This window comes from Sabethes cyaneus, chromosome 2, assembly GCF_943734655.1.
Source record: "Sabethes cyaneus chromosome 2, idSabCyanKW18_F2, whole genome shotgun sequence".
In the NCBI taxonomy this organism is placed as follows: domain Eukaryota; kingdom Metazoa; phylum Arthropoda; class Insecta; order Diptera; family Culicidae; genus Sabethes; species Sabethes cyaneus.
The window spans coordinates 11,423,709-11,495,797 of record NC_071354.1 but is presented as its reverse complement, the minus strand read 5'-3'; the positions used below and the strand labels follow the sequence as shown (position 1 = coordinate 11,495,797).

At 39.4% G+C, this 72,089-nt stretch overlaps 3 protein-coding genes across 3 annotated transcripts; all 3 read left to right on the top strand.

Annotated features, from left to right (window-relative positions):
* The first annotated feature begins 30,956 nt into the window (after window positions 1-30,956).
* On the top strand, window positions 30,957-34,313 carry LOC128733814 (enteropeptidase-like). Its single transcript, XM_053827621.1, has 3 exons — window positions 30,957-31,819; window positions 33,585-33,772; window positions 33,943-34,313. Exons 1-3 carry the CDS (start codon window positions 30,957-30,959, stop codon window positions 34,311-34,313), a joined length of 1,422 nt encoding a protein of 473 aa, XP_053683596.1.
* A 1,898-nt stretch (window positions 34,314-36,211) lies between these two features.
* LOC128733809 (uncharacterized) lies at window positions 36,212-40,879 on the top strand. Its single transcript, XM_053827616.1, has one exon. It carries the CDS (start codon window positions 36,212-36,214, stop codon window positions 40,877-40,879), a length of 4,668 nt encoding a protein of 1,555 aa, XP_053683591.1.
* A 4,685-nt stretch (window positions 40,880-45,564) lies between these two features.
* On the top strand, window positions 45,565-47,461 carry LOC128733807 (uncharacterized). Its single transcript, XM_053827613.1, has 3 exons — window positions 45,565-45,572; window positions 46,262-47,299; window positions 47,347-47,461. Exons 1-3 carry the CDS (start codon window positions 45,565-45,567, stop codon window positions 47,459-47,461), a joined length of 1,161 nt encoding a protein of 386 aa, XP_053683588.1.
* Window positions 47,462-72,089: the final 24,628 nt, after the last annotated feature.

Genomic DNA, 72,089 nt, shown 5'->3' with positions numbered 1-72,089 from the left:
GGGATATCTTAATTATGGGATATCTTAATTATGGGATATCTCCTTTACATGGTTGGATAAGCTGCTTCGAATCTATGGTCCATATTGCATATTGACTAGATTTTAGAGGTTGGAGGAAATTTAGAGGAAACAGCGATAGTAATGACGGAAATACAGCTCCAAGATCTTATGCCAATTCTGGTATTAGTTCTGAAATCACGGGTATAGATATGAAATTAATTAAAAGGTTGAGAATTTTTCTTATAGCAAGTTCTTGAACACATTATTTCAGAAAAATTCGAAACTTGTTGTTTGTATACCAAAAACCTTTATGTCTGTGTATAGTCCTCATAGAATACGTCCACTGCAATGCAAAGAATTTGAATTCGCGGTCATAAATGAATCTAGACAACTATATTGCTGATAGGACGAATGACAGAAGAAGCACAAAAATAAGTTTTTTTGTTTAATTATAGTCACTTTAACCACTCGGGTCATTCGTGACTTCTGCCGGGTTGGGAATTGAACCACGGTCCTCGGTGTGAGAGGCGTGAATGCTAGCCACTACATTGATATTGATTCTCACGAAAATAAGATTATTGCCTTATGCTAAAAATAGTGATAAAAATATAAGACAATATTTTACATGCAAAAATGAGTGTGAAATTACAAATCGATATAGAATTATTCGTCTTTTTGTTTCTCCGGATAAAGCTTATAGCTTCTTTGAAACGGAAAAATGTAATTAGAAAAATCTTTCTGAGAACGCTATATTACTATTGAAGACGAAACGTGAAACGAGTGATTCTGCAGAAAGAGGAGAAGAAGAAGAAGAAGAAGAAAAAGAAGAAGAAGAAGAAGAAGAAGAAAAAGAAGATGGAGATAAAGAAGATTAAGAAAACTAATAAGGGGAAAAGTTTTGATTTTTGATTTGATTTTAATATTAACTTATATGGATTTCGTGTTGATTATTAAAGTTCATACTTGCTTTGTATTGTTTTATATAATGTTTTATCCTGTAAAAATCCATCTGCAATAGTTTTCCAAATGACCCTCATTTCTTATACGTCATTATACTTAAAAAATACTTGAAAAATAGTTGAAAATTCTCCCTAACACAAAAAATATACGTTCTAATGCAAAATAAACTTGAAATTCGGGCTCAGCACCCCAAAATTACTTAAGAACCACATATTATCCTTGATTTGAAGAGATTTTTTTGCTTGGCCAGCATTTGTATGGAGTCGCCCCACTGTGCGAGGGCTTGACTGTCAATCTGCAAACGCTAATTTAACTGTGATGTTCCCGTATCAAAATCATGAATCAGCATGCACACACACAACATTCGGAAGGGAGTGATGCTGAAAAATCTGTCAATAGAGATTGCTGACTTTTATCTTACATACACCCCGTCTTACTTAAGGCATTGATTATTATGCTTTAGTACAAAATTGAAACAAAATACGTGCTAAAGTTACTGATTATTGAACAAAAAATGTGCCTTGCAGCAATTTTACAAGTTCATATTCCACTCATATTTTGATAATAATTATCCTGTACTTACCAAATACATTGAAAATATGCTTTTTAAGCAAGGAGGGGTGCAGTGGGGAGGCAATAACGAAAAACTGATGGTTCAAATTGCTAAATTGCAAACATGTGTGGGACACGCAGAAAATAACAACGCGAATCATTTTCGCGTGTGAGTCTAAAAAGGTGAATTCTCCGCAATAATTTACAGATCTCTTTTCCCTTAGGTAATTTTTCTTTCCTGTAAACTACTGAAAGTTGGTTTCTGTGATTATATAGTTTGTGTAACGATTTATTCCAAGAAATCCGTAAAATATAACATATTGTGCATAGATATCAGCCAGAACGAATTGATATTAAATATTCTTCTACATTGACAGGAAAGAACAGTTCAATTCTGATAATAAGTATACATATATCCCCCCCCCCGCAGTGGCCGGCGCTTCCGACGGCAGGTCGCCGGCAACACTCGCGGCCTGTGGCCGTCTCGCGCTGAATTATCTAATGTTACTATTGATAGTTTTTGGTGGTCTTATTATTGATTAATGTTTTAGGAAAAAGTATAAAATTTCTCGAGTTCGATTAGTTTTTGAGTTACGCAAAAATTTCAGTTTCATTTGTATGAAAGTCCTTATTCCTCTACCACAGGGGTGAGGGGTATCAAACCATCATTAAAAAAATCCTGCCTCCAAAACCCCCCACATGCCAAATTTGGTTCCATTTGCTTGATTACTTTTCGAGTTATGAGGAAATTTGTATTTCATTTGTATGGGAGCTCCCCTCCTAAAGTGGGGAGAGGTTTCAATTCACCATAGAACAAATTCTTGTCTCCAAAAACATCCACATGACAAATTTTGTTCCATTAGCTTGATTAGTTCTCGAGTTATGAGGAAATTTGTATTTCATGTGTATGGAAGCTCCCCCTCTTAAAAGGAAGAGGGGTCATTATTCCCCTCCTAAAGAGGGGAGGGGTCGCAATTCACCATAGAAAAAAAATTGCCTACAAAAACACCCACATGCTAAATTTGGTTCCATTTGCTTGATTAGTTCTCGAGTTATAAGGAAATTTATGTTTCATTTGTATGGGAGCTCCCCCTCCTAAATAGGTAAGGGGTCTCAATTCATCAGAGAAAAAATTCATGTCTCCAAAAACACCCACATGCCAAATATGGTTCCATTTGATTAATTGATTCTCGAGTTATGAGGAAATTTGTATTTCATTTGTATGGGAGCCCTTCTCCTAAACTGAGGAGAAGTTTCAATTCACCATAGAAAAAATTCTTGTCTCCAAAAACACCCACATGTAAAATTTTGTTCCATTTGCTTGATTAATTCTCGAGTTATGCAGAAATTTGTGTTTCATTTGTATGGGAGCCCCCCCCCCCTCTTAGTGGGAGGAGGGGTCTCTAACCATCATAAGAACCTTCCCTGGCCCCAAAAACCCCTATATGCAAGTTTGCACGCCGATCGGTTCAGTAGTTTTCGATTCTATAAGGAACATTCGGGCAGACAGACAGAAATCCATTTGTATAGGTATAGATTTGTATGGGAGCCCCCCCCCCTCTGGTCGGGGGAGGGATCTCTAGCCATCATAAGAACCTTCCCTGGCACCAAAAATCCCTACATGCTAATTTTCACGCCGATCGGTTCAGTAGTTTTCGATTCTAAAAGGAACATAGGGACAGACAGACAGACAGAACTCCTTATTATAGGTATAGATTTTCATATAATAGAAGGGCAAAACTGGTATTTCTGCGATGGTGTCGCGTTACGCAATGTAACTTGTTATACCTGCCTAAATAACAATCTAAATTAAAAGTAATTACTACGTTAGAAAGTAGATTTAACAGACATAATTTAAAACTTGTTTAATAGTGACAAACGTTATTTTTGCTAGCGGGAGCAAAATATCAATGAAAGTCGGGTCCTCGTGGTGTCCCGTTACGCTGGAATATGTCCTATGAGTCCCGGATGCCCAAAAGAAGAATTTTACAAACATGTATTCAAACATGTAAGTTATACACCAAGATCGTCTTTCACCTAGTTTATTTTTATGTGTTTTTATACGCAACTGTTTTTACGCGATTTTTGAAACTAACAAAAATACATTACAGGCAACTTACGAGCTACAATTTTGTTTATAATCACAGACCATCTATTGACATTTAGCAGACACCCTGATAAACAGCAAACCGGTATGCTGTGAGCTGAACGTGTTCATCGTCTGAAATGCAGCGCATCGCAAACCAGATTGGTTGTTGTATCCGAACCCGTAACGCTAGTGCGTGAGCATTCACCGGCGACAACATTGATCCTACAGAATCGAGATGCTGTGATGAGATGAGAATCGGATCCGAATGAGTCTATGCTGATAACCAGTTTTATCGTATCGTTAATCTCTATCGTTGCCTCCCAGTTGGTTTCAATGACGCTGGCATAATAAGCCAGTCGTCGCATGTTCGAATCTCGACTGGTAGAGGCTGTTAGAGTCGATAACGGAATGTAGCACCTAGGCTTTGCTTTGCTTTAACCTCTATGCTTCATTTCTCATAAATAGGTGTCACTGGTAACTGGCTACTGGCCACTGGCCCTATTGTAGACATTCTAACGATAGGGTTCGTAATAAGAATTGTAATTGATCCTCGTTTGCGAAAAATGTCGTAGCTCATGTTTTGTTTATCAAATTAAAAAATTAATTCAAAAGATACCGTTCTGATTCAAACTTCGAACACTTAAGCCATGCTGAAACTTTCATCAAAGTAAAATGTTCGAAAACATCTTTATTCTACCCCCATGAATGGTTCAATAGCATGACAATTTATTTATTTTCATGGGAAAATTTTAAAAATGAGGATAAAATGTTATTTTATAATGAAAAACACTAAAAAACTGCTTTTCGGTTTTGATTCAAACTTCGAACACTTTCATGGTCGACATTCAAAGCTCGAATATTTCAGTTTCAGACATTGAATACTTGTATTACTTTGAAAAGTATTAATGTTTTTAGTGTCATTCAACTTAAATAAGTGAAATTACATCTTTTTTCTAAACACTGTCGTTTTAAATCCACCTAACAGTGTGATTTAAATTTTTCGCACAATAATTAACTCTAATCCTTATTTCTGAAGTCAATTGCTAATATTCTCGAACTCCATGAACCAATTTAATGTTTACTTTCTATAGCTTTATCAATGCAGATAATTAATATTCCCGAAGGAAAACCCGGTAAAACCGGATATTATTCGTGGGTGTTCGAAGTCTGAATCACACCTCAAAACGTGATTCAAACTTCGAACACTTTTTATTTATCTAAAATCTTTGAAATATTGCATGAAATATTGTATTTTAACTATGCTTTAGTACATATATATCTTGCACTTACCTAATAATCGTGCAGTGGAAAGGTAAATGTTCTAAAATTGGTAAAATAATGCAAACGAAAAAACAGCTACTTTTGCACGAAACGCTAAGAGTATGTGAACGAAGATAAAATCTGAGTTCTCACTTTTTTCCAGCGTCTGTTGATTTCTTACAAAGAGTGCTACAGTTCAATGTCATACCTCTCCGGATAGAGGACATTCTAACGAACACGATGGTGTTCATAATATAATAATATTAGCAAATATTTTATAATATTAGCGATACTAACGAGCATTTTATTCTGAAGTGTTCGAAGTTTGAGACTGTTCTAAGTTTGAATCAGAACGGTATGTTCTAAATTAAAGTGTGTGTGCTTTACGTTTACTTCACCTATTTTATGTTGTACTTTCAAATAAATCAACATCGAAAAGGTTCATGACTAGTAAACGAACCCTAGTTGGAGCAGCATTTTATCATAACCAGTTATGCTCTATTTTGAGAAATTTGAATTCGCCAGTATACTTATTAATTCTTCCGCTGTATAGTTTTTATTTGCTAAGCACATTTCTACTGATTTATCTGCATAAATATACAATAATTTAACAGTTCAAAATATTTAATAATTAGTTGTTTGGTCGGTTTTACGTACCGGTTTTTCAGAGGTCCACAAAAGAACGATCAGAAGATAGACACCGATGGCATATGGTTGACGTAGGCCTACGGTATGACATGACATGTGGTAATTTTTAATTGCGTGCAGCTCTAAGATCAACAGTTTTCTTTATTGGAGCTGCGTAGAACTTCCAATTGCCCTTAAAGTATGACACCGGTCTAACAAGGAAGTCATCGTATGTTAGAATCTCGACCGAACGAATCTATCAAATTTAATGGGATCGTAGCACTAGCCAAGTAATTTTCTTGTACACTAACGATGTTTCTATATTTAACTTTTGATTTGATCCTGTTATATTCCTGTCAAACGTAGTTCTACGTTAAGAACCAATAAAAATGCTTCCACGTGGCATCAATACTGGCGCAGATTAGAATTCTTGTTCGAAGTTCGAAGACAGCACATTTTCAGTATCCTTTCACCAATCGAAGCGTCCAGTCTATGGACGAAAACCCAAGTTCGACTCTTTATTCGTGCCAAAAAAATATGAAGAACTCATTCATAATCACGCTGTCTGCAGTGTTAGTTACGGTTAATTGTGCTAGCAAAGTTTTATCGGAGTGTGGAATTCCCAAGATTGGTGGTAAGGAATTGATCACCCATGGACAGGACACTGATCCGGGAGACTGGCCGTGGCATGCAGCCATCTTTCATAGCAAAGGTACCTTAATGAAATATGTATGCGGTGGAACCATAATCAACGAAGAATTCATCGTGACGGCGGCTCACTGCGTCATAGATGCGAAAAATGGGTTTCCCCTGGCACCGAGTCGTATAACGGTTCGGTTGGGAGTTCACGATCTGCTTGAAATAAATCCCGCATACATGCAGCAGCATAGAGTCGAGAAAGTTTTTAAGTTTGACAATTTCATTCGATTAGTCGATGACATTGCGTTGATTAAGCTTAGTACAATCATTCTCTTTACCGATTACGTTCAACCGGCTTGTATGAATGTAGAACCAGATATCATCGGCAGATATGGCACTGTCGTTGGGTGGGGGTTAACGGAAAACGACGAAACGTCTCCAATTTTAAAAAAAGTAGATGTTCCGGTAATAGATCCCGTTGCGTGCTTAAAAACTGATCGAGTGCTGTTCGGTCAAACTATGGACGATGGTCTATTCTGTGCCGGATATACAAACGGAACCGGTGTCTGCAATGGTGATAGTGGAGGCGGCTTGTTTTTCCAGAGAACCGAAGCTTGGTTCTTGGGCGGAATTGTGTCTTTTTCACAGACCCGATCAGTCGAATCTAATAGATGTTATTTGAAGGGCTATGCAGCGTTCACGAAGGTGCAGCATTATATCTCGTGGATCAGTGAAATCACGGGAATGAGTTTTCAGCGTAAGCATTATTGTGAAGCACTGGTGAGCTAACGTTTATTATCGATTTGTTTAAATGTTGCAGAGAACAACGTCCCGCGAAATTGTAAATCAGTTGAGCCAATTCAAACGGGTATGTCTTCGAAATTACTTCCTCGGCAATGTGGCGTTTATATTCCAAACCGTATCATTGATGGAACAAACACTAAGGTGTTTCAATTTCCCTGGATGGCATTATTGATGGTGAGCGATACTGATTTTATCTGCGCTGGAACGTTGATCAGCAAGCGTTATATCCTAACGCTTTCTCAATGCTTCAATCTCAAAACACCGTAAATTGTGTATTGTTATTGTTATTGCAAGCAACGCAAAATAATAAACTTAACATTTCAGCACTAAAGTATGTTTGGGAGAGCACACACTCGGTCAGGATATTGATTGCAATGAGTCGGATAAATATGATTGTGCTCCACCAGTTCGATATTACAACATCGAGTGCTACACTACGCACCCGGGCTATTCGCCACGGTTGAGAGTTAACGATATTGGTCTGGTACGCTTGAGCGAAGATGTGCAATATGAAGGTAAACTGTACAAAAGGCTTTATAAAATTATGGTGACTAGAAGTTCAAAGTAATTTATCAAGTTTTGTCCTAGGATTACATCAGCAACATATTGGGGACCAATTTTAAAATTAAAAAATGGGATGTGTGGTGCAAAATGCAAAATAATAAGCATTTAAACGATTTTAAAGAATTCAAACGATCGATGTGAAATATTTAATATTATAAGCGTTTTATTTCGTCTGTACCCAAAATCAGGCCCCTGACAGGACACCATATGTTTTTGGCTTCGTATCGAAATTTCCCAGTTCACTTCACAAAAAGTTTACTTTTGAACCGCGACAGGGTCATAGACGAGTAAAACAGAAAAAAAACAATTTTAGTGCCAAATTACAGCTATAAATTTGCAGCAATTACAGCCAAATTACATGCTATAAAAATTGTTTTGTCCTGGTGTCAATCATCGTGCGCTTGCCAAAGACGGCCAAACCGATTTTAGCGTCATTTATTTACTTATTTATGTATTTATTTATTTATTTATTTTTTAGGCCATTGCAAATTATTTTTAAAGTTTTTGTCCTTCCGGTGTTCGACCACTGAAGGGGGGGGGGGGGGCGAAACAAAAAACAAAGTGAATTTTTTAATCGAGCAAAAAAAAATATGGGTTTTAAGCATTTTTATTTAAAGTTTGAACGTGAAAACCGAATTAGTTTTGGATTATAATATATTCGTTATTATTTTCTATGCAAAAATCTACGAAAAAAGACAAAAACGAAGGAAAATTTTCTTGGACGGTTTTCGAAAATTCCATTGATCGAATTTTCATTTCTGTTTCGTGCTAGAAGCGTTAACTCAACTTGTACACTCATTGTTCGAGTTTTTCAGACTGTAGAGTCCACAGACAATTGATTTTATAAAAAAAATTTGACACATATTCTACAAATTATTTTTTTGCCCTCCGATTTTTCAAGGCAATTTGCAAGGGGAGGGGTGACAACAACTTTGAAAATGATTTTCAATGGCCTTATTTATTTATTTATTTAACAATTATTGATACGTAAGACATGTTGCCTTTGCCTTTGATGCTACAATTAGATGGATCTCAGGTAATGCAAAAATAATTAATTTCAATTGAAAACTCTAAACTATACAGTAGTTTTCCGATTTATGGACCCTTCCGAAAATTTTTGGTAGATATATTTGGGAAGCAGACAAATTTGGAAAAAAACAAATTGCTCTAAAATTTATTAGATGAACAAAAAATATTGTTAACATTGATCATTTTCTCCAATTATGTATTATTTCAGTGCATTTGTACGCATTTTACCGTCAAATGGGGTAACTTGCAACATTCTCAACTATGAGTGCAAGTGAAAACTTATCTGTAGTACATTTGAGGACATTTAATTAATACAAAGTTATTAGGTCTAGCATAGAACAATTTCACATATTGACACATTCCAGCGTTACGAGACACCATGAGCAACCGTTTTTTCGAAGGAAATTTGTTCATATTTTACCAACAGTCTGACGAATATCTTTCAAAATAGGTGTTTTGAGCTGCTATTTAGTAGTACTTTCTCAATACGAGGGCGAAATATTTATTATAATGAGCATCATTGAATAGTGGCGGAATACTTTTCGTTACGGGACACCATCGCAGAAAATGCGTATTCTGAACATGTTTCAAACATTTGCAAAACTCTGCTCTGTTTCAAGTTTTTCAAAGTCGACATGTTCCGAAAATTTGTAGCTGAAGGCAGCCTAAAACTTAAAATGTAAAAGTATATTCAGGTTTTGTGTTTAGGTTTTAAGATATAATAAAAATCATTTCGTTACGGGATCCGCTGTTGGGCAAACGGTGTTCTGCAAACGGTGTTCTGCGTTACGGTGTCCCGTAACGAAAAAAGTAAACTGCATTATATGGTTTATTTTCTCTAGATTTCAGTTCAGGCCGTCATATTTTCTATATCTGGTCTATATTCACTATGTTTTGTAACAATAGTGTACTGATTGGGTGTGTTATAGTCTGGTAATAAGACATACGTAACGAAGCATATGTAAGGTAAGTTTACTTCCACGTAAAGAGAAATACCCATGTGAGAACTATACTGAAGTATTATAATGAAATGCTTGCCTAACCTTAGGGTTTGGACAGATTAGTAATTAAAATGTAGGGGCTGTGCATTAATTATGTAACGAGTTTTCCCCATTGATGACTAATCGCCCCCTCCCCCTATGTAAGATTTTGCATGATTTTGCCAAAATAACAAAATTCAAAAATTTTATTCAAAAAAAATTTAAAACGGTAAAATAGGTTCTTCTTGATGCGAAAGGTATGCTTTATTTGCGCTGCACGCCAAAATGATATTAAATAGCAATTATTCGAAAATTAGGTTTTTTTGTTTTACTTCAGACCTATCAGTTAACTCATAAATTTAAAAGTTTTTCTGCAACATTAGCAACTTATGTTGCGAACTATAACTATAACATAAGTTGCTACAAAAGACGAACACATAAATTTGAAACTAATTTTGCTTATTCATTAAAATAACTTTGTTGATAACTTGCAAATTATTCTACAGTTATATAACAGTTATATAAAATTTTAAAAAAACTGAAACAGTTGAAAAAGGTCATGAAAACTTTCAAAAAAAGAAACGCTAGAAAAAGTAGCTGAAAATGATGCCGTTCGAAGTACGACACTTACTATGCATCTTGCAAGCTGAAAAATGTTTTTTGGGCTAGGCTTTCTTGCTAGTGTGCTCAGCGAAGCCACTGTGATTCCTAAAAAAGCTGACTAAACAACTTCCAGAAACGGAATTCCAAATTTAATGATAAAGTATTGAAGTAAGTCGAAATCGGCGTTAGGTATAGTCTTTAAGACTAAGCCTCAGGTCCCTATCTCACTGACGTGGCTGCCATCTTAAGGTGGGCGGAATCCATTCTGTCCCCTTCACTGTTAGCCTACATCAACCGAGATTGCGTATTGGTTTATTGGTTTATCGAACCTTTGGAAGAGTTTCTTGAAATTGAAAGCTCTATCGTCTGGTACAATTTAAATTTTGATTAATCCCCTTAAAAGTGAATTAAAAAAATATTTTTCTTCATTGTCAATATAACACATTGATGTGTTCTGCAAAGTTATAGAGCATATTATTTCAAGAAATTTTGCTAAAGACAGTAACCTTCTATCTCTGCAGCGAAGATAGGAATATGTTATTTATTGTATATGAATTTGTAAAATCAGTTTTTCTATTTTTGCTCTTTTTGTAATTGTTGTATGACTTTTTCATGTACTACAAAATTGTACAAATAGTAAAAATACACAACTTTGCTGAAAATAGTATACCTGTATGTTTGCTTGTTTAGGAACTGTAGAACTTTGATTAAACAGAATACCCTAATTTTGACTTCGAATTACTTGACTACCAGCAGACGGATAAATTTTAAACATTTTACATTTGCTGATAGTTTTGCTGCATACATTTCCCAAAAATTTAAATTATTAATTGACTAGCTGACCCGACAAACTTCGTATTGCCACAAATTAACCTGTGTTGTACATAAATCATGAATCTCGGATGATTTTTGTCACAATCTCGAGTTTTGCAAACCCCCCAGCGGGCGGCGCTTCCGACGGCGGGTCACCGGCAACACTCGCGACCGTCTCGTCCTGAATGATCTAGTGTTACTATAGATAGTTTTTGTGGTCTTGTATTGACTAAGGTTTTATGGAAGAGTTTCGAATTTCTCGAGTTCGATTAGTTTTTGAGTTTCGCAAAAATTTCTCCATATCCCCCTACCATAGGGGTGAGAGGTCTCTAACTATCGTAAAATAAATTCAAGACTCCAAAATCTCCCACATGCCAAATTTGGTTCCATTTGCTTGATTAGTTCTCGAATTATGAGGAAATTTATATTTCATTTGTGTAAAAGCACCCCCTCTTAAAGTTGGGAGTGGTCCTAATTCACCATAGAAAATATTTTTGCCTCCAGAAACCTCCACATGCCAAATTTGGTTCTATTTGCTTCATTAGTTCTCGAGTTATGAGGAAATTTGTATTTCGTTTGTATAGGAGCCCCCCCTCCTAAAGTGGGGAGGGGTCCTTATTTACCATAGAAAATATTCTTGCCCTCGAAAACTTTCACATGCCAAATTTTGTTCCATTTGCTTGATTAGTTCTTCAGTTATGAGGAAATTTGTATTTCATGTGTATAGGATCCCCCCCTCCTTAAACAGGGAGGAGTCCCAATTCATCATAGAAAAAAATTTTGTCTCCAAAAACACCCACATGCCAAATTTGGTTCCATTTGCTTAATTACTTCTCGAGTTATGAGGAAAAATGTGTTTCTTTGGTACAGGAGCCCCCCCTCTTAAAGTGGGGAGGGGTCCTAATTTACTATAGAAAATAGTCTTGCCCTCGAAAACCTTCACATGCCAAATTTGGTTCCATTTGCTTGATTAGTTCTCGAGTTATGAGGAAATTTGTATGGAAGCCCCCCCTTTTAAAGAGGAGAGGAGTTATAATTCCCCTTATAAAGAGGAGAGGGATCTCAATTTACCATAGAATAAATTCTTGTCACCGAGAACACCCACATGCCAAATTTTGTTCTATTTGCTTGATTAGTTCTCGAGTTATGCAGAAATTTGTGTTTCATTTGCATGGGAGCCCCCCCTCTTAGTGGGGGGAGGGGTTTCTAACCATCACTAAAACCTTTCCTGGCCCCAAAAAACCTCTACATGCATATTTTCATGCCGATTGGTTCAGTAGTTTTCGATTCTATAAGGAACATACGGACAGACAGACAGACAGAAATCCTTCTTTATAGGTATAGATTTAATAATTATGATATTTTGCTCACAATAAGTTTGTTGAAGAATATACGTTTGTTAAACCACGATTTGTAACTTTATAACAATATGGCGTTGAAAAACCTACACGTGTTGTATAAAATACAACAGCGTGAGTTCATAAAAATTGATGAAAATTATTCAAGAAAACTCTATTGATGTGATTCAAATAGAATGGCATTACAGAAAACTATGCATAGTTCAAAAACCTATAAATATAAACTAGACCTTTACTAGACAATGTATATGCTAAAGCATAAGATTTCCTCTTATAACTTACTTTTATTTGCACTTACTCAGATTAATAACAACTTACTTATCCTTACTCAGCAATTTCACGAAAAAAGGATCTATCAAAATTTAAAAGTGTTTCTATTTTGTTCAAATTTTGTAAACTTATTCAATTTTCAAAAATTTTATGTAAAGCAACGCACTACGTAACGATAACCAATAGATGAATTATGTTACGAAGATGTGTCGATTTCTATCTCAAATAGTAAGTAAGACCGTGTAACAAAGGTTCCTTTCACCACTAGGTGGATTAAATCGGGTTTTTTCAATCAAAACTCTTGTGCGCACGTTTTCTTTGGTTTGGGGCTATTGTGCGCGCGAGTGTTCGAGGGTTAACATCTTTTGACCGGTAAAACCAATTCTTGTGAAATTTTGCATATACATATATTCGTAGTGTCAAAACCTCTCGTTTGATATTAATATAAGTGAAATTAGGTAAATTATCTTAGTTAAAACCATTATAAATTATTGTTAATTTTGGAGTGGTGTATACGGTTGCTCATAACTTTCAAATTAAACGTCCAATGTTAGGATATACTACCTTTCAAATGAGACTAATAGCGCATGAATCGGTTTGGCCAGCTCTGAGAAACAGGCGATAATTATTACCTTGTTAAAACAGGGGTTTTAAGCATAACTTTCAAACTACTTGTTTGTTTTCAATAAAAATTCCTGAACAATTTAGTTTTAACAAGAGCTTTTATTTGATACTAAGATCATTGAAACCGGTCATGTAGTTCCCGAGAAACCCATGTCACGTATTTTTCACATTTTTGCTTATAACTTTTAAACGAAACGTCGTATCGCGAAACAACTCAATATTGATCTACTAGACAATAATACCTTTCAAACAAAAGTAATAGCGAACGAGTTGGTTCAGCCATCTCTGAAAAACGGGCGACAGAAAAAACCATTACCTACATACACACACACACATACACACACAGACATTGCTCAAATCGTCGAACCCTATCGATTGGTATATGTGACTTGGCCCTCCGGGCCTCGAATCAATTTCGTTTTTTTCGACCAATTTTTAAACCTTTGTTATAGTATAACAATGGTAATTATACTATAACAAAGGTAAAACATAATATTAAAAGATGCATATATGTTTGTTCACCGTATTTGAAATTACGTTTGATTATATTCCACTTAGTCTAATATTCACGACAAATTTTTATATAAGCCTAAAATGATGCTAATGTTGAGATGCAGGAACTAACGAACGAACTTGTAAGAAATGGTTTAGTGATGACGAATTTGACAAACAACATTCAATGTGCATATAAACGCCTCTTTTGAAAAAATAACTAAACTTCCATTTTGGTAATTTGTCGAACTTTCAAAAACCGCAACGTGACAACTTAGGTATTGACACACTTTCCGTGGATTTTCACTACATCTCCCCAACAAGGAATAGTCCGGAAAAGACCAATAATCAAAATAACGTATGTATTAAAAAATGCACTTTTTTCGGATGTCGATAAAAAAATCTAAGACAGCTAATTGAGTTTGATAATTTTTCCATTATATTTTAATAGAAGCGCATTAGAGAGAGAAAAAAGACGAAGCAAAACTTTCAATGAGAGTGCACTTTTATTAGATGGTTTTGAATACTCAACTGTAGTAACATATCATATCAAGTAAGGGTTTTACAGACAATGATGTATTCGAAAAACTATTTTGTAGCGTTATTTAAGAAAAGTTCAAAATTTCAAAATCTTTCTAGTTCGCACCTCGCTTCGCTGGCTCGGCCTTAACTCACTTGCAAAAAAATTCTACGCCCTTGCGAGCGGCCTTCCGGTAGTTAACTGGTATATTAGGATTGGCGGACGAAAGCATGCGTGTAGGCATGTTTTTGAGTTCTTTCTTCGTTTTATTAATTAATCCCTCCTCAGTTTTCGCGACAAAATTATTGGAATAAATCTTACGTTTCGGGTTTGCCCAGAAATTCTCGATAGGACGCAGCTGGGAGGCGTTGGGTGGGTTCGCCGATTTCGATATTCAGCCGCTCCATATCCTCCAACGATCGCTTAAAGTAGTGGACTGACCCACTTCTTGAAGTCTTCGCCCTTGTGATAGTTCTTGATGAACGACGAATCTTTCGGCAGGCACTTCGTACTATAAATTTCCCCGTTTACGGCCAGTCCGGAGCGAAAGAAAAACGGCTTTGACATCCCTTTCTCGCTGATTGCCAGCCATAGCAGCACCTTCTTGGGGAACTTGGTGTGTGAAATGAACTTCACCTCGGAGCTCACTTCCTTCGTGGGGGAAGTAAAATACGAAGTGCCCTGCCAGTCGTTGCCATCCAGGGTGAGATAGGTCTCGTCGGTTAGAGTTCGACTGATAGAGCTGTAGAATTTTTTTTGCAAGTAAGCTTATATAATTACCTTTCATGGGAAATTTATCAAACTCAATTAGCTGTCTTAGTTTTTTATCACATCCGAAAAAAGTCAATTTTTTAAATGCATAATTTACACCAACACACTATAATTCCGACATCCGTAAAACCGAATACCGTCATCCGGGGATACTTGCAACACCGGGGTTACTTGCAACACTTTGGCGCGTCGCGCTTTTGACAGCTCTAACGCATTTGTTTGTAAACATAACCATTTGTACCCAATGCCATTTTAAAGAAGGGACGTTTACCTATTGTTCAGTTAAGTTTAATCCATTACATCATTGTTTTGCTTGTTTTTATACGATTGGAAAGTAATTTCACTTTAAGAGTAGGAAAAATGGATGTGCAAAGTTGCGTCAGTTTATTAACATGGAATTATTTTTTATTGTTTGGTTCCTGTACACAATAAGTGCATCATATGGGCTAACAAATAGCAACTTTGAGCTTTGTTTATATTTTGAACTTGGAGAAGAAACGATGAATTCGTGTTGTTACTTCCAATATGGCGCGGCTTGCAGCACTTGTAAAAATGAAAATTATCGTAATAGACAGTATGTACAAAGTAAGTTTGCATTTGTATGATGTTATTTTGTCTACCACCATCTCCAGAAAAATTAAAATTGTGAAAAATTCTACGTGCCTTGAAACGGCAATTTGGAGTTCGCCGATATGCTGCATTTTCACCGAATATTTTTAAAAAAGTGATAGATGAAATTGGAAACCAAAAAACGCTTCCAGTATCTCTTGTTTTACTACAAATACATTCAAAATATATAAAAATAGTCATTCGCGGTTTGAAATCAGGTATAAAATCATAAGAAACGCAAAATCAGAAAAGTGTTGCAAGTAACCCCGTTTACTGGGTAACTTGCAACACCCCTATTTTCGGTTCATTCTACAGATTCATTTAGTTTATATTTTTTCTCATAATCGAAAATCAAAAGTACTCACCACTATACAAGTTTTGGCTATCTACACTTGGACCTAAACGGTATACTTCGAAAGTTATACTAAGTCAAAGTTCAAAAGTGTTGCAAGTATCCCCGGATGACGGTATCCATTATTTTTTAACTTTCCAAAGTAGGGTCCCCCGTTAACAGATATAAGTATGGTGAAAATATGTATGTACTAATCAATCTATCGATTGACAGATCATATACTACCGATTTGCTTACCGCACACACCGGACCTCCGAAGCTACCAACCGCCTCGGTACATTGTCACTGGATGGGAATGGATAGGCGGACCTAAAGACCTAAAAAAGGCAACCGTTCTAGCAGCCAATAAATCCGACTGCTTGGCGTACCATGATCGCTTTCCACCGGACTTATCTAAAGAAACATTTCTGTGCGCTGGATCAGAACACGGTGACTCTTGCCACGGTGATGCTGGAGCACCGTTGGGCTATGGAGCCAACATACATGGAGTACGATTTGTACAGTTTGGGATTTCCTTTGCAGGATCAAACTTCTGTGTTGAACTACCATCGTTTTACACCAATGTGTCGTACTACATGGATTGGATCATCGCTAACATGAAACCGTAACTTAGATATATATAAGCAGCTATGGATACTTCATATACTTCAAAGTTAAAATTATTTGACAAGTGCTGAATTTGAGGGAGAATGACAATTATATGAACATTAATATTAACTATATTTGTACGCTGGCCTGCTACCACTAAGATATGGTTATACTAAGAATAAACGATAGTATTGGTCTTTTCAGACCTGGACCACATAGCAGTGAACATCAATTTAAAAGATATTACAGTAACGATTCGTTATCTGTTCTAGTAAAATCCTTAATTAATCCACCTAGCGGTGAGATCTGGCCTTTCTACTGTAACAATGTTTTTTTTAATTTCTCAGGATCATTTATAATTATATTGACTGTATTTTTATTTATCAGTTAGGGTAAACGCACCATTAGTGGTGGTAGTACCAGTAGTGGTGGAAACTCGAATTATTCCATTATTTTTGCAGATTTTGGTACAAGTTTGATATTTATCAAATAATACTGTTACTGGTGGTTCGATACTTATCAAACTTGTACCAAAATCTGCAAAAACAAAGGAATAATTCAAGTTTCCACCACTACTGGTACTACCACCACTAATGGTGCGTCTACCCTATCATAATTTGTTATTTAACAGTAAAATCACAAGAATTCTTCCCTGGAGTGCGTAATTATTTGAAAGCGTCATTTAAAATACTTTATTTATGTTTAAATTTATAATATTTACCTTAATTTTTGTAGACCTGAATGAATATCAAAACAAAGCAAATACATGGATATAAACGTTCTTAAGAACTTGGCCCGTCTTTATCGACAGACTTCGCAGCCGGTTATTAGAGTACAGGACAATTACGGGGCAAGTGCAACGATCCTATTGACACTATAGCAGCAACGCCCAGTCGAGATTTGAATTTGGCTTGTTAGGCTATCATCGTATCTCGGAGTTAACTGGACGAGCGAATGAATATAGATAATTATAAAGCGAATGAATGTAAAAAATTGAAAATTCGGGAAACGAGATGAAATCAAAGAAATAGTGCAAAAGCAGCGCCACAAAGATGCTTAAGTATGGAAAAAATATCATTTTCCCAGCGCTAGTCTTTTTTGTTGGCATGAGCTGTCCCATATGCGATAAATTTGTTTGAATTTTGTATAAACTCATATGGGCAAATCAACTAATTAGCATTTTCAAATCTAGACGCCGCTATATATGCTTAACCTTTAGTTACTCGCACCAACTTAGATTTATAGGCATGCAAAAACAGAACAGAATTTCGCGTCCCTTTGCGAAAAATTTAGATGTCTGATTATGAATAACAGCAAGTGGATAAAATTTTATGGTAGATTGAGACCAGCTGCAGGTTGAGAAAATTCGATTATTTAATGAATGTAAATAGCGCCCCAAATCTTACTCTGAACAACAAATCAAACAAGTCTTTTCTTATATGCAAGTTGATTTAGAAGAAACTTGATGCATATTTTCTTTATGAGTAGATCTACGTGATGGCGCCAGGTGGGAGCTTGAGAAAACCAGAGCTATGTTTGACGCTCCTTCCAGGTAACTCTCTCCATTTCATACCCGAAACTGAATCGAATGGTATATGACATTCGGCCCGCAGGACCTTCTTTCCATTTCCGGTTTTGCGAGTGATTTCTATACCTTTATACTATACACTCAAGTCGCTATTTACGTGAAGGATACGTCCCGCGTAAATTCCGAAATTCGCCTAAAAAAACTGCGTCAATTCCGAAATTCACGTGAAAAAAACTGCGTAAATTCCAAAACTTGCGTAAGAAAACCAAAATTTCTCGTAAAAAAAACTTTGTGGATTTCAACACTACGCGAAAAAAAAGACGTTTTGAGCACACCTGCGTAAATTCCGCCTATCGCTAAAAAAAACCGCGTAAATTCAAAATTCGCGTAAAAAAGCGCCGTTATTCCGAAATTCGCGTAAAAACCAAACCGCGTAAAAAGCGACTTCAGTGTATATTTATATAGTAGAAAGGCAAAACATTCTGATTGAGTTTTATGGACCGAAAACAAAATTGGGCTCAAACTGCAGCAGTCTCCTCTATTGAATTAAAATTAAAATTTTCAAAAATATAAATGAAATAAATTGAATTGAAAATTGACGATTATGTTTCATCACTTTTCCTATACTTTAATGCAAATTGCAAACTTGTAAATTGAACACACAGTTATCATACTTGTTACACAGGTACATACATACATTATGGCGCAAATGGAATGTATAGGAAAAAAGTGACCTCCGAATTTTCAAAAGGGACAACCTTCCGTATTTTCTCATTTTTTTTCTTATCTATCTGTGCTTTTTTCTCTTTTGTCCCGTTTCTTTTGTTCTGTCCAGTTTTTCCTCTTGTTTTTAACTCAGTTTTTATTATTTGTTTTCCTGTTTTCCGAAAATCTTTTTCGCATATTTACGTTTCATTTTCGTCTTTTTTCAACTCTTATTATTCCCTTTCCTTCTCGTTTTTCGTCTTTGTCTGTTCCGATTTTCCTCTTTTTGTTGCCCCATTTTTGTCTCGTTATTACGCACCGCCCAGTTAGCTTCGAGATACGATGCCGGTCTAACAAGCCAATGGTCGTATGTTCGAATCTCGGTGCTGCTAGATAGAGTCAGTAGAATTTTTGCACTAGCCCCGTAACTGTACTGTACTTTAAGAGCCGGCTGTGAAGTCTGTCGATAAAGTAGGGTCAAGTCTTACAAAGCCGTTTAAGCCCAAGGCTTTGCTTTTTTATCTCGTTTATTCTGTTTTCGTTCCCTTATTTCGCTTTCCTCTTCGGTTTTCCTTTTTTCCCATTTTCGCGTTTTCTCTACCGTTCTACCTCCCATCTTACTCCTCTTATGTCTTGTTTGATCTCTTTCCTTGTTTACCTCGTTTCCTCTATCGGCTTTCTTTTTTCTGTCTCTCGCTATTCTTCTTTTCCCTCTGAATGTCGCTTGTTTTATGTTTCATATTCTTGTCACGTTATCCTACTTCCTCTCCCTCTCGTTTTTTTTCTTCCCGCTGTCTTGTCCCGTATTTCGCCTTTTACTCAATCCTGACTTTCCTCTGCTTCGCTTTACGTCTGTTTGCTTCCATTTTTCCGTTTCATCTTTATTCTTTATTAGGGCCGTAAACCTGGATTTTTTTTCGCTTTTCAACTTCTTCTGTTCCGTTGTCGGCTTTCGTCTGTTATTATGACCTGCTTTTCCTCCTTTTCTATCACTTCCATTTTATTCGTTATATCCCTTTTGTCAACCGTTCTCGTGCATTTCCCTTAGGTTCTTTCTTTGTCCCGTCCTCTTTTTCTGTTCTCGTTTCTCCATTTTTTCTTTTTCTTTTTTTCCCTTTCTACCCCTTTCGTCTGCTCCTTTGCCTTTTCTGTCCAGTTTTTTTATCTTCTTTGCCACTCGGTTTTTATTTTTTTCCCCGTTTTTGGAAAATCTTTTTTTTCATTTTTTCGTTACGTTTTCGTTGCTTTCTAACTTCTTTCCTTCTTTTATCTTCTTTCCTTTTTTCTTAATCTTCGTCTGTTCCATTTTGCCTCTTTTGGATACGTTTTTCCGTCTTTTTCTCTTTAGTTTTACCTTTTAGCTTAGTTCGTTCTTCATTTTGTTTTTGTTGTTATTCCTTTTCTTGTAAAATTGTCCCTCTTTCTTTGGTGTTTTATCTCTCTTTATCTCTCTCAAAAAGCAAAACCATGGGTATAAACGTCCTTAAGAAATAGACCCTTGTTTATCGACAGACTTCGCAGCTGGTTATTAGAGTACAGTAAAATTACGGGTCGAGATTCGAACATACGACGACTGACTTGTTAGACCAGCATCGGACTCCGGAGCTAACTGGGCGGATTTTTTTCTTTTTCTACTCGGAAATTCTTTTTTTGTCTTCTTTTTCGCCGTTTACTCAATCCTGATCTGATCCTCTGTTCCGCTTTTCGTCTGTTTCCTTCCATTTTATTTTCGACAGTTTTCTTTGTTTTCATTTTCTACCGCTTTTTAACTTCTTTTCTATCCCATTTTTCGCTTTCGTCTGTTATTGTGTCTTGCTGTTCTTTCTTTTCGGACACTGTTTTTTTTCGTGTTATACCTTTGTCATCCGTTTTAATTCAATTCGCTCAGATTTTTTCTGTTCCGCTTTTTCTCTTTTTCTGCTCTCCTTTCTCCTGTTTTCTGCTTCCCTATTTTCATTTTTTCACCTTTTCTATCCCTTTTTTGTCCTTTTTTATACAGATTTTTCTCCTTTGTGCTGTCCAGCTTATCCTCATTTGCTCTTCTCGTTTTTTTCGCGGTTTTTCTTTCCTTTCTCTTCAGGTTTTCATCTTTTTTCTGTCGAATCTTCTCGTTTTTTCCTGTTTTTCTCTCCAGTTGTCTTTTTTGTCACTTTTTTCTCTCAGTCATTCTCTCAAATTTTGTCTTTCGTTTTTTTCCTTTTTTCAAGCCAGTTTTTATTCTCTCTCTCACACTTTTCCTTTTTTTCTATCGCGTCTTTCCTCTTTTTTATCCCGTTTGTTCGTCACGTGTTTTCCTTTCTGCTTTTTCCACTTTTCCATCTCCCATTTGTTCTTCTTTTTCTAACTAAAACTATTAACATTCAGCTTTTGACCTTTGACATTTGTTTTGCGATTTTGTGACTATTCGACCCCTGTCGACTTTTGATTTTTATTTTGTGCCTGTTCGAGTTTACAACTTTTACAGTTTTCTTCTCTCTCTCTCTCTCATTCTCTCGCATTTTTTCTCTTTTTGCATCCCGTTTGTCCAGTAATAATTTTATGTATTCCTTTGTGCTTTTTTACGTTTTTTCTTCTTCGTTTACTAACTTTTAAGGTTATGCTTTTGACATTCGTTTTGCAACAAATTCACATTTTTTTCATCTTTATCATGATTTTTCATGAAATCTTCATGATTTTTCATGAAAGTTTTTCTGTCAGTGTTGCTTGCTTGACTTCCGAAGTGATGATCTTAGCAGCAAAGAGAGCAGCAAAGAGATCTTCTCCGTTCTAGGATTTCAATTCCAAGAAGCCGACAGCGATCAGTGTAGGAAGGCAGGTTCGTAGCATCACGCCATGGTAGCCAACGAAGTGCATAGCGAACAAACTTTTTTTGTACTTTCTCGAATCTAGCAATCCAACACGCTTGGTATGAATACCATACCACACTACTAAACTCAAGAACTGAGCGGACTAGTGCGCAATACAACAACGTCCGTAGGCACAGCGGGTCGCGAAAGCTTCGGAGATTTTGAATATAAAGCCAAGTTGTCTGTTGGCTTTCGTCAGAATGTCGTTGTAGTGAGGTTTGAAGGTCAACTCACAGTCAAGAGTAACTCCCAAGTCTCTAATTTGCTAGACCCGTTGAAGTCTGTGTCCAGCAATTGAATAAGTAAACATGATCGGTTTCTGTCTACGGTGAAAGGTTATCACATTACATTTGTTGATACTAAGTGTAAATTCCGGGAGCACCAACTCTGCATACGATCTACACTTAGTTGCAATAGTACTGTTGATGATGTTATATATTTTGACTTCGTCGGCGTAAAACAGGCGGCATCCAGATGGCAGTATGACAGAAAGTTCGTTGATAAATAACGAGAACAAAAGTGGCCCAAGGTTACTACCCTGGGGGACACCCGAAACATTCGTAAACACTTCGGAACTAGCAGCTCCGATCTTAACGCGAAGCGATCGGTTTATCAGATAGGATCTGAACCAGGCGACTAAGGATCTGTTGACTCCAAGTTTTTCTAGTTTCCTTAACAGTATTTCGTGATCCACTCGATCAAATGCTGCCTTGAGATCTGTGTAGACAGCATCAACTTGTCCACCGTTGTCCATTGTGCGAACGCGTAGTGATGCAAATTCGGTTAAATTTGTCGCAACAGACCGCTTGGGATAGAATCCATGCTGAGCAGTTGAAACGTAATTCTTACATGAGCAGAAAAGCGCCTCATTGATAATAATCTCAAAAACTTCAGAACAGCAGCATAAGGAGGTGATGCCTCTGTGATTCCGAACGTCTCTCTTATCACCTTTCTTGTGAACAGGGAACATAAATGAGGATTTCCATAGTTCAGGAAATTTGTTCTCTTGCAGTGACCTGAAATGCCAAAATCGCTTTGGATTCCTGCACAAAGATGCCTGTGTACGGAGAACATATCGTTGGTACAGAAATCTATTCAGTTTTTTGTAGTCGTTACTCGCACGGTTGAATTCTTGTTTTGTAAGGTGAGAACGATTCCGGCAGTATCTTCGTAGAGCTCTAGCCCTCAGCCGTTTTAGTCTGCGTAGGCAATTGTTCGACCAAGGAGATTTTAAAGGCGGGTGGGCGTCGGGTACAAATTCACTAATCAGGTTTACGATTGTTCGCTGGAAATTGTCTGCCAGTCAACGCGAGAGATAGCGGATCTGATTCCATCATGATCAGCTCGGCGAAAGTCCGGTGTACCATCATTCCCGAAGGCATCCTCAAAAATGATCGGCGTTGGGAGATTCAACAGGACGTCCAAAGTAGGATGGTCTGCGTCGAGAGTGATCATAGGCTCAATTGCTTCCGAAACGGTGCAGACTGGCGTTGCGGCTTCGTTACTCAAGACTAAATCAAGAAATCTGGCGTTTTTGTTGGCAATACCATTGACTTACATCAACCCATGTAGGGCAAAACCGTTAATAAGTGTAGAGCTCGCAGCAGATAAAGCCATTAGGGAGTCGATCTGGAAAGACCCGTCGCTCGACTTTCACCACCGGAGCTGAGGTTGATTATAGTCCCCAAACTGCAGAGCATAGTCACTGAGGTCCAAGTTGTAGAAAACAGCACCGATAGAGTCCACGTGCTCATGAATGCTGCTAATATCGTTACGACGATCCGGGGGCAAATAGATGCCACTCACACTCACTACGCGACGAGGCGTAGCGATCCTGACCCATAGCTGCTCTATAGCATTGGACACAGGCGTTGGATCGATATAACTGTTCCATCGAGTTGAAACAACAATCAGAACACCCCCGTCACGAGTTTTTCTACTGTTCGAGGGGTTACGATCGGTGCGATGGACAGCAAAGCCATTGCCGAACAGTTGCGCACTGTACAAACATTCATCCAGCCATGTCTCGGTCAACATCGTAGTCGCACTCGCTAGCAGCCAAAAAGAATGTGTCTACCTTTGTCCGTCAGGAGTTCCCACAATGCTAAAATCGGTGCATCCCGGTAGCTGCCGGAGTAGTGGTGGAGCTGGAGCAAGGTCGGAGACTGCATGAACATTTCTATCCAGATGGAACCCATTGACGTTAGAATTCAGTAGGCTAGAAGCGCAGAGCGGGTCAGTGGTGAGTTGCGGACTAACAAATTTGTACTTGCCATGAAAGCAGTTTCGGAAACCCCGTTCCCCAGAGCCACACGTAGGACCGGGATGGCTGTTGAACGCAGGCAGGATAGGCGCGACTATGGCGGAGGGGTCAGGAGTTCCCAAAGTGCTAGAATCGGTGCATCCCGGTAACCAGCGGCGTAAAGGTGTAGCTGGAGCAGTACCGAGGACTGAACGGTCCGTTGTATCTAGGCGGACTCCATTTGCGAAGAGTAGTCAGCAACGAATGAGTGTTAGGCGGAGCCCAATAACCTTTGGAATTCGGATTATCAAATTCCCGAAAAGCAATACCGTTTGGCCAAGTAAGTACCTGGATCCGGTGCGACGCTGCGATATTTTTTATCCAGACCAATTTTGAAGGAGATGAAGTTCATCGCATTTAGGTCGGTATCCTTCTTCAGAAGAGGGATCACTTTGATAGGATCCTCACACTGTAAGCAGTCCCGAACCAATTCAGTAACGGTATTTAGTGGTAAGTACTAGGGTGAAAACGAGACATGTACAGCCAAAAGAGCTCCTTTGGGGGAGAAACAGTCGGGGTACGGTCAGTGAAGTGGTGGACTTGGTGCCGATGAGGGGCGGCAAGCTAGTCTTCACACGCTCTTCACGACGGCGTTTTAGTGGCGGTTTCCGTAACGTTATTTTAGAAGATAGTGGCGTCAACGCTGTCTCGGTGACTTTCTTAGAAAGCTGCTGCATTTGTTCACTATTAACCGAAAAAGCTTCTTTAAGCTCACTAATAGCTACCCGATGGCTATCTTCGATCGATGAGACAGCTGAGCTTACTGAAGACATAGCCGTTTTGAAGCGGGGAATTTGCATAAGCTTTACACATTCATCACACATCCAAAGCAGGTTTTTCCGCTCGCGCAGAACCTTCATGAAAGCCGCATTCATTTTAGCACCCTTATCGTGTACGACTTGGTTACAAAAACCCATGCACGTAACGTGATCTTGGCGTTCCGTTGACGGTTAATGTGTCTTCGGCCTTCAGTGACTTCTTCGGCGTTCAGTGACGGCTAATCTGAACCGCCTTTTCGACTGACGTTACGGTGACGGTAAATCTGGCGATGGCGGCAGATGTAAAACAAAATGTTGAATCGCACTAGTAGGCAAACGGAGAAATAGGAATCACTTCATTAATCACTAATAGCTGTTGGAATTGCTTCACTAAGCACTATTGTGGTTGGAAATTGAATCTGAATTTACTATATGTAGAAAACAAAACGGTGAGAAAGCAAGAACTTGCGAAATACGTTGAATGATATAGGAGCGATTTGATATGATTTAAAAAAATAATAATAAAATAATAAGGCTTATACAAATTTGAAAAAAAGTTTATGTCACCCCCCCCTTTGAAAATTTTCGAAACGTGAAGGGGCAAAAAAATAAAGTGTCATATTAGTCTGTTGCATTTTTTTAGTGACAAGCAGATTTTTTCACAGTTCAATGAGTTTAGGGTAGATGCTCCAGTAGTTGTGGTAGTACCAGTAGTGGTGGAAACTCGAAATATATCATAATTTTGGCGGATTTCGGGATAATTTCAGTTTTCTATTGTTAAATATTTATTTGTTAACAGTTTTATCTAAGATACACAGTTAAAATGCAAGAGCCTGGTGCAAAAATTACAAATTTCTTTTCTGCAGTCCAATAGAGTGCAATTTCTTAAGAAATTCGTAACAATCCATAGCATTTTAACAAGCCTACGTTGTTATCCATATGCTGCCATGATCATTGCAAGCGTTGCTAAGGCGGTAAACAACATTCCACTATTATAGGCAAATTTTCCACTATTATAGGAACATTACCACTACTTTAGGAGCACATACTAATGTCAGGAAAATCAATATTTTAGATATATTAACCAGCAGAATGGTATAATTTTGGTATGTATTTAAAGCCAACACTATGGTGCATCATATTATCATGTAGTTCAATTGAAAACTGATAAATTGAGCGTTTAAATTGTCTTTACACACTACCCCCCGACATAATCCCTCCATTACTGGAGCATCTACCCTACATCTCTAAATTATCCAATATGTGGAAAGTTATAGTTATCTCGTTAGTCTCGACCAACTTTCTTTCATCAACTAAGCTTTCTGATTCTGCTGCAAGTCACAGGTAACTATTGTGCTTAATCTTTAAGTTCCCGACATCGAAAATTGGGGTGCTTGCAATCAGACTTTCGGCTTGGTTCCATTTTAATTTACCTTGTTTTAAGAGAACCGAATTAAATGGAGGCAACAATCAATTAAACAATATATTAGTGAAATTTGGAACCGCTTTTGACGGAGATATTCCGATTTTTGAATTGCAGTGGGATTATTTTTTTCCGTCAAAGGTACTAGATAAGATGAAAATAGAATTTTTCGGGTTTTCGGGGCTCAAAATTTGTCGTTTTACTCCGTAATGTCCAAGTAACTACCCTAATTTTGGAGGTAGGGAACGTAAAACTCAACGATACAGTTTTTACCATTCATTGGATGCATGCAGCATGCAGGATGTCACTGAACTGTTCGAAACTTGAAATTTTCGAAACGGTGTGCATCCTTAATATACAAAGGTAAACACGTTATTGTTGGAGAAGAAGCATCAACTAAGGAGAGGCCTGATATTCAGACTAAAAGGTTGACCAAGAAACGTGAATAGCTTTAGAGATTTGTTTTTTTAAAACATGTCGATAGCACAGCATAAGCGTTCCAAGTAATAAAGTGGCAGGGACCTAAACTGCCATTTTCACACTATGGTTAGATTACGATACTATGTCGTGGTTACCGAGTTCTGAACTAGTAAGTGACACGGATTTCGATTATTTAAAAAAGCAAGGTAACTAACCGAGTGACACGGAGGTTCAAAACAAAATTCAAATGAAGGTCAAGTTATACGTTTGTGGCTCTCTAAGGTGATCCTGTGGCACTCCACTATTATCAAACTGGTTCATCTCTAGCAGGATGCTTACTTTATGTGCTTGGGTCGAAAAATTTCGAAATTTGAAAGTCTTGAACTAAAATTTAAGTACTGTACAAAATATCTGTGGTTATTGAAGGTTTAATGTTTTTATTTTTTTCTTGCCCCCCCCTTCAACAATATTTTGAGACCAGGACATAAACTTTTTTTCAAATTTGTATAAGCCTAATATATGATTTAAAAAAAATACTTACCTCGTTTCTAAATACTCCTTTTGAAACAGTTACGCTTGATGAAAAAATTAAGTTACATGGAAAATGAATCCTTGCGTGGTGCCCAACACATCAGCAAAATTGCATTTCAATCGTTATTTTCCTCTCTTGCTGTTACTCGTAATCGAAACTGTTTGTGGCGCCACTTTTGCAGTATTTCTTTAATTCCAGCTTGGTTTTTGAATTATTGGTTTTCTACATTTATTCATTCTGGAGTCTAGTAAGGAAAATACAATACTTACTCGCAGTAATTTCAAGTTTAAAAAAATATGACTAATTATAGATACACTAGCTGACCCGACAAACTTCGTATTGCCACAAATTAACCTGTGTTGTACATAAATCATGAATCTCGGATGATCTTTGTCACTATCTCGAGTTTTGCAAGCCCCCCAGTGGGCGGCGCTTCCGACGGCGGGTCACCGGCAACACTCGCGACCGGCTCGTCCTGAATGATCTAGTGTTACTATAGATAGTTTTTGTGGTCTTGTTATTGATTAATGTTTTATGGAAGAGTCTCGAATTTCTCGAGTGGGATTAGTTTTTGAGTTTCGTAAAAATTTCTGTTTTATTTGTATGAGAGTCCATATCCCCCTACCACAGGGGTGAGAGGTCTCTAACTATCATAAAATAAATTCAAGACTCAAAAATCTCCTACATGCTAAATTTGGTTCCATTTGCTTGATTAGTACTCAAATTATAAGGAAATTTGTATTTCATTTGTATGGGAGCCCACCCTCTTAAAAGGGAAAGGGGTCGTAATACACCACAGAAAAAAAATTCTGCCATCTAAAACTCTCACATGCCAAATTTGGTTCCATTTGCTCGATTAGTTCTAAAGTTATGAGCAAATTTGTATTTCGTTTGAATGGGAGCCCCCCCCCCCCCTCCTAAAAAGGTAAGAAGTCCTAATTCATAATGGGAAAAATGGTTGCCTCCAAAAACACCCACATGCCAAATATGGTTCCATTTGCTTGATTAGTTCTCGAATTATGAGGAAATTTGTATTTCATTTGTGTAGAAGCCCCCCCTCTTGAAGTGTGGAAGGATCCTAATTCACCGTAGAAAATATTTTTGCCTCCAAAAACCTCCACATGCCGAATTTGGTTCTATTTGATTGATTAGTTCTCGAGTTATGGGGAAATTTGTATTTCATTTGTATTGGAGCCCCCCCTCCTAATGTGGGAAGAGGTCCTAATTCATCACAGAAAAAATTCTTGCCTCCAAAAACACCTACACGCCAAATTTGGTTCCATTTGCTGGATTAGTTCTCGAGTTATGAGGAAATTTGTATTTCGTTTGTATAGGACCCCCCCTCCTAAAGTGGGGAGGGGTCCCAATTCATCATTGAAAAAAAAATTGTCTCCAAAAACACACATATGCCAAATTTGGTTCAATTCGCTTGATTAGTTCTCGAGTTATGAGGAAATTTGTATTTCATTTGTACAGGAGCCCCTCCTCTTAAAGTGGGGAGGGGTCCTAATTCACCATAGAAAATTTTCATGCTCTCGAAAACCTTCACATGCGAAATTTGGTTGCATTTGCTTGATTAGTTCTCGAGTTATGAGGAAATTTGTATGGAAGCCCCCCCTGTTAAAGGGGAGAGGAGTTATAATTCCTCTTATAAAGAGGGGAGGGGTCTCAATTCACCATAGAATAAATTCTTGTCACCAAAAAAAACACCCACATGCCAAATGTTGTTCTATTTGCTTGATTAGTTCTCGAGTTAGGAGGAAATTTGTATTTCATTTGTACAGGAGCCCCCCCTCTTAGAGTTGGGAGGGGTCCTAATTCACCGTAGAAAATTTTCCTGCCCTCGAAAACCTTCACATGCCAAATTTGGTTCCATTTGCTTGATTAGTTCTCGAGTTATGAGGAAATTTGTATGGAAGCCCCCCCTCTTAAAGGGGAGAGGAGTTATAATTCCCCTTATAAAGAGGGGAGGGGTCTCAAATTACCCTAGAATAAATTCTTGTCACCGAAAACACCCACATGCCAAATTTGGTTCTATTTGCTTGATTAGTTCTCGAGTTATGCAGAAATTTGTGTTTCATTTGTATGGGAGCCCCCCCTCTTACTGGGGGGAGGGGTCTCTAACCATCACTAAAACCTTTCCTGGCCCCAAAAACCTCTACATGCAAATTTTCACGCCGATTGGTTCAGTAGTTTTTGATTCTATAAGGAACACAGGACAGACAGACAGAAATCCTTCTTTATAGGTATAGATATTGAGATACTAAGACATAAAAAAGATCTAATAGAAAGGCCAGGTCACGCCGCTAAGTGGATTAATTCGGGTTTTTATGATATATTTAAGCTGTTTTTAGCTAGTTTTGAAACAGTTTTTAACCAATATTACGGCAGTTCCAAGCAATATTTACGTAGTTTCGAACAAATTTTGAATAGCAATTTATAGTAGTTTAAAATAGTTTTTAGGCAATCTGAGCAGTTTTATATAGCTTCCAAACCACGTTGGGCAGTTTTTGAGCATATTCTAAGCAGGTTTTCAACTGCTCTCAAGCAGTTTTAATCCAGTTTTTAGGAAGCATTTAAATCAATAGGCATGTTCTAAGCAGCTCCATAGGTTTTAAAAATCGCCTGAGAATACCGGGTTTTTCCAAAATAAATAAAAATCACCGAGGATTCCCGGTTCTCCAAATTATTTCAGTTATCAGACACATATCCTGATCTAACAGAGCAGCAAACAGCAAACCGATATTTGTGAGCTTAACGCGTTCATCGTCTGAAATGAACCGCATATCTCAAGCCAGATTGGCTGTAGTAACCGAACCCGTAACGCTAGTGTATGAGCATTCACCAGCGAAAAAATAGATAGAAACTGAATCGAAATGCTGTTTTGTAGAGATGAGAAACGGTTCGAAATAAGGATAGAGAGACAAATATAGTCTGTCTATGCTGATAACCAGTTTTATCGTATCGTTAACCTCCATGCTTTACTTATTTCTCATACACAGATTTCACTGTTTGCTTCTCCATTGTAGACCTTCTGAGGATCGAGTTCATAATAAGAATTATAGTTTATTTGCTTGGAAGACGGACCACAAAAAGTGGCATATTTTCCTCGTCTGCTACAAAATAAAGGCTCCATAACATGGAAAAGGTTCATAACTAATAAACGAACCCTAGTTAGGACAGAATTTTATCATGACCAGTTATGTTCTATTTTTAGAAATTTGAATTTGCCATTATACTAATTAATTTTTCCGCAGTATAGTTTTTATTTGCTAAGCATATTTGTACTGGTTTATCTGCATAAATATACAATAATTCAACAGTTCAAAATATTTAATAACCAGTTGATCTTCCACATCTGGAAACTCTGACCACGATGTTGCACTTTTTCATATCGGTGCACCGATATATAAACCAAATAAACTGCACTTGATGAACGCAAAGCAGAATCCCTACAGTACAGGCGGTCATGCTTTTGCAGCTAACATCGAACATCGAACACACCGGTTTTACGATTGCTAAAACTGGAATGGTTCGTTCATCTCCACTTCAGACGTCCACAAAAGAAAGATCAGAAGAGAGACACCGACCACATGGTTGACGTAGGACTACGGTATGACATGACATTTGGTTGTTTTTCATTGCGTGCAGTTTTAAGATCAACAGTTTTCTTTATTTGAACTAAAAGATTTAAGAGCAGGCATAACCTAACCATGTCTCAATTTTTAAATTTTAAGTTGACCCTCTTAACTTGCTGTCGAACACAGTCCTACGTCAAGAACCAATTAGAATGCTTCCACATGGTATCAATACTGACGCAGATTAGAGTTCATGCTCGAAGTTCGAAGACAGCACATTATCAGTGTCCGTTCACCAAGCGAAGCGTCCAGTCTATGGACGAAAAAACAAGTTCAACACTTTATTCGTAACAAAAAAAAATGAAGAACTCATTCATAATCACACTGTCTGCAGTGTTAGTTACGGTTAGTTGTGCTAACAAAGTTTTATCGAAGTGTGGAATTCCAAAGATTGCTGGTAAGGAATTGATCACCAATGGACAGGCCACTGATCCGGGGGACTGGCCGTGGCATGCAGCCATCTTTCATAGCAATGGTCCGTCAACGGAATATGTGTGCGGTGGAACCATAATCAGCGAAGAATTCATCGTAACGGCGGCTCACTGCGTCATGAATGCGAAAAACGGGTTTCCCCTGGCACCGAGTCGTATAACGGTTCGGTTGGGAATTCACGATCTGCTTGAAATAAATCCCGCATTTGTGCAACAGCATAAAGTCGAGAAAGTTTTTAAGTTTGAAAATTTCACTCGATTAGTCGATGACATTGCGTTGATTAAGCTTAGTACAATCATTCGCTTTACCGATTACGTTCAACCGGCTTGTATGAATGTAGAACCAGATATCATCGGCAGATATGGCACTGTTGTTGGATGGGGGTTAACGGAAAGCGACGAAACGTCTCCAATTTTGAAAAAGGTGGACATTCCGGTGATCGATCCCGTTGCGTGCTTAAAAACCGACCGAGTACTGTTCGGTCAAACTATAAACGATGGTCTATTCTGTGCCGGATATACAAACGGAACCGGTGTCTGCAATGGTGATAGTGGTGGAGGATTATTTTTTCCAAGAGGCAATAGGTGGTTCTTGGGTGGCATCGTGTCCTTCTCGCAGGCTAGATCGGCTGGATCCAATAAATGTTATATGAAGGGATATGGAGCGTTCACTAAGGTACAGCATTATATCACGTGGATCAGTGAGATCACGGGAATGAATTTTCAGCGTAAGTATTATAGAAAAGTACTTTTGATTTGACGTTTAGTATAGATTGGTTTCAAAGTTGTAGAAAATCACGTCACGCAAACTTGTAGGGGAAACAAGGGAGACTTGATCCCCATTTTGTTTTATGTATATTTCTCAAAAGTCCACGAGAACAAAACCCTGGGTTTTCAATTTTTCGACAGTTTACAATACAGCTTACTGCCTACAATTTATCAGTTAGTGATACGTAGCGCTAATCAAAAGATATGGGATATTTTGGAAAGTACAGAAAATTGTACATATTCAAAATATGCGGGAGACTTGATCCCCAGTTTAGGCACAATTGATCCATTTGCAAATATATATTTTTAAAGCTCAACTTTCATTTGGAAGTTTTATTAAAATAGGCCTAGTTCATGTAGTATCATTATTTAGTGTACAACAGCTTAATTCAAAAATATAAAAAGTATTTAGAAATCGTTAAGTCCATCGATCTGTAAAAGTATAGCTTTGGACATCTTTTATAATCTGCGACGAGAACTTTTTCGTTGGGTTTGAATTTTCGAAGCATTATATTTTTCCTGTTTAATAATCAGAGCAGCCTCCAGCTTCAATTTCGTTAGTGCATCTGTAAGGATGTGTATCTCCTCGTTTTCCTACTCTTCGCATATTTTTACGTGGCGATGCCTTTGGAAATGGTTTTATATCTACAGGTGTTTAGATAATTGTATTGTTCGGAATCATCGGGTACCAATGATTAATAGAATTCTTCAAAGAAGATGAGTCGTTTTGTTTAGATAAATACTTCCGTCCGAGCGGTCTTTCTTCTTCCTTGTAAAATGCACGGGTTGCTCCTCCATAGTCCGGTTGCTAAATGATCTTTTCAGAAGCATTTTTTCGTTTTCTCACATATCGCTTAAGTGTCATTACATTCAAGTTGAACATTTTTGCAGTCGTTCTGGCCGGATCTCCGGACTATTCGTGATTTTTACATGACGAATGTTTACGATATGAAGAATTGTTCACTTTATTATTTACGACATAACGGATTCCAAGCTCTTCAGTTCCTAATAAAAGGATCAAGTGTCACTGAAATTATGTGGATCAAGTGTACCTGTCGTAGTAAGTTTTACTGAAAATTAATTTTGTAAAATATATACAAGTTTTATTGCAAAATGTATATAGTATCAATGAATACACATGTTTAGCTAATTTTTTGTTTGAAAAGCAATTAAAAAATTTTAAGACAGTTCTCCGTAGCCAAAAAGTTGGACTTCACTAAAAAAAGAAGTATAGAGAATTATTCCGTTGCAAATCTTATTATATTATATTTTCCTTGCAATGTAAAAATTTATTACATTTTTGTTTTGCAATTTTGTTACTTGAATGAAATGTACAACTTTATTTTTTTCTGCATAAAAAAAACATTGTATTTACTGAGAAACAATGAATGGATCAATTGTCCCAAGGGATCAAGTCTACCTGGTCTCCCCTATAGCAGTTGAACCCACTCAAACGAATATGGTTTCGAAATTACTTCCCCGGTATTGTGGCATTCATACTGCAAGCCGTCTCCAACCCTCAACCGTCGAACCGTGGCAGGGAGAACTAGCCCAAGTATTTGAATTTCCTTGGATGGCACTATTGATGGCGAACGAGAGACTTAAGTGCCATGGAACGTTGATCAGCAAGCGTTATGTCCTTACGACTGCTCATTGCGCTAAGAGGATTCACTTGTAAATTGTGAGTTGTCTTTGTAAGCAAATTGATATATTAATTTTCACATTCTAGCACCAAAGTGCGTCTAGGTGAGCATACACTTAATCAGTATTACGACTGCAATGACGGCGGTGAGGATTGTGCTCCACCCGTCCAAGATTACAACGTCGAGTGTATCACTATACATTCAGGGTTTAACAGCGGAGTTTTCACCGATGACATAGCTCTGCTCCGTTTGACCGAAGATGTTCACTTTGAAGGTATTGCATAAAAGACTTAATAATCTTAATTTAAGGTTATACGACTCTAAAGCTATCAGGTGTCTGATCAAGAAAAATGTCTTTGAAAAGTGAATGATATTCAACTGTGTATCATAAAATCTAATATGATATAAAAATAAGTATGTAACAATCAACCTATCAATCAACAGGTCATATTCAACCGATTTGCTTGCCACACACGCGGTACCTCAGAAGCTACCAGCCACCTTACTATGTTACCTCTGGATGGGACAAGTCGTGGGAACTGGAAAAAGCGACCGTTACGTCAACCAACAGTTCCGATTGTTACAAGTATTCCAACACGGTCGAGCAAATTCCCGATAGGCGGTTGTGTGTAAACAATTACAGTAATGATACTTGTATCGGCGATTCTGGAGCACCATTGGGATATGCAGTCGACCTTTACGGAACGCAATTTGTGCAGTTCGGTATTAGAGGGTGGTACTGTGGTTTAAAAGTAACACCTGTTACTAAAGTAGCTTATTACATGGACTGGATCATTGCCAATATGAAACCGTGACGACTCGCTGGTTTTGTATGAAACGACTTCTAAATCTAATCTAAAAAGTGTCGCCATTATTTTTTAACTTTACAAAATCATCCGAAACTATCAAATGTTGTCATCGGCTCACATTGAAAACTGCTCTGCTACAGAGCAATTGGTATAAACTCGGACCAAAACCCGGAATATTTTGGCACAAAGTTAATGTAAGCAAAAACATGAAACTAACTTTTTTCCACAAGAGGTAAAAACGTCCAGTAAGAGGTAAAATTTTAAACCATTACGCACTCATTTTATTGAAATACCATGACTTCTAAGTCTACTGATGATGATCGCATGGGCGTGCTGTGTATGTGCATTACCCACTAGCGTACATGCCCAGACGTAAACAAAAGGTGGGGCACACGACCTTTCAGAAAAATGACTTGGCCTGGCAAAACGAGACAGTCGTAAAATGGCACATTATCACAAAAATACCGGTCGTTTAGGTTCAAAAGTCTAGATTTTTGGGACTAAAAATTACAGTTGAAATTGGACTAGGAATCAGCTTTGACATATTTGGGCTTGAAGGTTTACTTCATATTGAACTGGAAATTGGACCTAAAATTGAGTTTGAAATTTGAATTTGAAATTGTTTAGAGTAAGTTGGACTGGAAGTTTTACTTGGATTTAAATTTTGACTTAAAAATAAAATTGATTCTGTTAAAGTACAGTATTGGACAAAACTTTAAATAGAACTTGAGATTAGACTTTGAAATACATTTGAAATTAGACTTGAAATTAGGATTCAATTGTACTTGAAATTGGACTTGAAATCTGAGTTAAAATTTGACTTAAAATTGTAAATAAATTCGACTTGAATTTCAACGAATTTTAACTTGAAGTTTTACTTCAAAGCGGACACGGACTCGAAATTATTCTAAAATTATTCTATCACACGTTTTACCTTTTCTCTGTTCCGTCTTTTCCAAACTCGTTTTTTATTTTTCTGTTTGGTTTTTTCTCCGTTTCTAAACCATTTGCTCAGTATTTGCTCTACTTTCCTTCCGTTATTCTTTTTTTCTATTTCACTTTCCTCTTTTTTGGCCCATGTTTCCTGTTTCATTATTCCGTTTACCTCCGTTTCCTGTCCCATTTTTCTTATTTTCAGTACTGGTTCTCATCATATTTTTCACTCGTTTTTTGTTAGTTTTTCCTGTTTTTCAAGAATCTTTTTCCCATTTTTTCGTTCCGTTTGAGTCTTTTTCTAACTATTTTTATCTACTTTCCTTTCTGTTTTTCGTCTTCATCTGTTCCATTTGTCTCGTCTTCATGCCTCATTTTTCCGTTGTTGCGCCTGGGCACCCTAGCTCCCATAAATCAACTTTGGCCGATAAGGTCGATGCGCCGCGGCGTGCCGCTTGACGAGAAGCGTTGGCAGACAGTGTGTCAAACTGACAGATTATGAAACGGCTTGTCATGACAGGGGAGAACACAGAACGAAAACAATCTCTACAGTGGCTTGCCAGTCGTGAAATTCTTTAACCTACATAAAATTAGTTGAAATTGCATTAAAAACTAGTAAAAATCTTCTTAAATCTACAATTTATTAAAGTTAACTACCCTTATTTGCTATACCTGAACGAGTAAGTACTTGAATCAATAAGCTAAACTAAAACCTAAGATAAAACTAAACATGCAATGAACAGTTACAGTTATAACCTACATCTTACGGATAAATACATGCGGTTTACTCGATAGCGACACTGAAAAATTGTAAGTTAGACCTAAATTTTGTAAATGCTAAATAATGAAATCAAATTATGTTTATAGCTTAAAGCTGCTTGTATCAAAATACATACGTTGCTAAGGAAAGTCAGTGGTCGTTTTTCTTTGTTCCATAACCGCCGGAACAAAATCTTTAAGAATTTTTCACTATGGAAAAGCAAGGTCAGTCGGATATGCATACACCCGAACGCAATAAGGCCAACAACTGCGTCAACTGTGACCGTCCCGATGAGGTGGATGACATGGTCCAATGCGACGAGTGTAAAGTTTGGTGGCATATGTCCTGCGCTGGAGTGACAAAGTCTGTTGCGGATCGGCATTGGAGCTGCCGTAACTGCATGCCTCTGAGCGTTTCGTCCCGCACTACCACTTCCAGCGTTAGAGCAGCTCGCCACCGAATGAAGCTCCAGCAGCTGGAGGAGAAGCAGGCTTTGGAGACACGCCACCTTGCCGAAAAGCATAAACTGGAAGAGGAGATGACTGATTTGGATGAGGTAGCTAGTAACCGAAGCAGGATTAGTGCTCGGTCGAGCCTCAGAAGGGTACAGCAGTGGCAAGATGAATGCGCTGAGCAGACAGAAGGCGCGCCAAATCTCCAATCGGAAGAGCAAGTAGCAGCCTCGCCGGTTCCACAGAACACCTCACGCGTCCCGGAGAGCACTAAGGATGATAAGTTACCGAGTCCAATCGTTCCCGACATCAACAAACAACCGTTAAATTCGACGGTCAAACCGAAACACGTCAGTGGGGATCAGCAGCAGGCAGTCGGCGCGTTCCCTTCGGCGGTTCCGGAGTCTACACTGATCGAGAGGCAACAGCAGCAGCAAACCGGCGCGTTTTCTACGACAGTTCCAGCAGTTAGAAAGGTATCTGATCCGACTAGTAATAATGATACCCAAAATCCCCCCGTAGTACAGCATGGTAAACAACCAGTATATCAAAACGAAATTCACAGTTTGCCACCAAATTATAATAACTCCTTCCATCAAATGATGAAGCAATTTGGGCACTTGATGCCATCAGCCACGGTTTCTTCTTTCAATTCATACTCGCATCCTCCCGAAACTGTTCCGCCGCTCGGAACGAATACGACTCTTCCGTATAATATTAACCCGACTTTGCCGGCAGGTAATATCCCCTTGCCACCGGGATTTCCGCCCGTTGAACAATTCACTCCTTCCCCGTCACAGTTAGCTGCACGGCAAGTAATGCCTCGCGATTTGCCTATGTTTTCGGGCAATCCCGCAGATTGGCCGATATTCATAAGCAGCTTTATGAACACAACGCTGGCTTGCGGTTACAATTGTGCCGAGAATCTCGCGCGACTTCAACGCTGTCTTAAAGGACCCGCGTACCAGTCTGTTGAAAGCAGGTTACTGCTTCCCGATTCGGTTCCCCAAGTGATTGATACCCTTCGTTTACTATATGGTAGGCCGGAATTGCTAGTCAGTGCTCTATTAGACAAAGTGCGTAGTGTTCCGGTTCCGAAAGCGGAGAAGTTGGAGACGATCATTGACTTCGGCATGGCGGTACGCAGTTTATGTGACCATCTTGAAGCGGCTGGACAGCAGGATCACCTTTCGAATCCGACTCTGTTGATGGAACTGGTAGAGAAACTTCCCACACACACCAAAATGCAGTGGGCAGATTATTTACAACAACACCCGGTGGTCAATCTGAAAACTTTCGGGGAATTTATGCTAGGAGTCATCACTGCAATTAGCAGAGTTACTATGTACACTGCGGGGAGCAGCGGTCCCGCCAAGCAGAAGCAAAAGGGATCAGTGAACACCCACATCGATGAGACGGAGCAGATGCGCGTACCAGCTCGCGAAAATGAGCGTTGGTGTGCTTGTTGCAAGAAGACGGGACATCGAGTCACGGAGTGTGCCACTTTCAGATCGTATTCCGTTGACAACCGGTGGAAGTTCGTACAGAACAATGGGCTCTGCCGTAGTTGTTTGAATGCACACGGTAGGAGAAGTTGCAGAAACGCCACGCAGTGTGTGATTGAAGAGTGTAAATACCGTCACCACCCATTACTCCATTCGAATCGTTCAAGTAGGGACCCGGACCCAGCACAGGATCCCTCGAATGCGGAAAACCACACCCACCGACTGTGCGATCAGTCACTTCTATTTCGAATAATTCCGGTCACTATCTTTGGACCTCGAGCCACCATCGAGACCTTAGCGTTCCTGGACGATGGGTCATCCCTATCGCTGGTCGAACATGAGCTGGTTGAGCAACTTGGCATTGACGGATGGACGAAGCCTTTGTGTCTGAAGTGGACAGGAAATGTAACCAGAGTGGAGTCGGAGTCGAAGCAAGTTCGGATCACAATTAGAGGTGCGACTAGTCAGAAGAAGTTCACCCTGAATGATGTTCGTACCGTAAAAGAGCTCACCCTGCCGGAACAGTGCCTTCGATACGATGAACTAGCCAATCGGTTCCGTCATCTCAAGGGTTTGCCAATCGTTGGCTACGAGAGAGCCGTACCTCGTCTGCTGATAGGCGTGAATAATTTAAGTCTCACGGTGCCGCTACAGGTGAAAGAAGGCAAGAAGAACGAGCCCGTTGCCGTAAAAACCAGATTGGGATGGTGCGTGTTTGGTGGCAGCGACAGAGGAACTACACACACGCTCCACTACCATGCGTGTGAATGTGTCAGTGACCAGGACTTAAACAGTTTAATAAGGGATTATTTCGCGTTAGATGATGAGGGGGCGAAGCCATTGTCGCAGCTAGAGTCCGAAGAAGACAAGCGGGCCAGAAGAATCATGGAAAAAACTACCTTCCGGGTTGGAGATAGATTCGAAACAGGATTACTGTGGAGATATGACCATGTTGAGTTTCCAGATAGCTACTGTATGGCAGTCAAGCGCTTCGAATGTCTGGAGCGCAGGATGGTTCGTGATCCCGAATTAGCGGCAAATCTGAGAAAGCAAATAGCCGAGTATCAAGTGAAAGGTTACGCACACCGTGCGACGGAAAGTGAACTGTCCCGAGGAGACCCAAAGCGTGTTTGGTATCTGCCGCTAGGAGTGGTAACGAACCCGCGAAAACCAGGAAAAGTTCGATTGATCTGGGACGCGGCAGCTAAAGTGGATGGAATATCCCTGAATTCCATGCTGCTTAAGGGTCCAGATCAACTTACGTCACTGCCAGCTGTGCTATCTCGTTTTCGCCAGTACAGAGTGGGAGTTTCCGCAGACATCAAAGAAATGTTCCATCAGATATCGATTCGGGAACAGGACCGTCATTCGCAACGTTTTCTGTGGCGGAACAACCCAAAGGAAACCCTGGAAACGTTCTTAATGGACGTTGCCACCTTTGGTTCTTCAAGTTCACCAGCGTCGGCACAGTTCGTGAAAAATAAAAATGCCGAGGAGTTCGCGAACCAGTTTCCACGAGCTGTCGAAGCAATCGTGAGAAACCATTATGTCGACGACTTTCTCGACAGCTTCGAAGACGACAAGCAAGCAGCGCGCGTATCTAACGAAACTAGATTCATTCACCAGCAGGGAGGCTTCCAGCTCCGAAACTGGTTATCAAACAGTGCAGATGTGTTGAGAGAGATGGAGGAGGAAGATCCGCAAGATAGCAAGAGCCTTTGCCTGAACCCTACCGAAGGGAGTGATCGAGTATTGGGGATGCTGTGGCTGACGGTGAGCGATGAGCTACAATTCGCCATGAAAATGAAAGACGAGATTCAGCAAGTGATTGATAGCGCAGGACGCCCAACCAAAAGACAACTACTGAAATGCCTGATGGGAATTTTCGACCCACTAGGTCTTCTGAGTGTTTTCCTAGTCCACGGCAAAATACTTCTTCAGGACGTTTGGCGAGCTGGACTGCAGTGGGATGAGAAAGTACCAGACGATATATTCGACAGATGGACCAAGTGGACGGAGCTCTTTCCGAAGGTCAGGGACCTGCGGATTCCTCGTTGTTACTTCGCCGGAGCGAACGCGCAAATCTACAAATTTCTTGAGCTCCACGTCTTCGTCGATGCGAGTGAAGTCGCGTTCTCCGCTGTCGCTTATTTCAGGGTGGTCAAACCTAGCGGTGAAGCAGAATGTTCGTTAGTAGCGGCTAAAACGAAAGTTGCGCCATTAAAACCGCTGTCGATCCCTCGCTTGGAGCTGCAAGCAGCGGTCTTAGGAACCCGCTTAATGTCATCGGTCGTAGAGAGCCACACCGTCGAAGTAAAGCAATGCGTTCTATGGAGTGATTCCGCAACAGTTCTAGCATGGCTACGTGCCGATCATCGCCAGTACAAGCAGTACGTGGCTTGTCGTATTGGGGAAATGCTATCCACAACGGATGTTGCACAGTGGCGATGGGTTCCTAGTAAATTGAATCCGGCGGATGCGGCTACGAAGTGGGGAAAATGTCCGTGTCCGGCAGCAACCGACGTCTGGTTTACAGGACCTGAATATCTCTCGCAACCCGAAGAGTACTGGCCAAAGCAAAGAACATCTTTAATACCGCCAGAAGAAGAGCTACGGTCGTGCTATGTGGTCCAAGAACATCTTATTCCGGGCAGGGTTATGGAATTCAATCGCTTCTCTAAGTGGCGACGTCTTTCAAGAGCTGTAGCGTACGTACACCGTTTTATTGACAACCTAAAACGCCGACTTCGGGGGGAAGAGCCGAAAATTCTACACCTAACACAGGAAGAGTTGAAGAAAGCGAAGAACAGTCTGATGCGGATGGTACAGTGGGAAGTATATCCCGAAGAAATGATCGCGTTGTCAACGGAACGAACCGAACTGGCAAAGTCTAGCAGTCTTTTCAAGAAGTCGCCTGCTTAGCTTAGCTTAGCTTAGCTTAGACTGATTGCACATATCAATGGTTGCACTCAGTGATTGATCCGAATCAGTGAAATTGCACAATGAATCAAACGAATGTGGTTGGGAGTGACCGGTCATTCTCACTGTGCAAAATTCAGTGACTCGATATATGAAGGATCAATAACTGCGCCGGCCACGTCCTTGCAATCAGGTGGGATTGGGGAAGGAGTGTTAATGTAATCTTTGTTGTTTTAGGGACCGTGTTAACCTCTGCATCCCAGCAAAGATTACAGGAAGGAGTTGAATTTTGTTAGTAAGGTAGGCTTCGTTGAATCGGGATTCACCTTGATAAGTGATGTGATCGGTTGTTTTGTTATAAAGATATTATGTATTTTTTTAGCGTTATTCTTATACTCGACTTTTATTGAGCCGGCTGTTTCGAGAATCTTGTTTAAGATAATTTAGTTATGTGAACAAATTTATGTTTGGAGATAGTTTAAACCAACAGTCGAAATATTGTTGGGTCCGATATATATTGTCATTATTAGTAGCAAATTAAACTCCAAACAGCCGGCCGTAGAGAGTTTTGCTATATTTTCATATCCACGATATAAAAACCCTGCAATAAGCTTTCGAAAGTACAATAAATGGGCAAAAGGAGGGATCAAGGGGCCTCCAACAGCCCCGACTACTACGCACCTTCAAAGAAGCCACCCTTGATTACCCCTGAATACTTTTGAATACTATTTGAATACATCAAAAATTAACAATAACTACCAATGATTACCCAAGACCAACATTGATAATCACACTGGTTACCATTGATTACTCAACTAAGACGTAAAAGGTTACAAAAGCAGTCCCCGGTTATACGCACGCACTTATACGCCTTGCTAAAAACCCCTCGGAGGCAAGGCCTTGAATTCAGGAGCTTTGCTATTTTTCCCGATGCATAGAATATACCCACGTAAAGCACGCGCACGACCTTAAGGCCTTTCAAAAATAATAATTTCAGATCATCTTCGGCCTGTGGCAGTCGGCAACCGTATTACTGTCTTTGGAAGGGAATTAAATGAATGGTAATTATTTAATCAACCCGGTTTGTTGTTAAGGCCGATTTGGCAATGTTCCATTTATGTATCACAATCAAATTCATATACCGTGCCTGCGGGTAATTCCGCGCAGCACATTATTCCGCGCACTCATCCTAAAAATCTATTTTTCAACAGTAAATTTCACTAAAACGTCATTAATAAGTATACTATCATGGAATACCATGTTCCTTTAATGTTTTTGTTAAAAACTGACAACTTTTGCTTCGTTCGTCTGGCCAAACCAAAGGCCATTTCATTGCACGCTGACCAAAACGTGATTTCCGAATGTTTTGTTAACAATTGTTCTAAGCGGAGGTCTAAATTATCGGAAGGTTTTTTTCGCTCCAAAAAGTATTTTTTATGATGAATTTGTGCTACATAGGTACATAGATGTACATTTAACTGTTTTATGGAAATAGTTATGAATAACTCATTTTTCTGTTTGTTTTGTTTAAAGATTTGTTGTGAGCGGAATTAAGAGCAGATAAATTAGTGTTGTTTATAATTCCGCGCGGATGTAGCAGGATCATATCGGGGAAAAAACGGATAGCAGAATACGCATTACTCTACAGAAAACTTTGTAGACACGATGAAGAAAGTCAAATAAGGTTGTTCAGTACGAAATCTGCGAAAATGACCAGGATTCCGGTCAGTACCTTACGGAATGAAAAGCACCAAATGCACAGTGATCCAAAATCAGTGAACCAAAACGTTCCCACTAGAGTTTTGAGTAGGAAATATTGGTTTTAGGTTTGTGGAATCTTTGCAACAGTTTCTTTAGATTAAAAGATCTTTCGTTTGGTGGAATTCAACTTTTGATTAATCCCCCTACAAGTGAAATGAAAAACTCAGTTTTCTTCAGTTTCAATATAACACACTGATGTGTTCTGCGAAGTTTTAGAGCATATTATTATGAGAAATTTTGCTGAAGACAGTAATCTTCTATCTCTTCAGCGAAGATAGAAAAAATCTACTTCTTAGATATGAATTGTTAAAATCAATTTTTCTATTTTAGCTCTTTCTGTAGTTGTTGTATGATTTTTCCATGTTGTATAAAGTTGTACAAATAGGAAAAATACACAACTTTGCTAAATATAGTATAAATCTGTGGTTGCTTGTTTAGGAACTGTAGAACCTTTAATAAAAAAAAATCCCCAATTTTGACCCCGAATTACTCGACTATCGGCAGCCGGCTACTAAGTAATTACATGAACTAGAAACTATATGAAAAATGCTACGAAATCCAGAAGGTTTCATTCGTAACCGTCTGCCGATATATACTAGTTGAGTAAGTCGGGCTCGAAATTGGTTTTTTTTATATTGAAATTCTACAAAGGGATGTTTTTGGTCGAAATTTGCGTGACGTACTAAATGGATGTCGCCATAGAGGTATTTTTACTATATTTGGCATAGTAGTGTATTTTTACCATTTGTACAACTTTGTAAAACATGAAAAAGTCATACAACAATTACAAAAAGAGCTAAAACAGAGTTTAACGATTTTTTCAATCTTCGGATTTTTTATCTTCGCTAAAGAGATAGAAGGTTACTGTCTTCAGCAAAATTTATTATAATAATATGCTCTAAAACTTTGCAGAACACATCAATGTGTTATATGGAAAATGACGAACAATAAATTTTTTATTTTACTTTTAGGGGGATTAATCAAAAGTTGAATTCCACCAAAGGATAGAGCTTTCAATTTTAAGCAACACTTGCAAAGGTTTCACAAACACTTTTCCTACGCAAAATTCATGTGCGCACGTTTTTTTAGTTTTGGACCAATGTGAAATGGCGTAATTTTAGCATCACAAACGAGAATAAAACTCTAAACTATCGAATTACGCTGAACGCGTTTAATACCTTTTCAATAATTGTAAATATGTGTGACAGAAAAATAAAGAAGCAAAGTTTAGTCATCAATATAATTATTATCGCTAAGCTAATTCTAAAATGTAGCGATCGTGTAATGTATCTACTGCCTAGAGGCTATTCAAGGAAATTTGTCCAAACATTTTAGCTTGAGCCATTTTCCGGCTTTATGCAGTTTTAATCTATTATCGTTGATGAGTGCAGTCCATTTTTTATTGAGTTGTTGCCATGTGTTAGCACTCTTTCTTATTATGCTCCAAGATGTTATGCACATGCTTGTTTGTGTTGCTAAGTCTGTTTGTCTATGGTTCCAGTTCCTACCAGAAGTCCGGATCTAAAATGTACTCGTTTCAATTTTAGACTAATTTTGCCTATGGGCTTTCTTAGACTTTGTGTCTGCGATTATTACGATGAAAATATAGTGCGCGGAATTATGTACGCGTCTGAGCGGAATTATAATCAAGTCATAAATTAGTGCGCGGAATAATGTGCACTGACACGTAACCGGCAGAAGCATTTTTTTCTTGTTTATTGGAACTTTACACCAACTGTCATATTTTTCTCATAAAAAGGACTAAAAATTCTATCCGATGGTGAAGTTATGGTTATTCTAACTCACCATTTGAATTTTTCACTCAGATCATAACATTGTCTGCGCCTTAGGTGCGCGGAATTACCAGCAGTCACGGTACTATAAAATATGAGAAACGTTGGAAAAATATGTCATTTTGTATCAATGTATATCCGGAGTGATTCGCGACTGGGGCCCAACCGGCAAAATGTAAACAAATCGGTTTATTACACCATCAGCCTTAAAAAGACTGATAATATCCTTGGCAAGAATTCTTTCTTCTGTTTTAATCGTTAGAATTATTTAAAACAAGTTTTTAGTGATGGGCGATAGAAGTGTTTAATTAAAACAAAAGACAATTTGCAGTTTGGCCCCTTGCATTGTTATGAAGTGACAGGCTTATTTGCAAATCGTTTTGTAAACAGGCGATAGTAAAGAGCGAAACTGCGTTGTTTTCAAAACACAGCGCATTGTAAACAGGCGAAACTAAATAAAAAAATCAAAACAGGGCTGGGCGAATCTAATTGTCTAAATGCTTTGAGGTTCATTCCAAAGGGTTCAACTATAAAACTTAGATTTTGAGCTTGAATGCACAAATTTTATGCAGTAATGTTGTGAAATTAGAAGATTGATTTATTCTACACCAATTTATGTCTTTAAACTTGATGTTTGTAACTTTTATTTAAATTAAGACTTGAAAATGTACTGGCAAATTATCACAGTGATATTCCTCATTGTTTACACCTCGCCAGCTGCGCCCCTATCGCGAATCACTCCGGGTATGAAAATAAAAAGTTCTTTCATCACATATAATTTCCAATTAGAATCGCGCTGCAGTCGGATTGCTCCAAAACGAAAACCAACGAGCACCAGTAAACATAATGCTGACAGCAGCAAAAGCAGCCAAACTCTCACCCACACAACAACAATAAAGGTTGTCATACGAATGCAAACATGTCGAAATCAACACTTATTGACCGGAAAAGTCAAACCAAGCACTGACGCTGATTTGGGCGAATGCAACTACGCTGATCGCACCTGAATGTCTATATGTTTTGAGATACAAGGATCCAAGTGTACTTAGCTGAACCGTTCTGGTAGCTGTCCTCTCTAATCCATTGGTCTGCACTCCCAACAGTCCACGTCGCGAAGCGAAACAGAGCATCAACATGCACAAGTGTGTGTAACACCCTGTGAGCTATACAAGCATAATCTAATCTAATCTAATCTCACACTAACGCAGCCAATTCTTGAAGGCATCCTGGAAAATGACGATTACTTGAATCAATCATTTTTCTTGTCAACGGCCAGGCCAACTGCGCAGCATGTACCGCAGAGAGAATTCCAAGGAATTAAGTGGAACCAGAAAAAATATCTAATTCCATTTAACTCCTTGAAATCAAGGGGAAGGAAAAAAGCGTGGACCTCCCGTACCAAACGCTTCCCGTACTCATAGATAATGATTTATTTACAGTCGTTGGGAGTATCTTTGCTAATAAAGGTTAAGTGATACTCCGGACCCTCAGGGATGAACTAATGGTATTTAGATCAGAAGCCAGGCTGCAATTGGCCAAGGATATAGCGCCTTATTTCGCTCTCTGAAAATAGATTAGTTTGCCAAAAATATTAGTTTAAATCATATAATACTTGAAAATAAAGTCGTGTGGTTTAATGGTTGCCTAAAACTACATTTGTAAGGTTAGGAACTGAAAACCGCACGACCCCGCACCTCCTAGCTTGGCTACTCAATTATACAAATTGAAGTATTTCCAGGTATGGCCACGTGGAGGCGCTAGGTAGGGGCTTGGGATGGCTAAAGCTATGTTGGGCGCTTTTTCCTAGTTGCCTTCCCCATTTCATACCCAGTCTTTTCAAGAAGTCGCCTGCTGTGGATGAATTCGGAGTGCTGCGGATTGATGACAGAATAGGAGCTGCCCCGCATACTCAATTCGACACAAGGTATCCGGTGATTCTCCCGAGAAAACATCTGGTTACCGAACTGATCGTGGACGACTACCACCGTGCGCTTCGTCATGCTAACTCGGAAACAGTGGTGAATGAAATTCGCCAACATTTCCACATTCCTCGGCTGCGGACAGTGGTGAAGCAGGTTGCAACCGCGTGTCGTTGGTGCAAATTGATAAAAGCGACACCGAAGGTTCCGCGAATGGCCCCACTCCCACCAGCGCGATTAGCATCGTTCGTTCGGCCGTTCACTTACACTGGTATTGATTTATTTGGACCACTAGTGGTGAAAGTGGGAAGAAGCGCTGCGAAGCGTTGGATCTGCCTTTTTACCTGTTTAACTACTCGCGCAGTCCACGTTGAGGTGGCATACTCTCTCTCTACGCCCTCGAGTGTGAAGTGTATTACGCGTTTTGTTAGCCGACGCGGGTCACCTGCGGAGATATACTCGGACAACGGCACAAATTTCGTCGGGGCCGCGAGGTTGCTTAGGGAACAGGTCGAAGCTATACACGATGAATTGGCGGTAACGTTCACTAATACTGATACTAAATGGATTTTCATACCACCGGCAGCACCCCACATGGGCGGAGCGTGGGAGAGAATGGTACGGTCGATAAAAACTGCCATGGAAACTGCGTACTACAATAATAGCAAGCTGGATGATGAAGGGTTGGCAACCCTGGTCGTTGAGGCTGAAGCAATCGTCAACAAGCGGCCACTTACCTACTTGCCTTTAGATGCTGCTGAGACAGAAGCTCTGACTCCGAACCACTTCCTGTTAGGGAGTTCCAATGGCGTGCTCCAACCCGTGACAGCATTCACTGACCCTGCGTTGGCGCTCAAAAGCTCCTGGCACCAAATTCAACACCAGCTTGACATCTTCTGGAAGCGATGGATCCGGGAATATCTGCCGATGCTGACAAAGCGGACAAAATGGTTCGGTGAAGTGAAACCTCTTGCGAATGGAGATCTGGTTCTCATAGTAGACGATTCCCTGAGAAACGGTTGGTTGCGTGGACGAGTCCTGGAAGCTGTGGCTGGCAAGGACGGGAGAATCCGGCAAGCAGTTGTTCAGACTACAAGAGGGATACTGCGTAGACCTGTATCAAAACTGGCTGTGTTGGAGGTACAGGCTGATGGTAAAACTGGCTCTGATGACCAGTGTTACGGGGGGGAGAATGTTGCGCCTGGGCACCCTAGCTCCCATAAATCAACTTTGGCCGATAAGGTCGATGCGCCGCGGCGTGCCGCTTGACGAGAAGCGTTGGCAGACAGTGTGTCAAACTGACAGATTATGAAACGGCTTGTCATGACAGGGGAGAACACAGAACGAAAACAATCTCTACAGTGGCTTGCCAGTCGTGAAATTCTTTAACCTACATAAAATTAGTTGAAATTGCATTAAAAACTAGTAAAAATCTTCTTAAATCTACAATTTATTAAAGTTAACTACCCTTATTTGCTATACCTGAACGAGTAAGTACTTGAATCAATAAGCTAAACTAAAACCTAAGATAAAACTAAACATGCAATGAACAGTTACAGTTATAACCTACATCTTACGGATAAATACATGCGGTTTACTCGATAGCGACACTGAAAAATTGTAAGTTAGACCTAAATTTTGTAAATGCTAAATAATGAAATCAAATTATGTTTATAGCTTAAAGCTGCTTGTATCAAAATACATACGTTGCTAAGGAAAGTCAGTGGTCGTTTTTCTTTGTTCCATAACCGCCGGAACACCGTCTTTTCCGTCTCGTTTATTCTGTTTCCAGATTGTTTTTTCTCTTTCCTCTCCGGTTTTCCTGTATCTCCCATTTTTCGTCTTTTTCTCTTCCTATTTACCTTTTTAATTAGTCTGTTTTTTCTGTTTTTATTTTTGCTTTTATCCCATTCTCCTTTCTCATTCCGTTCGACCTCTTTTCCCCAGTTTCATCGTTCCCTCTATCGGTTTTTTTTGTTCCTTCTCTCGTTATTCTTCTTTTCGCTTTGAATTTCGCTTGTTTTCTGTTCCACATTCACAGTATCCCTCATTTTCTCTTCCTTATTCTATTCGCTCTTTCCTCTTTTCTTGTCTCGTATTTCTTATCGCTTGCATCTTTTTGTCTCCTTTCCTTCTTGTTTTTTGTCTTTTCCCTGTTTTCTGTTTTTGATTACCCGTTTTCCCGTCTTTTCTGTCTCGTTTATTCTGCTCTCAACTTCCTGTTTTCCTCTTCGATTTTCTATTTCTCGTTTTTAGTCTTTTTCTCTTCCGTTTTACCTTTTTTATTTAGCCCATTTTTTCCTGTTTTTCTTTTTGCTTTTCTCATCTATCTCTTTTTAAATCTCGTTCTGTCTATCGTTTTCCTTTTCTAATACTCGCTATTCTTCTTTTCCCTTTTCTGCTTGTTTTCTCTTCCATATTCTTTTTCTTGTCCCTCTTTTTCTTTCGTTTTTCCTCTTTCGGCCCGTCCTCCACCATTCATTCAATCTAGAATTCGTCCTTTTCTTTCCATTTTTGGTCCTTTTTCGACTTTTATTTTTTTTACGGTCCCAGTATTCTTTTTTTTTTGCTTTTTAACTCCTAACTTCTATCTCGTTTTCCGCTTTCGACTGTTATTATGTCCAGCTTTTCTTCCTTCTCTGACACCGCCTGTTTTTCTTTTCCGTTCTATTCCTTTTCTCAATCTAGAAACGATTTTATTCATTTATCTGTCGCTTTTTTCTCTTTTTCTGTCCCGTTTTTCTTCTTTTTCTGTTCTCGTTTCTACATTTTCCTGCTTCCGTATTTTCTTTTTTTCTTTTCCTCTACCTGATAGGGTTCTGTACTAAGCAGGCTATTTCCAGCGCCATCATTTTGCAATTTTCATCGGTCCTGGTCAATAACGGAGTAGCACCACACGGAAGGTAATCTATGTCTATGCTCATGCTACTTTTCCTCCTTTTCCAACCCCTTTTTTCTCTCTTTTGCCACGGTTTTTCGTCTTTTCTGTCCAGTTTATCCTCGTTTTCTCCATGGTTTTACTTATTTTCTCTTCCATTTTTCATCTTTTTTCTGTCCAGTCTTCTCGTTTTTTTGGCTCACTATGACTCTTTTTCTCTCTCGTTTTTTTCTTTTGCAGTTTTTTATTCCCATTTTTCCTTCCACGTTTCTCTCACGTTTTCTCTTCTGGTTTTTCTTTTTTCATGCCAGCTTTTTTCGCACTTTCTCTCTCTCTCTCTCTCGCTCTCGGGGTTTTCCACTTTTTTATCGCGTTTGTCTAGTTTTTCTCATGTTTTCCTTTGTGCTCTTTTTCATTGTTCTTCTTCCGTTTGTTTTTCTGTGCTTGTTTTTAACGTTCGACGTTTCACCTTCGGCTTTTGATATTTGTTTTACGACTTTTTGACTATTCGAGCTTTAGACTGCTCTTATTTTGATCTTTTTTTGTGCCTTTTAGACTTCTGGATTGGTCATTTTGTCGGTCCTTTTTCGAATTTCCAACTTTTCGACTTTGCATCTTTTTGATTTTTCCACTTTCCGACTGTTCGACTATTTACTTTTGATGCTTGTTTTGTGACTTTTTGATTATTTGACTAGTTGGCCGATCGACTTTTGACCTTTGTTTTGCGACTATAATATGGTCTTTAGACTTTGAGATGTGTCGACATTTTGTCTTTTCGACCGTTCCAAACTTTGACTATTGGCTTGTTCCACTTTTGATTTGGACATTTGACTTTTGTCGTATGATTTTTAACTTTTCACGTTTTACTTTTCATTTTTGACTCTTAGATTTTTAGACTTTTTGTCTTTAAGACTTTCTTACTTTTCAACTTTTGGACTTTTATGATTTGCGACTTTTCGATTTTTCGATTTTACGGCTTTCGACTTTGCGACTTTACGGCTTTTCGACTTGTCTTTTGTCTTCCACTTTTTCACTTTCGACTTTTTGACTGTTCGACTTTTAACTTTTGACGTTTGTTTTACGACTTTTAGATTCTTAGACCTTTTGATTTGTCGACTTGCTGACTGTTCGACTTTTCGAGTGATCAAATTTTGAATTTACAACTTTTTCCGTTTTGCGACTTTTAGACTTCTCGATTTGTCAAAACTTTTATCTTTTCCACTTTCTGACTTTTCTACTTTTTAAATATTCGATTTTTAGATTTTTGATTTTCAACTTTTGGCTGTTAAATAAATGATGATGATGGTCCCACCTCATACCACTACAACGGTTTGAGCGAGACGATTTATCTGCAGGGATACCTCGATATAAGACATTTTATAATTTCAAAAAGTTGTCTTATATCGAAATTGTCCTATATCGAAACATGTTTTTTCAAACATTTTTGCATTAGCAGTCGCCAATGTTGCTCTGTGTTGTGTGTTTACGTTTTTTGAACTATTTTTTATTGTTTGAGCTATTAATTTTTTACAATTTTTAGCATTATTTAGAAATAATGAACATCTTTATGACGCCACTTTAGGATTGGAAAATTGGCTCAGGTGTCGTTACCAACTATGTCATAGGAATTTGTATTATATCGAGGTAAAAATTGTCTTATATCGAGGTGAAAATTGTCTTATATCGAATTGTCTTATATCATATATCGGTTATTTTATAATGCGGTTGTCTTACATCGAGGTATCCCTGTATTACGATATTTATGTAATAACAATGCTTTTCGATTTGCCGACTGTTCGGGTATTGATTTTTGTTGTAGAATGATTTTTCCACTGTTAGATATTCCGATTTGGCAGCTTGTCGCTATTTTGTCTGTTCGACCGTTCAATTGTTCGACTTCTCGACTACTTGGCCTTTCGACTTGTTGACTTTTGGGATTTAACCATTTTTCGACTTATCGACTTTTCAAATTTATGGCTTTTAGATTGTACGATTTTTGACCCTAGTTTTGCGACTTTTAGACTTCTCGATTTGTCGTCTCGTCAGACCGTTTGTCTTTTCGGATTTTCGCTTTTTGAAAAGTAACATATTTCGGCCTTTAAAATTTTTAAATATTCAACTTTCCGATTTTTAGCTTTTAACTTATAGTTTTTGTCGTTTGTTCACGGACTTTTTGGCTATTCAATTTGTTGACTGTTCAGCTTTTGATTTTTATTGTATGGTTTTTCGACTTTTAGATTTACCGACTTGTCAACATTTTATCTTTTTGACTGTTTGATTGTTCGACTTTGAAAATTTGACTTTTTACGTTTTACTTTCGACTTTTCGATTTTTCTAATTTTCGACTTTTAGTCTTTAGACTTTTCAGCATTAGACCTTTAGTTCAAGAGTTCACCTTTCGACTTTTTGGATTTTCGATTTTTCGTCCTTTTGACGTCTCCATTTTTCAACTTAACAACTTTTCAAATTTACGACCTTTTGGTTGTTCGATTTTAGACTTTTAACTTTTTGCGTTTGTTTTCAACTTTAATACTTTGGGGTTTTTTCGATTTTTCCCGTTTTTGACTTAGTCTAACTTTTAGGCGGTTCGACTTTTCAATTTTTCGATCTTCAGACTTTTAGATTTTTTAGACATTTGGACTTTTAAATGAGAATCTGTTTGCTCAACGTTGCTTGGTTAATGAAATACGAATTTTTGAAATTGGTTTGGAAATCGGACTTGAAATTGAAATTGTACTTGAAACTAGGCTTAAACTACAAAGTGAAAAATTCTTGATTGACACATACTGCGCTACCGGTTATTATTAGAGTTGAGTACTGGACATTTACGGGCCTGGTACAATGATGCTACGGACTCTAGAATAACCATCCAAACGAGATTTTCCAAGCAATAATGTGAGTTTTGTTGTACTCTTATGGTGGTCTTCAAGACCATTTTTGGTCTTAAATACCATCATAAGGCTGTAATAAAAGCCAAATTGTTACTTGGGTTGAACATTCGGGGACTGGCATGCTAGACCAGAATCGTACCTCGAAACTAACTGCTTGGTCGAAACTTGAACTTGAAATAGAGCTTAAAGCAGTCTTGAAACTAAACTTGAAAGTTAATTTTTAACTGAACTTCAAACTACAACTATGCAATTAATTTTCCAGAGAAATCTAGGCATATCGCAAGCAGCAATTTAAGTTTTATTGCTTTCCTCTAGTGCAAAAAATCGCTAATAAAACTATCAGCTCCACAAGGAAAGAACCTTCTGATGATCGCTATAAAACTTCCTTTCGACCTAAAAGCCCAATCTTCAGAAGGGTTTTACAAACCTCTTGAAAAATCAGGTCTTAATGTCAAGTAAGTTTATTACGCTCTGCTGAAAGCAGCAATAAACCGACTATGCCTTTCGCTGCTTGACGGTAACTGAACTTACTTAAGCTTTCATCCTGATCGTTTTCATTTACGGCTGCCATAATAAATTATCCGAAAGAAATAATAATAAATTTTCAGCAGTTTCCGTAGTTGTGCAGCATATGCGCATTAAATTTTATCGTGCATATCAGACGTGGCTAAAAAACACGTAATCATAATTATACCATTTTTGAAAAACAATTAAACATATCGTGGCAATATAAGCAACCACAATAAATTCGCTTTATTAACAATTTTATTATGGTTTTATAGCTAGTTATAAAAAGTTTTTGACTTGTATCATCTTGGTATTGCGCAACACCATGATAAACCTATTGCTTCATACCGCAATGAAACCAAGCGGGTTTGGAATAGTTACTTGCAACCAACCTTGGCACGCCACTGTGTATGTGAGTGTGCGTGTGTCATTATCTGCATGAATTCGAGCTAGTTCTTACCTTGGACCCTTGCCAATGGCCCACGGGGGGGAAGGTGCAACTTTGCCCGAACAAGTGTTCCGAAAATGGTTGCACAATTTATTGCAACGGAACGAGAGCTCGATACCTATTACATCACACACATTCGACACGACCAAACGACCGGCTGCAACCAGTTCACTTACGTACATTCCGTTGCGACACATCCGGTCGCAAAAAGCCGGCGCCTGGCAGCGATAGACACATACACACACATACGGCTTGCTTGGTGCGGAACTAACTGTAAGTTGGCACGGTGGATGGGAGGCACGGGGATTGAAAATAAAATTGAAACGTTTTCGTCTTCAAGCTTTCTTGAAGGTTCATAAGATGACATTTTTCCTGCGATTATATTTTGACTTAGTTTTGATAAAAATTGAATCTGCACTTCCGGCACTTTTCTCCGCTCATGGTCATCAAACTGTCGTCGTCGTTGTCGTCTTCGTTGCTCAAACTGCAAATATAGGGCACTGGCGGCAGCAACAAAGATGGACGATCGCTTTCGAAGAAGCCAAGATGCAGCAAAAAGTGCAGAAATGGAAACCAAAATGGGAATATATTCGATTACCTAACCGAAGGACATAAATCTTTATTTATGAGTTGAAAATTCTCGCAATTTATCGGTAAAGTTTTTCTGCATCTTTTATTGCGCTGCTCTTGCGCCATCGAAACGAGCTTAGCGAAGCACATTTATATATATAAAGATGTGTACAGTCGAATGGCGGCATAATTGACAGGTCGTAGAGATTGCTCCTGTTTTTTCGCTGATAGAGTCGGTGAATTTGAGTTGGCGCGCTACCACACCGCACCGGGATAAATGTGACAGTTTTCGACAGTCGGAGTGGAAAATTTTGCGGCTTCCAGCCTCAGAGTGGGACGCAATTTTTGGCGATTACAACGAAACCTACGTAGGCCACGACATAGTTAGTCAGCAGTTTCAGGCTTCAGCTCACGGTGAGGAGTGCTTTACGTTTACGTACTGAAAAAGCTAAATTTAATATACTAGCCTGCTTGGTTTTTGTGCTGACGGTGCACAGCAGCAGGGTAAGTCTAATTTATTACAAACCAAAAGCAATTTCGAATGAAGCCGGGGATGAGAGATGAGTACACTGTATGTAACTATACTACTACAGGAAGCCATCGGCAGTCTCGAAACCAGATGAGCTACCGGAGACAAGAATGTTGCTGGAAAGTTCATAAATTTAGGATTATTGCTTGTGCTACCACTGCATAAAAACAACATTCTAATTATTCTCGTAAAGTCTCCGAAGCGGCGAAAACTGAACCGTACAAAATGCTGACTAAGAGTGATTGTATATAATTTCGTCTGCCATACTTTATTATGGATGCTGCTATTTAAATTTTTGGTAAAAAAAAATCGGAAAATTATCCAAGCGCCTTTCGATTCTCCCTCATTAACAATTTCCTTGTTATCGTGAATGTTTTGTAAACCCACTGGATTTGAACTAATTGGATCCTTCGGGAATACTCACCCGGATTCAAAAGAAAAAAAATCTGTAAATCTTTTGCTAAGACTTCCAACACCATGATCACCGTTTCCCGTAACCGACCGACGTGGGGTGCATTTTTCATCAACCCTCCCCTTCTGTGACAGCAAAGCAGTGTGCTCCTATTTTGTTTCGAATTCTTGTTACCACCTAACAAACAATGCGATTTTTTTTTGCTTTCCTTCTTGGAACTCACGCAAATCTTGCTCCAGCTAGAGAAGAATCGGAAACACCTCAACGACAGCACTAATCACCATTCAGCTGTCACCCGTTGGGCACGTGGCCAGACTGTAGGCGATAAATCGGCGTCGGAGCAGGCGTTGGCGTACATTCAATTGCACTTCGCTTTTTCTTTCCGGTCTATTTTAACGATGAATTTTTCTTCGGCCCAATAATGACTTCCGCAGCTTCTTCGAACGCCAAGCTCACAAGGAAAAACAGATTCCGGTGTCGTCTCACCTTCCACTTTTCATTTTTATTACCTCCCATGACATCAATCGAGAGGGAAAGCCTCGAACGACTCGAGGGATTCGTCGTTGTCGTCGTCGTCGGGTTCAAAAAAGGACACGAATCCATCAGAGCTCGGCACGGTAAATTGCCTCGGATTGTTTTACGACTCTTTCGCGCACAAACTTTTCGCTGTTGTTTAGCTTCTTCGCCAAAATCTGCACGTTTTGCCAATCTGGCACGCACTCACGCACGCACGCACTCACGGGCGTCGGCACGGAAAGCGGGCATGAAAATTATAGTGGTCGCAGTAGGCTTCTCAGACACCTTTACAGTTTCCAATGTCGACGTGCTATCGACCCGGTGACTTTGCATCAACCACACACATGCTTCGTCCCGTGTTCAACCCCGTGATCCTGCGTGCGGGGAATCGACGTGTCTTTCAACGTTTCTCATATTTACATTCATAACTAAATTACCGAGTGATTTGCTTGCTGCATTTTTCCCCATTGCATTGTCCCCCTTTTGTCTGCTCTGTGAACGAAAAGGCAGAGAAACTAGCGAAGAAGAATACGAACGAATACGGGCGGAGGACGATTTATTCAAATTTTCCCATTTTCGTTGCTTGATCAAATTTATTACTTTTAGATTGGAAATTTTCTCTGTTTTGTCGTGTGAGGCGATGCGGAGTTTCTGTGAACGGTGAACAGGAGGCGACCGACGGCGGGCGAATCGGGCAAACATCCGGCAAGAGTTGAATGGCCTTCTCGGAAGTTGAATCCTTCCGGGAGCCAGGATGAGTGGTTGGTCACATACGACGAGACAACAAACGAGGGTGGAAGTACGCTATCCGCAATAAAACGATTGGGGAATAATTTAAAATTCGAGATGGTTTTCCTCGCTCACTTTTGCGATTAATTTATCGCATTACTTGTTTACTTCCAATGAATTCGTCTAATTGTATTTAAGGTAAGTCTACAAAACGAAATCGCAACAAGCCTGTAATTTTATTAATAACTATGTATCTCAGAAAATGGCAACTTCGTCGAAGTTGTTGTTGGTGTTGTTGGTGATTAGTTTATTAGGACTTTTTAAACGCAAGGCGTTCATTCGAGTCCTTTTCGTCGACGTTATATTTATCAAATACTAGCTGACCCGACAAACTTCGTATTGCCACAAATTAACCTGTGTTGTACATAAATCATGAATCTCGGATGATCTTTGCCACAATCTCTAGTTTTGCAAGTTTCTGAGGAGTTCAACCTTAGATAATTCATTTTGGCAGTTACGGAACTATGAAAGCATCCCAGGTAACCAATAAGCATCACAAATGCTATTCAAATATAAGCCAATAAACATTTAAGTCGCCTTAAATGCTACTTTGGCATATATATTTTGGCAAAATATACAGCTACTGTACTGATAACCTTTCTTATAGTGCTGACAATGCTAATTTACAGCTAATTACCGACACGAAGAATTTGAATACAATTTTGGATGCCAATTTACAACACCTATGCAGTCAAAAAGCTAATATACAAATACGTGCAGTATAAAATGCCAGATACGCTGATTTGCTGCTTATGTTAATGCTTATTAGTTACCAGGAATGGGTAGTTTAATATACAAATTTGCAATTTTTCCTCACAGTAAAGTACAAAACAACTCCCCTGTCCCCTCATTTCATAGCCACAAAGCGGATAGTAATATTCGCCATGATTGTACAACATTTTGCCGAATATCATTTTGCGAAAAACCTTAAGCGGAATGTACCGTTTCACGGAAAATTTTTTTGTAGAAAGTACCATTTCGCGATCCTCTCCTTACTCGCTCGATCCAGGAAACCCAGGTAGACCTAGGAAAACAAATAAACCTAGACAGTAGTGATTTCTGTGGGGTGTTGTATGAGAGTCCATATCCCCCTACCACAGGGGTGAGAGGTCTCTGTCATAAAATAAATTCAAAACTCCAAAATCTCCCACATGCCAAATTTGGTTCCATTTGCTTGATTAGTACTCAAGTTATAAGGAAATTTGTTTTTCATTTGTATGGGAGTCCCCCCTCTTAAAAGAGGAAGGGGTCGTAATTCACCATAGAAAAAATATCTGCCATCTAAAACTCCCACATGCCAAATTTGGTTCCATTTGCTTGATTAGTTCTCGAGATAAGAAGAAATTTGCATTTCATTTGTACAGGAGTCCCCTCTCTTAAAGGAGAGATGGAGGAGAGGGGTCTCAATTCACCATCGAAAAAAAATCTTGCCTCCAAAACCACTTACATGTCAAATTTGGTTCCATTTGATTGATTAATTCTCGAGTTGTGAGGAAATTTGTTTTTCATTTGTATAGGAGCCCCCCCTCCGAAAGTGGGGAGGAGTCCTAATTCACCATAGAAAATATTCTTGCCTACAAAAACACCCACATGCTAAATTTGGTTCCATTTGCTTGATTAGTTTTAGAGTTATGGGGAAATTTGTGTTTTGTTTGTATGGGAGCCCCCCTTCCTAAAAAGGTAAGGGGTCCTAATTTATCATAGAAAAAACGGATGTCTCCAAAACCACCTACAAGCCAAATTTGGTTCCATTTGCTTGTTTAGTTCTAGAGTTATGAGGAAATTTGATTTTCATTTGTACAGGAGCCCCCTATCTTAAAGTGGGGAGGGGTCCTAATTCACCATAGAAAATATTCTTGCCCACGAAAACCTTCACATGCCAAATTCGGTTCCATTTGCTTGATTAGTTTTCGAGTTATGAGGAAATTTTTATTTCATTTGTGTGGAAGCCCGCCTTCTTAAAGGGGAGAGGAGTCATAATTCCCCTTCTAAAAAGGGGAGGGGTCTCAATTTACCATAGAATAAATTCTTGTCACCAAAAACACCCACATGCCAAATTTTGTTCTATTTGCTTGATTAGTTCTCGAGTTATGCAGAAATTTGTGTTTAATTTGTATGGGAGCCCCCCCTCTTAGTGAGGGGAGGGGTCTCTAACCATCACTAAAACCTTTCCTGGCCCCAAAAACCTCTACATGCCTATTTTCACGCCGATTGGTTCAGTAGTTTTTGATTCTATAAGGAACATCTCGACAGACAGACAGAAATCTATTTTTATATATAAGAAGATACTAAAAAGTTGAAGGTTGCGTCTGAGACACAACCGACCTGTTAACGTACGACCACGCAAAGTTGGTTGTTATATAGATAGAAGCTTGCGTATGCAAATTATTGGTATAAAAATAAAAATATTTGTCATTTTTACTCAAGAAAATTTGACAATAAATCTGCGCTTCAAAGAGAAGTCTAAGCTTTCAGTTTCTGGAAGTGGGACATTGAGTACTGGGACTGGGACACTGAGGACTTGGATTGGGACTGCGAGACTGAGGACTGGGACTGGAACTAGGACACTGAGGCCTGGAACTGGGACTAAGACACTGTAGACTGGGACTCGCACTGGTACACTGTAGACTGGGACTGGCACTGGAACTGGCACACTGAGGACTGGGACTGGGATACTGAGAACTGGGATTGGGACACTGAGGACTGGGACTAAGACTCTGAAGACTGGGACTCCGCCTGGGACACTGAGGAATGGAACTGGGACACTGATGACTGGTACTGAGACACTGAGGACTGGCCTTGGGACTAGGGATGGGACTGAGACACTGAAGATTGGAACTGGGACACTGAGGACTGGAATTGGGACACTGAGAACTGGCACTGGGACTGGGATTGGGACTGGGACACTGAAAACTGCGGCTGGGACTAGGACACTGAGGCCTGGAACTGGGACTCGGACTGGGACACTGACGACTGGGACTGGCACTGGAACTGGCACACAGAGGGTTGGGACTGGGATACTGAGAACTGGAATTGGGACACTGAGGACTGGGACTAAGTCACAGAGGACTGAGACTGGAACACTGAGGACTGGGACTGGGACGCTGATAACTAGAACTGGGACACTGAGGAATGGAACTGGGATACTGAGAACTGGGATTGAGACACTGAGGACTGGGACTAAGACACTGAGGACTGGGACTGGGACGCTGATGACTGATGACTGGGACACTGAGTACTGTGACACTGAAGATTGAGACTAGGACACTAAGGACTGCGACTGGCACTGGAACTAGTACACTGGGGATTGGGACACTGAGGACTGGGACTAATACATTGAAGACTGGGACTCGGACTGGGACTGCGACTAGGACACTGAGGACCTGAACTAAGACTTTGAAGACTGGGACTTGGCCTGGGATTGCGCCTGGGACACTGGGGATTGGGACTAGGACACTGAGGATTGGGATTGGGTCTCTGAGAACTGGAACTGGGACACTGAGTACTCTGATTGGGACTGGGAGACTGAGAACTGGAACTGATATTCTGAGGCCTGGGACTGGGATTGGAACTGGGACACTGAGGAATGGAACTGGGACACTGATGACTGGGACTGAGACACTGAGGACTGGCACAGGGACTAGGATTGGGACTGATACACTGAGGACTTGTATTGGGACACTGAGAACTGGCACTGGGACTGGGATTGGGACTGGAACACTGAGAGCTGGGACTGGGACTAGGACACTGAGGCCAGGAACTGGGGCTAAGACACTAGACAGGGACACTGAGGACTGGGACAGGGACGCTGATGACTGGAACTGGGACACTGAGGAGTGGAACTGGAACACTGATGACTGGGACTAAGACACTGAGGACTGGCCTTGGGACTAGGATTGGGACTGGGACACTGAAGATTGGAACTGGGACACTGAGGACTGGATTTGGGACACTGAGAATTGGTACTGTGACTGGGATTGGGACTGGGACACTGAGAACTGGGGCTGGGACTTGGACACTGAGGCCTGGAACTGGGACTAAGACACTGTAGACTGAGACTCGGATTGGGACACTGACGACTGGGACTGGCACTGGAACTGGCACACAGAGGACTGGTACTGGGATACTGAGAACTGGGATTGGGACACTGAGGACTGAGACTAAGTCACTGAGGACTGAGACTGGAACACTAAGGACTGGGACTGGAACGCTGATGACTAGAACTGGGACACTGAGAAATGGAACTGGGATTGAGACACTGAGGACTGGGACTAAGACACTGAGGGCTGAGACTGGAACAATGAGGACTGGGACTGGGACGCTGATGACTAGAACTGGGACACTGAGGACTGCGACACTGAAGATTAGGACTAGGACACTAAGGACTGCGACTGGCACTGGAACTGGTACACTGGGGATTGGGACTGGGACACTGAGGACTGGGACTAATACTTTGCAGACTGGGACTCGGACTGGGACTGCGACTAGGACACTGGGGACTGGGACTAAGACTCTGAAGACTGGGACTCGGCCTGGAATTGGGCCTGGGACACTGGGGATTGGGACTAGGACACTGGGGATTAGGATTGGGACTCTGAGAACTGGAACTGGGACACTGAGGACTTGGGGACTGGAAGACTGAGAACTGGAACTGCTATTCTGAGGCCTGGGACTGGGATTGGACTTGGGACAGTGAGGAATGGAACTGGGACACTGATGACTGGGACTGAGACACTGAGGACTGGCACTGGGACTAGGATTGGGACTGGTACACTGAAGATTGGAACTGGGACACTGAGGACTGGAATTGGGACACTGAGAACTGGCATTGGAACTGGGATTGGGACTGGGACACTGAGAATTGGAACTGAGACTCTGATGACTGGGACTGGTACAGGAACTGGGACTTTCAGAACTTGGATTGGGACACCCTGGACTGGGACTGGAGTTGGAACACTGAGAACTGGAACTAAGACACTGAGGAGTGGGACTGGAAAGTAATACAGTGAGCAACAAGGAAAAATTGTTGATTTTTTAGCCGGTTGAAATTTAATATCAAGTAGGGGAGTGTCGTCGTGGTTGGGTCACGTTTTGGAATTCGCCCATAATTTTCGTTTCAAATGGAATTTTGGAAATCTAAATACATCGTTGCAAAGGTCTAAGAATAAGGTATATTTCCGGAAAGTTTTGAACTGATTGCTTGAAAAATAAAAAAGTTATAGGCATTTACGTGAAGACAAAAAATGTTGTCATAGTCGGGCCATGTTGTACAGCTTGGGCCACCGCAGAAAATTTAAGACATACGTATTGAAATTCTATATAGGGGCATGAAAAGAATGAATTCCGTGAACAACGGCTCATATATGCACAAATGCCCTATTTTTAATTTCATTTTTGCGAAATTTTGGCGATCTTGTAAAATCAGTATTGCTACAATTGCCTTTTCCGAATTGTACAACTACAATGAAATAACAACAAAAATCGAAGTATTTATCGTATTAATTTTGCTTCATTTCATCACATTTTACGTGACTGACATTCTCTAGCGATTATTGCGCTTCTGCGCTTAAAATTATGGTGGCCCAACCATGACTACTCAAGTGACCCGACCTGTACAAATAGCGCTTTTCTAGTATTTCACCTTAGCCTTCCCAAACACTTTACTGGAGGGGATTTTTCTATAGTTTACGTGTGCAGCACAACACACTTCATACATTTTCAACATTTATCTCGATAATTGCATTTCATGAATCATTTCCTGAAGAAAAGTTCATTGCGCGTGGAAAACTTTTTTTGGAAGATTTAGTCACTGAATTTAGTACGGATGTTTTGAATACACGATTGAAACTCACAATATTGTGAAAAGTTAGCTATCACAGTAAGAAGTTTTACAATGATTGTAGCATAGAATCATGAGTTACTAAAACTGTAAAATCGTGATGGCCCGACCATAACAGTGGCCCGACGATAACGACAATACCCTATTTTTATACTAGAAATTTTATAGGCATATTATTCGGAAAACAATCATGAAATAATACAAGTAACAGATTATGTACAAGATTGCAGTTTTCACTATATAGTATAAGTTTTCTAAACATACTACTTTCAAAACATCTCTGGGACAACTATGAGATCAGAAATATTATTTTTTTCTTTAGCTGCTGTGACGAAAATTTGCATTTGGAAAACATTTAACAAAATCAACACCAAAACTATTTCTGTCCTGTTACCTTATAGAATCGAAATGTTGTTTTTATTACCAACCTTTTCACCACGTTGAAGACATTTTACCAATTCGAGCTAGGGCTAGGGCTAGGGCTAGGGCTAGGGCTGTTCCGCAGGGAAGCCACCTTGGACCACTGTTCTGTTTCATTTTTATAAATGAACTATCAATTCTACTGCCATCCGTCTGTCGGTCGGTGTAAAAATTTTACGGAACCGGTTCCGACTGAATAGAATTGCAACACCTTGAAAACGGACGTAAAGATTGCAGTGCACGGGTAACATGCTTACCGTCTGCAATTTTCACAGTCGAAACTTATAATCCAAAAAACACAAGTAAATTAAACGAAAAATCAATAGCATGAAAATCATTCCTTTTCAAACACCAAACAACTTCAGCGGTCCATAATGCCTTGAGCGGCCAATCAAGCTGTTCACCAAAAAGTGAAAACAAACAAAATGGGTAAATTGTACAAGCGTTTTTTCGACCGTTCAAACAAACAAGCAACACCTTTCGTCCGCCCGTTCTACGAGACGCGCTGTTGGGAGTACAGCACTTAGAAATGAACAAAAAAAAATCCGAAACACGAAAAGCAAGACCAGCACCACAAAAGCAGCTGGCCCTGCTACTGCTGCTGCTGCTGCTGTCTGAGTTCCGAAGTGAGAGTTTGCTAAACTCCTCGAGGGCAATGCAACGCTTGCTCGCTGACCAGGTTGCTTGTTCCAGCAATCAGAAAAACAATGATGTTCGACCTTTCCCGGTACGGTCTGACCGGTCCGAAATCCCCGGAAAGTGAAGCCATCAGTTGGTTGGCTGGCCGAATCAACCGGAACACGCGTCCTGGGCGCATACAAGTGTGTGTGTGTGTGTGTGGACGAGCTTGGGCAGCTCGTAAAAGTTTGCGGTTGGAAAGGAAAGTGATAGAGTTGTTGTGTTTTCCGGTGAAAATTCTCCGGTAGAAAAGCTGGTTAGTGTTGTACATCTGTAAAATTAGGTGTACAATGCCCCCGGGGATGCATGAGAGTGAGTGTGAGTTACTGCGCCATTGTGGTTGAAAAATCCGGAAAAGCAACCTTCCAGCCAGGTTAATCAATGCCAAATTACCGCCAACCCATTCCGTCGCTTTTTAATCGCTGTCAAAATTATTTCAATTTTCTTTCCGCAGTTCCGTTAGCTTGCTCGACTGGTTCGAATGAGGAACGTTAAACCTCGTGCTTCCAGAAACCGAGAAAGTTAATGGCTGTGGCGCAAAACGTGACATATGAATGATTAATGACTTTAACCTTGCTACGCCGGGTATAAGAACCGAGCTTGATTATTACTATATCAAAGAAGGATCTACGCTGAAGTTGGCACCCATGATGGAAAAGGAAGCGTAAAAGTCGGCCTGCTCTAATCATCTTCATCTCCTTGATCTGAATTTTTCCTTCGAAAATATATGTTCGCGACAGATATTTCCTCCCTCCCGCCAGAACACAGCCACATCCTCCCACTTATGAAGCAAGGAAGAAACTTGCTGCCCTATCACTTGTCTTCATCATCTGTTGCCGCACACAAAAAGTCATGGAAAGGTCAACATTAGAATCTCGTCGAATCAGCAATCTATTCCCATTCACGTATAGAGGCAGGCAGACAACCCGGCCTGCCGGGAGATCGCACGCGAAGAGCAAGGGTCGAAATGTTAAACATCCTGCGCGGCCAATTCGAACGGCAGACAGACACTGCGAGGGGGACGGACACACATTCGCTGTGCCAGCAGTTCTCCCGCAGCTCGTGCTTGAGTTTCCGGTTCAGCTCTTCTTACTGATTGACAGGTACCGTGCGTCAGCAGGCAAGAAGAAACACACCGAATTACGGAGCGAATTGCCGCACAGGACAGGATAGCAATTTACTTGCCGCAAATGAAAAGTTCCCGTACCCGATTCAACCGACCGACCGATGCTGCAGTGGGCCAAACCTCGAGGGCAGTAAAGTTCAGTGATTTATGTTTACAACCGAACACCTACGTATTTTGAAGAGCCCCCCATCGCCGGCCGGCAGAGGCAGAGACCATGCCGGTCGGTGCCCCCCCCGGGGAGTAGGATTTAAATTCCTCTAATCTAATTGAGCACTCAAATCCTGCGTCAATGATCTTTATGGTGCAAATAAAATTTGCTGTTCGAGTGCTGTCCGGGGCTTGTGCTTGGGCAGAGACTAGCGACTTTCAGCTGTACCATCGCATCGGCTTAGTGTCTTGTACGATATTTTTACTACGGTACGATTATTTATCTTTCGAAAGATTTTATTTTCGATTTTACTACTAGCGTCATTTGCTTCTGCAGAATGTTTTGAAGCAAATTGATTTTGTTGATTGAAATTGGTTTTACTTTTCGCGAGTGAAAATTATGGCATGGAGGTTATTTCGTAATATTTCGAAGTAACTTTTTCCAATGCCTCGGTCACCGATAGGTTCGCATTTAAATTAAATTTTAATTTCGAAATTTTGCAGAGTTTTATAAATAACCAAATTGTAACCAAATTCGACTCCAGATATACCACGATAGCTGTTTTATAATACCTTGTTTCACCGAGTTCAATATTTATAAAAGTATATTTTAGAAAGTATTCTGAAAAATCGCTTTTTTTGGAAAACTCAAATACATCACCGTTAGACAGCGCCAATCAATGTTTTTTTCACTTTTAGTGACTTTCAAGTTGCATGTTGAACTTTCAAGTTGCTACGGATATTAACGGTACTTTATTGAGAATAAAGTTTGATTTACAAATGTAGTGTCGCGTTGTTCAGCAAGAAAGTTCTGCGGAACTAAATTTGAACCAAATATGAACTTTCAAGTTCGTTCCTTAAGTGAAATTCGAACGTTTGGTTGCTTGGTCTTCCAGTCTCCATTATACCGGCAAGTCATGAGAGCCTAAGGTCTCAGGTAATTGACTGCCATTATAACCTAGTTCATCCCATAGATACCCTAGGCTGAGGGCACAGACCTATTTTCGCTTCACGACTTGTCCCTCCCTAGGTATACTGCAAAATACTTTTAGTTGCATCGCTTTCTCTAACCGTTTGTATCATTCCCTCCATCTAATGGAAAAACTACCAATAATTATGCTGATTTGCAGAAAAATGACGAAAAATTATCAAAAATCTCAAATAAAAGCAATGGAAACAAAAACGCAACGAGGAAAACAAACCAAAAATAACAGCAGAAGTCGTAAAAATAACTAGAACAAAGACAAATATAACAACTAAAAAGCAACAAACCCAAAGAAAAAATCATCAAGTATCATAACCGGAAAGAGAACAGAAAGAACCGTAAATGCTAACGTAGCACTAACGTGAAAACAAAAATTGTTCCAAATAAGTAAAAAGGGTTGCGTTTTTAATAACAAAATATGTTACTTCCAAATTACTTTTATGCCAAAAAATGTTACTTGCAAAACTTATTTTAATTACCATAATCATTTTAAAAGTATATTAAATACGTCACTTTACAGTTACTAATACTTGCTAATATATCTTTATTAGCTGTGTTATTTTTGGAATATCTTGAAATGTTGACAATTAACCTTTAACACAATGTGTTACAATTAAGATAAAATCATTACATGGTTTGTTATGAATCAGGTATTAATTAGACTTACGGAGGCTAATTTATACCAACGTTTGTTATGATATGATCTAATAGAGTAGGACGGGGCATAAGTGCGATGTTTGAAGTTGTCATCAATTTTCGTAAGATATAAAGAAGGACAACAACATAATATATTTTATAGTGATGCAGTAACTCAATGTCTTCACATTCAACTATAAATCATCTGCGGTAATAGTGTTTTGCAAAATAAATTCTTCTTTCTTCTGACCTACTAGCGGGGTAAAAGTTCGAAGCTAGAATCCAAGAAATTAGCCCAGCAGTAGCTAACAAAACCATATTATCTTCAATCTGCGTTATGTTTCGGTAAGGAATATTCTCAATTTGCACCTTTTATATTTTACGCTGGTGTATTGCAGCCTCCGTTAGATCGAAACTTTTCCAAACGTTTGTTTTTTGTCTCATCAGCGGAAACACATTGTTTTTCTTCGGCCAATATCTGTAGAGCACACAGTTTTCTGCAGATCTTTAATTTCTAGTATCTGTAATATAGTGCCTAAAGCTGTATATAATTAGCTATACATTTTTGACTCGTCCATGAATCGCACTTTTGCCCCGTCCGTGAATCGAACTTTTACCCCGCTAGGCGCTTGACGGGGTTAGATTTAATTACGGAAAAACGAAATATATTTTGTAAATTATTTTCGCCGTAGTTTCAAAACAGATATGTGAGTGATGTAAAACGCTGCTACAAATTTTCAACAAGTAATATCCTCCTGTTGATATCGTATTTGCCGTATAACGAAAAATTATATCAAAACTGCCCTAAAATAACATTTGCACATAACTCAGCAACTATGCTTCGTAAGCAACCAAAGTTTACGTTAGATTCAAGCTGTCAAAGTAGTCACCCATCCATGCCAATGTAGAAGATTTACTCGGAATCTGCACCGATAAATCATTGAATCGCACTTTTACCCGCATCGCACTTTTACCCCTCCTTACTCTATATCAAATTAATAACAACTGTTGTTAGAAAATTTGATACCAGCATAACAAGATCTGTTATAATTTTGGCTAGAAGGTGGAGCTGATTAGGAGGAAGCCAACAGAAGGGGTGCCGAAGGACGTGTTTGTGTGCGTGAATGTATGTTCCACCATAACTGCGGAACGCCTGGACGGTTCTTCATCACATTTGGCACCTTTTTCTTAACGTACAGGAATCAGCGCAAGACCGTTGACGAAAGGAGGGGTGGTCTCTTCCTAGGGGCAGGATGCTTCAAAAGGGTAAAGGGGTGCGTTTCTTTTGCATTTGGACCGATAACTGTTATACAAGTGCCAGAACAACAAGATAGGGCTTCTGGAAGGGAGTAATAGGGTAGCCGTTAACAACGGGGAAGTTCAAAAACGTTAAAAATGCTTTCTCGCTTTATACGATTACCGAGTTTACCGAAAAGACAGATTTACAAGTGGTAGATAACTAGGGGGAGAAGGTGATAAGCTGGTAAGCTAACAAAGAGAGTATACACATTCAAATGAAGAAAAATGGTTTTGTTTCTTACATCATGAGAATTTTCGTTACAATAACAGATGTACAGTCAGTCCAAATGTGGGTCATTTTAGCTTTAGCGGCTAATTTCCGTTTGAATATCACATAATGATTGATCAAATTGTTAACGCTACTTATGAGTAACAATTTCATCAATCAATTAGTACAGTGGACCCCCGTTCGTTTGAACGATTCCTCATGCAAACTAACGGGGTTACTTTTTAATTTGAACAACTGGTAACCCGAAATATGCTGAAACCTGTGTAAACTGGCCGCCCTGCTCTTTGTTATTGTTTTGGTGGTTTGTTTTAGTTGGCAGTTGCAAGTGCGAATATTGCATTTTCCAATCGGATTTCTCTCTTAATCGTTAGGAAAACGAAATGTGAAACCGTTTAAACACGCTAGGCCAGTACAAACGAATCGTGTTTATGTGCATTGTCTGCATAAACAAATGATGTCATGTTGAGAATGACATTTGAACCATTTTTAATTTGCACGTCGTGCAAACCAACGGGGTTCAAATTAAAAAGTGTTCAGATTAAAAATGGTCAAACGAACGGGGGTCCACGGTATAGTATTCACACATCAATCGGCAGAAAAAGCTAAAATGACCCGTAATTGTGTGTGACCCATGATTGTGGACTGACTGTACAAGTAGTTGAGAGACAAAGAGGCCCGTGTAAGAGCGGGCAGTGTTAGCCAGTGAAAAATAAAAAATGAGTAATGCGAAGTGAAAATTGAGTAGTACCTTGTGAGTAGTAGGAATTAGATTGTAGGAAGTGAGTAGTGTGAAGTGAGTAACCAGAAGTGATTCATGAGTAGTGAGAATAAAAAATTGAGTTGTGAGAATTGAAACAGTTAATTGAGGAGAAGTGAAAAGTGAGTTGTGAAAATAGGAAGTAAGTGATGAGAAGTAAACAGTGAGAGGTAAGTAATTAGAAGTGAGAAGCGAGGATTGACTAATCAAAAGTCAGAAGTGAGTAGTGAGAATAGAGAAATGATAGATGATTGAGAAGTGAGAATTGATAAGTGAATTGTAAGATATCAGAAGTGAGTAGTGAGAAGTAAACAGTGAAAAGTAAGTATTGAGAGGTGAATGGCGAATGGGAAATAAGCAGTGGGAAGTAAGTTGTAAGAAATGACAATGGGAACAGCGAGAAACGAGCATTACACAGTGTGAAGTGAGTAATGAGGAATGAGGCGTAAGTAGACCTAAGTAACCATGAAAGATTATCTTTGTCTCTCTTCTTTTGACGTAGAACTACGTCTTACGGTAAGGTTTGAGAGAGGGTGTCATTCCAAAAAATCAAAAAATGCGAGCGTCACGAAAATATAAAAGATTTCGAACGCTAATAGCTCTACCAATTGTGAATGGATTTTCATGGTTTAGATACCGGTCGACTCATAATAAATATAACAATTTTGTGATATTTTTTTATAACTTTCTTTTTCAATCACTAATTAGTGAAAATTAACGAAAAGTTTCAAGATCAAATATCCCCATACATTTTCTTCGTGACCACCTTGCTTCACAGGCAGAGACGACAGTTAAATACACCATCTGTTTACTGTGATTTCGATTGCTACTTCGTATTCTCTGCACAAACTTATGCGATGGCTGTCCAAATTCGAACAGTGCTTCTACTCTCGAAAACACCCTGACGCAGGCAGTTACAGGTTCGTTACATCCAATAGCAGTGCTATGAAATGATACTTGCAGTAAACGGGTCGATCTCAAAGCGCGGAAATCTTCTCCGTACTCTTTCGATGCGCAAGTTCCACGACAGCTGCTGTGGACACCACACTAAGCTGCAGTTCTCAAGCAGCGGTCGAACAAGGGCGCAATATAGCGATTTAAGGCAGTGTGGATCCTTGAAGTCCCGGCCGATTTTTGAAATAAATTCGAGTTTACACAAAACAGTAAAAACATCCAGTAAAGCTTGTAGGCGGCGACATACATCGATTTTTTCAACTGCTGGAAACAATTTCAGGTCATCAGCATAGCCCAAGTCTTCAATAAGTCTTCAACGGGTATGAAATGGAGAAGGCAACTAGGAAAAAGCGCTCAACATAGCTCTAGCCATCCCAAGCCCCTACCTAGCGCCTCCACGTGGCCATACCTGGAAATACTTCAATTTGTATAATTGAGTAGCCAAGTTAGGAGGTGCGGGGTCGCGCGGTTTTCAGTTCCTAACCTTACAAATGCAGTTTTAGGCAACCAGTAAGCCACACGACTTTATTTTCAAGTATTATATGATTTAAAAAATTTTTTTTTTGGCAAACTAATCTATTTTTAGAGAGCGTAATAAGGCGCTATATCCTTGGCTAAGTGCAGCCTGGCTTCTGATCTAAATCCCATTAGTTCATCCCTGAGGGTTCGGAGTATCACTTAAGCTTTATTAGCAAAGATACTCCCCACGACTGTAAATAAATCATTATCTATGTATATGGGAAGCGTTTGGTACGGGAGGTCCACGCTTTCTTCCTTCCCCTTGATTTCAAGAAGTTTAATGGAATTAGGTTTTTTTCTGATTCCACTTGATTCCTTGGAATTCCCCCTGCGCTACATGCTGCGCAGTTGGCCTGACCGTTGACAACAAAAATGATTGATTCAAGTAATCGTCATTTTCCAGGATGCCTTCCAGAATTGGCTGCACTAGTCTGAGATTAGATTAGATCAGCATATACAAGTCTTCAACCCCCATCAGGAAAGTGACGTCGTTGTAAAACAGCGAAAAAAGCAGCGGCCCCATATTACTACCTTGCGGAACTCCAGAGATGTTGGTGAATTGCGAAGAAATACAGAAACCAAGTCTTTTCTTATATTCAAACCTAATCATATATCAAATCTAACTCTTTTCTTATATTCAAGTTGCTTTAGAAGAAACTAGATCCATATTTTCTCTGTAAGCCGGCTGGATCATAAAAAATGGCAAGAAAATTTTCGAGCCATTTTTTTGTTTTCCTCCAAGAATTGGATGTTCGAAATTGATGTTCGAAAAATATCGTATGTACAAAGAAAATGGATTGTAAAAACGGAAGGTTTCTCAACCTGCAGCAACAATCTTTTTTCGCAAATTTTTGGAACCTTTACGGAAATGACCATAATTTCTTTATTTTTCTAAAACCCAATATTTTTTCTGTAATGACAACAGAAATACCTTTCCAAAGATGTATAAAACTCAAAATTAAAACATTCTGATTAAATTTTATGGACCGAAAACAAAATTGGTCTCAACATGCAGCAGTCTCCCCTACTATTTTTGACAATTTCGTCGAAATAACGGGTGGCAACTAAAATTTTGGAATTTTTTTCGCGGCCCTTGTGCTCAACAACAAACGAGCTTAGAGAGAAATGAGAGTATGTATGTGTTAGCTCTCTCTCTCTCCTCTTTTTGTTAATATTTTTTGTTTTGTTTATGCTTACCCAGTTTTGCTAGAAATGACGTCGAAATAAGAAGCATTTCGGGAGCGCGTTGTACACTTCTACGAACTGCAACAGAAATCTCGGCAAAAAGTATACGGTATAACATTTAAAAAGTAAATATGTTGCGATTTCAACTGTTTACCATATCCTAAGATACCCAATAACTATTCGTAAGCAAGGTAGTGGAAGACCAGCCAAAATTATGGACGCAGAAGGACAACGTTCTCTTTCTCGTTTCTTCAACAACAAGCCCTCTGGTTTGGCTATCAATTAGGATGCACCAGACGAATGTTTGAAGAAAATTTTGATCCCGTTTCTACAAAAATATCATGCAGATGGACAATACGGGTTTTGGCCGGGAAGAGCATCATCGCATTACGCCAAGAAAACACAACCGTTCCTGAATATCCATTCGATCCCTTTTTACTCAAAAACCACGACTCGAAAAATCTGTCTCAGTGCGCCCAATCGAAGATTTCTTCGGGATTTTGAGTTCCTTGGTGTACAAGAATAACTGGAGAGCCACGAATTGCAAACAGTTGATTGGTAGAATCAAGAGATGCATTCACAAAGTTGACATGGCGGCCGTACAACGCTCCTGTTACGACGTCAAATGAAAGCTTCGTTGAACAGCCGATTATGGACCGTTTTCAAATGTACATTAATTTTTTTATTCAACAATGAATAAAGTATCTTTAATTTCGGTAAATCAGATCTTCTTCATGTATCTTTGTCTTTTTTTGACAGCTTGAGAAAAAAATTCCAAAATTTTAGTTGCCACCCGTTAAAATGTCGATATAGCAGAAGAAGGCAAAGAAGTGTTTGTTATATTTTAAATAATTGTTTATTTTAAATATTTTATTTATTTATATATAAATATTTATATATTTTAAATATCGTTTGAAAGTTTGGTTCAACTTTTCGTTTAAATAAAGCCGTTTGTCCAGCTGTCAACCAGCACACCGACAAGGTTGAATTAATAATAATAAAACTCCTTGTCGGACGACGATAGTTTGACTGCCATAGCCACACAGTCAACCATTTGACTGACTGACTTACTACAGGTCAACAAAGGCAGCTCCCTTATTGATTTCACCCGGCAAATTGCCAAGGGTCACCGGCCGCTGAACCGTATCGCTTAACCGAAACCCACACCGACGACCGGAAACCGGGCATACCTTTTTGCAGTTTAGAAGATTTTTTTTCGGTCAAGCTTGGGTTTCTAATTTTTTTTTTCGCAAGCTGAAACTCCTGTTTGTAGACTCGGTTTTTTTCTAAACCACTGTATACCGCTGGAACCGGGTCAGAAAAGTCGTTTATCACGAGGAAAAACCCCACTAAAATCGAAAGGGCATCAATCGTGTGCTGAACGGTCCAGAATCGGAGGCTGCGAATCACCACACAGCACACAGCA

Bases quoted from the DNA above. Each gene is read 5' to 3' on its own strand.
- LOC128733814 (XM_053827621.1), top strand. From the start codon at position 30,957: ATGAAGAACTCATTCATAATCACACTGTCTGCAGTGTTAGTTACGGTT. The intron at 31,820-33,584 runs GTATTATAGAAA...TTCACATTCTAG, and splicing joins GGAATGAATTTTCAGCGTAA to CACCAAAGTGCGTCTAGGTG. The intron at 33,773-33,942 runs GTATTGCATAAA...ATCAATCAACAG, and splicing joins CGAAGATGTTCACTTTGAAG to GTCATATTCAACCGATTTGC.
- LOC128733809 (XM_053827616.1), top strand. From the start codon at position 36,212: ATGGAAAAGCAAGGTCAGTCGGATATGCATACACCCGAACGCAATAAG.
- LOC128733807 (XM_053827613.1), top strand. The intron at 47,300-47,346 runs GTTCGGTGAAGT...TGGTTCTCATAG, and splicing joins CTGACAAAGCGGACAAAATG to TAGACGATTCCCTGAGAAAC.